The 72,089-nt window shown below is 37.7% G+C and overlaps 2 protein-coding genes across 4 annotated transcripts; one reads left to right on the forward strand and one right to left on the reverse strand.

The window, feature by feature from the left end:
* Nucleotides 1-9,200: 9,200 nt before the first annotated feature.
* Nucleotides 9,201-14,929, reverse strand: NTRC (NADPH-dependent thioredoxin reductase C). Of its 3 annotated transcripts, none has more exons than XR_002539721.2 (11): nt 14,643-14,929; nt 13,084-13,291; nt 12,843-12,948; nt 11,943-12,208; nt 11,211-11,490; nt 10,980-11,087; nt 10,688-10,774; nt 10,435-10,539; nt 9,825-9,955; nt 9,494-9,629; nt 9,201-9,413 (listed from the first exon to the last, which is right to left on the reverse strand). XR_002539721.2 is itself a non-coding variant. In XM_022042330.2 (10 exons), exons 1-10 carry the CDS (start codon nt 14,869-14,871, stop codon nt 9,569-9,571), a joined length of 1,581 nt encoding a protein of 526 aa, XP_021898022.1. In that variant the 5' UTR covers nt 14,872-14,929; the 3' UTR covers nt 9,201-9,568. The 3 variants fall into 3 exon arrangements, 1 of the variants encoding a protein (XP_021898022.1); XR_002539716.2 differs by having other exon boundaries at nt 9,201-9,418; nt 14,643-14,928; XM_022042330.2 differs by having other exon boundaries at nt 9,201-9,629.
* Nucleotides 14,930-26,921: 11,992 nt separating this feature from the next.
* On the forward strand, nt 26,922-27,639 carry LOC148252755 (uncharacterized). Its single transcript, XM_088210360.1, has 2 exons — nt 26,922-27,063; nt 27,272-27,639. Exons 1-2 carry the CDS (start codon nt 26,922-26,924, stop codon nt 27,637-27,639), a joined length of 510 nt encoding a protein of 169 aa, XP_088066486.1.
* Nucleotides 27,640-72,089: the final 44,450 nt, after the last annotated feature.

Raw genomic sequence — 72,089 nt, forward strand, 5'->3', positions numbered from 1 at the left:
TTCCAAATCCCTCATCTAGGTATCTGCATAACTCTTCTGTCTGCTCTGAGCCGTCTGGATGTTCTTCCTGATCTTAATTATTTTGGTTGTAGTCTCCTCCACAAGATATGGACCAAATAACCTTCTATCACCCACCTCTTCCCAACAGATCGGTGATCTGCATTGGCGGTCATATAACACCTCATACAGAACCATGCCGATACTTGCTTGCTAGCTGTTATTGTAGGCAAACTCTATTAGGGGTAAATAATGATCCCAATGGCCCCCAAAATCAAGAACACAAGCTCGAAGCATATCCTTTAGTGTGCAGATCGTCCTTTCTTATTGTTCATCGGTCTGAGGGTGGAATGCAGTACTAAGGAACAGTTTCGTTCCCATGGCCTGTTGAAAACTAGACCAGAACTGAGAAGTGAACCTGGGATCCCTGTTGGACACTACTATCACTAGCACTCTATATAACCTGAATATCTCTTGGATATACATTCTTGCTAATTTGTCCAATGGGTCGGTCATCCTAATGGCCAAGAAGTGGGAAGACTTGGTGAACCGATCAATAATTACCAAAATGGTATCATGCCTAAGCGTGCCCTAGGCAATCCTGTCACGAAATCTATTGTGATATGTTCTCACTCCACTCCGGAATTGGAAATGGTTGAAGTAGTCCGCCTGGGCATTGATGCTCTGCCTTAACTTGCTGATGTACCAAACACTGTAAACAAAATCAGCCACATCTCTTTTCATCCCATTCTATCACAATCGAGGTCACATACTTTGATACATCTTAGTGCTTTCGGGATACATGGCAAACTTTGAGTTGTGGGCTTCTGTCATGATATCCCTTTTTAACTCACTGTCACATGAAATACACATCATATCCTGAAATCTAAGCAACCCATTGACAGAGACTCGAAAATCTGAATTAACTCATTATTCTGCATCTTTCTTGATGGCTGCTAGGGTGGAATCAGCGGATTGAACTTCCTTTATTCTCTGAATCAACTCAGGTTGAACTGTTAGGTGAGCCAAATAAGTGACTCTCTTCAAGACCTGAAGTTATACCTGTTGTGTGGCCCCTATTGCCTTATATTCTAAAACCATTAAGTGAGCTAATATGCCTACACTTTTTCTGCTGAGTGCGTTGGCTACCACGTTACCCTTTTCTGGGTGATACAAGATGTTGCAATCGTACTCCTTGAGGAGTTTTATCCATCTTCTTTGACGCATGTTGAGATCCTTTTGAGTGAATATGTATTTCAAGCTCTTATGGTCGGTATAGATCTAAAAGGTCTCCCCATAGAAGTAATTGCGCCAAGCCTTCAAGGTATGGATAATCGCGGCAAGTTCTAAGTCATGAGTGGGATAGTTTTTTTCATGACTCTTCAACTACTTGGACCCATAAGTTATGACTTTTTCATGCTGCATCAGAACATAACCCAACCCTATGTAGGAGGCATCACTATAAACTGTATATCCACTTGTCCCACTCAGCAAGGCCAACACATGTACGGTAGTCAACCGCTTCTTTAGTTCTGAAAAACTCCTTTCACAGTTCTCATTCCACTCGAACTTGACATTCTTCTTTGTGAACCGAGTCAAAGGAGCAGCTAAACTAGAAAATCCTTCCACAAACCTGCGGTAATAACTTGTCATTCCCAGAAAGCTACGAATCTCCTTGACAGAGGTTAATTTTTTCTAGCCGAGCACTCTCTCAACTTTTTCAGAGTTTACTGACACTCTATCCCTTGATATGATGTACCCTAGGAAGGTAGTCTGCTCGAGCCAAAATCCACACTTGCTCAGCTTTGCATACAACTTCTTTTCTTTTAGAACTTGCAAAACCTGAGTCAGATGGTGAGCGTGCTCCTCTCTACTTTTTGAATAGACCAAGATATCATCGATGAATACAATGACGAACTAATTTAGGAATTATCTGAAAATCGTGTTTATCAAATCCATGAAGATGGTTGGTGCATTGTTTAGTCTAAATGGCATGATCAAGAATTCATAGTGTCCGTACCTGGTCCAAAAAGTTGTTCTGAGAATGTCTTCTACCTTGATCTTTACCTGATGGTAACTTGAACGCAAGTCTATTTTAGAAAAGATTTTGGCATTCTGCAACTGATACAAAAGGTCATTGATCCTGGGGAGATGGTACTTGTTATTAATCGTGACCATGTTCAGTCTTCTATAGTCAATACATAACTTTAATGTCTCATCTCCCTTCCTTGCAAATATGACTCCAGCACCCCAAGAGGACACACTATGTCAGATGAATCTACTATCCTGCAATTCATTGATCTGTTTTCTCAGCTCCTCCATCTCAACAAGACTCATGCGGTAAGGGACAACCGAAACAGGCTATGTGTCTGGCTGAAGGTCTATGGTGAATTCAACTTCTCTATCCATTAACAATGTAGGTAGTTCATCCAGGAAGTCTTGAACTACCAGAATCTCTTGAATACAAATTTTTTTAGGTTTGCCTAATTAGAGAAAATAGCCGAGTTAAAACACTTGATAATAGAAAAAATTGCCATGAGGGAACAAATGTTAAAGAATTTTATTGATTTGTAAATGACTCCTCATTAGGAGGGTTGAATACAACTTTCTTATGAAAATAATCTACGGTTGCGTGATACGCCGCTAGCCAGTTCATTTCTAAGATTACATCAAAGTCCCCCGTGTCAATTTCTATTAGGTCCACACTCAATTTTGTATCTGTTATATCTATAATACAGACTCTGTATATAACCTCCCCCAATAGTGTCCTACTCCCAGGAGTAGACACAAACAACACAAAATCAAGTCTTTCAGGTAATACATTCAAGTTTGATGCAAAACATGTGAAACAAATGAATGTGAGACACCAGTATCAATCAAAACATGTGGAAGATAATTACAGATAGTGTATGTACCCTGTATCACATTTGAATTAGCTTCTGCATCCTGCTGAGTGAGGTTGTAAGTCTTGCCTTGGATAGGAGGTCTGGCCTGATTTTGATTCCTCAGGCATTTCCTCGCGTAATGCTAGGCACTCCTACATATGTGGCAAGTATTGTTGAACCAATAGTAGGGTCGGTCCCTATGATTCTTTCCACAGTGTTGGCAAGTTCTACTGCATCCTGTTGTTGGAATCTGAGGAGGAGCCTGAGTCATTGGCCTAAGTCTCTTATTCTGCTGAACAGGTGCAGTAGGCGCTGCGGTGTGAAACTGGGGGCCTGAGGTTCCCTACTACTGGAGAAAAAATGCGAAGGTTCCTTTCCACTAGCTGTGCTTTGGCTAGAATAGGCGAGTAAGTACTGAGCTTGAATACATACAACTGCTATCTGATCTCAAGACGGAGACCTCACTCGAACTTTCTTGCCTTTCTACCTTTATCCATCATGCTCTCAGGGAAATATCGGGCTAACTCTAGGAACTTTCGGGCATATTCTGATACAGTCATGTCATCCTAGACCAGGTGTATAAACTCCATTTTCTTCAGATATCAAAGATGCTCTAGGAGGTACTCTACATTAAAGGCCATCAAGAATTATTCCCATGTGACTAGAACGGGCAGGGTGGCATGTTTGAGTTGCCACCAGTGGCCTACCTCTCCCACTAACATGTAGGTGGCAAGTATGACTCTCTGTTCAGGAATCACCCCAAGAGTTATGAAGGCCTTCTCTGTCTCAGTTAACCAGTACTCGGCCTCTTCAAATGAGGATCCTCTTGCAAAAGTATATTAGTTTAGTATTTTATACATTTCAATGTAGTCTGAGTCCATCATTAGAGGAACTGGATCCCTTGAAAGAGGGACTAGATTGTGCTGGGGATGGACCAGATGGCCCTATGGTGGTATTGAATGATACGGTAGAGGCACCGGATTGTACTGTAGTGGTACCAGGAGAAGCGGTTGGAGCACCGGGTTATACTGTGGTGGTGCTAGGTGGTACTATGGTTGGAGCACCGGATCATACTGTAGTGGTGCCGGATGGTACAGTGGAGGAGCAGGGTCTTATCGGGGTGGCTCAGGATCCTCCAGCTACAGAGGTGGCTCAATCTGTGGTAGTGGGGTCAGGTAGCTCCCTTTTTTCCTCCCGGACCTATTGGGCAACGATGAGTCTCTCTAGCATTTTAAATAATCGGTCAACATCCTCTCAAAATGAACCCTCCCATGTTGCTTTATTTAGTGGGGATCTTCCTCTCCTCATCTATCTGTACCTGCATTTCACAAGGAATGGTTAAGTGATAATTCATTCTTTGGTGTTTTCTAGGGTTTTTGTGTAAGGAATGATTCCGAGAAACGCGGCTCTGATACCAACTGTAACGACCTAGAACTTGAAAGAAAATAAATTATAAATTTAAATACAAAAGCGAAATAATAGTATTAGGGTTTACATTCCTTACATAATAATTTTGAATACCCAACAGGGCTACATGAATGACCTTCTAAACGAACAATGAAAAATTAAAGAAATAAATTAGAAAGTAAACAACTGAACATCCTATTCGCAATCTTCTTGTAGATCAGGATCTGGATCTTTGTCCTCTTGATCTGAAATGGTTAATAAAAGAATGAGCTATACTAACATAGTAAGAATATCACGCTACTCATCGATACAGAAATGAATGTTGGTAAAAATTATGAAAACCACCAATGGAGCTCTTAATTTGAGTAAATTCATTTATCATAACTAAAATCATTTATTGTACACTTACCGTAGTGAAATTTTTAAAACTGACATATAGAGGCAATAATACGATAATATCACAATCTCATGTCTAATTAAGTAAGAATAACAGCTTTCGCCTTTTATCTGCCTACTGGTTTTCGTGGTGGTCCATAGGGATGTCTCCACTACGCGTAAACCCTTAATTAACATTTTCAAGTAACCAACCGTCCCCATACCCCATTGGATATGAGTGCCAAAAATACCATCCCTCAATACCTCATCTCATATGAGGGTGAAACGGGCCGTCTCCATACCCCGTCCGGTATGAACGCTAAAATATCAATCTTCGATACCCCATCAGGTATGAGGTAATGTTCACGGTAGGGTTCCCTATGTACCCGATCTATCCACCATCTCCCTAGATATACAGTAAGGCTATCATTCATTCAATCACTTAATCAAATAATTCGTCGTTTACATTTAGTTTTCAGTTTCACAATTCAACTGTAAATCACGCAGAGCAAGCAATACACGCATAAAGGAAATACAACAGATCATCATACCAACTCCAGTGTACTATTATGCATATGAAATTATAAAATCAATCAAACAGGATAAACAGTGAATAAAAACCAGCTCTACCTCCATTAATAATCTGTGATTAATTATCAAAATTTTCTAAATTGTACAAAACATCACATTATTTATAACTAAATTTCAATTCTATACAAGGAATAGGGTGAGTAATTCTTATTCAAATCGGTGTTCGAACACTAAACTTTCAGTCGCGCCTACTAGCGACCCCCAGGGTCCCTGAATTTTTCTACGGAGATTAAAAGACGCTCCAAGTACTTGAAATACCCCTAAAAAACGCAAAATTGGTGTTAAAAACCCTTTCTGGCCAATTTTAGAATTCCGGCACGACGGTGTTGCAGTGCTCTGGCGACAACACCGTCGTTTGCGGGGGCAGTTTACCTCGAGTTGGTCGTTTTCGGCTAGTTTCGACCGATTTTTGCCGATTTTGTGCTCATTCCTACAAGAAAACACATTAAGGGGTCTCGGTTGGCCAGAAAAAATAAAAAAAAGAAGCTTATCGACAGTAGGGTTTTTCGGTGCGGCAGCTTCGCCAGCTCACCTTCGCAGTTGGACGTTTTTCTTCAGTCAACCTGTGGGAAACAAAATGGTGAATACAATAGTGAAAAAATTTTACGAAACGATAATCGAAAAGGACCTCATCGGATGCAGTTTTTTATTTTTTTTGCGGCGGCACCGCTGGGCTTTACCCGCAGTTTCTGACTCATCTGCTGGTTCTTTTGCTCTGATTTGGCCATAAGGGTGTTCAAAATCAAATTTCGAGTAATTGAGAGAATTTTTTACCTTTTTGGCAGTCAGAGGTGGCTCCGGTGCAGCGGTGGGTGGCAATCGACTCCCTTCCCGGTGACTGGTTCTTCTTCTCCGGCGGGGGGCTGGTTGATAGGGTTAGGGTTTGATGTGAAGTGAGGTATTTATATCCATCCTCTTTTAATCTAGATCATCCATCGTGTTTGATCTGAACCATCCGATTGTGTTTAAATAAGAAGTAAATCTAGATAGTTTATCGCGATTTGATATAGACCGTATGATCGTGTTTAAAGAATGAACGGCCAGATCGTCCACATGCGCAGGAACAAATCCAGATCGTACGATCGCGAGTACGCAGATTGCCAGCGTGGCCTCCTGCGATGCACCGCATCAACGTGCTTTGCCACGCGGCGCGCTCTATTTCGTCGGAGCTGCTGACTGGGTGTCATACGTGGCACATTTTTTTTTAAATTATATTTTGACCCCCAGTTTTCGATTTTTCTTTCAAAAATATCTTAGAACTCAAACTTTCACCCAATTTTTTCCAAAATTATTTTCAATTTCATCATCCACCTATTTTTCTTAATTTTTATGTTAAATAAAAATTTATAAAAAAATTATATTTTATACATTAATTTTAAATATTTTAAAATTAAATTTTGAGCATTACATTGAATGTCAAAATTGAATTCCTTTAAATCAAAATAATCAAGTTTTGTTTATGACTCTTCAAGGAATTCTAACTGAGAAAAGCAAGAAATGAATCTAGATGATAATAGAAAAACACACGGATATAAAAGATGTGTGTTTGTGTATAAGGTTAAGTAGCTACGCTGTAATTACCTACTTAATGATGTATTGGAACAAAACAACACAATAAAATAAAAGAAATTCAAAATGTATTTGATGTTTTTTTAAATTTTATTTTCATGAAGGATGCAAAGACAAAAACTAATAACCAAATGTAACAAGGAAACATCAATCGGGTATGCTTCTTACTTGGTTTTTTTTTTACTAAGGATAATAAAAATGATGCAAGGATAAAAGATATAAAGGTAGTAAAGTTTATGTTAAACTTGATTCTGATACCAAATGATGTGGAATTTAGGATCAACGATACAATACAGAACTCACACAATGTCATTAAGACACCAAAGACTTAAATCCTATAAAAACTCTCCATACTTGCTATCAATAGAGTGATAGGAACTAAAATCACTAAAAAATTAAACGAATGGAAAAAAGACACAAAAATACTTTGATAAGTTGATCAAATTCTTACTCAACAAGAAAGTTAAAGATATCTCATTAGTTGAAAATAACTCTTTAATTTTATTGATGTAAACTTAAATAAATACAATTGTGAATTGATGACCTATTTATTATGTAGGTTATGTGAATAATAAGGAAAACAATCTCCTAAAATTTATGACAAAATTACATAGGAAAATAAATTTAAAATATAATATGAAATTTGCAACAATTAAAAGAATTATTTTCTAAAATAGAATAGAATGATCTTTATTTTTAAATAGAAAATATTTTAATTAATAGTAATTGATTTAGAAAAAGTAATTTTGAAAAATTACAGCCGGCCATTAAAGGTCCCATAATGGCTGCTCAAGTGCTTTTCTTTTTTTACAAGATTTGACATTTAATGATTTTTTCTCTTCTATTGACACACTTTGTTGTTCTAAGAGATGTTCCCCCAGCCAAATCTCCCTCTTAAAGGGGAAGATTTCTACTGGATTAGGAAAGAAAATCTCATAGGAATTTCTCTTTCACAGGTTGGAAGATCTCTCCTTTATAGTAGAATTCTCTTACCTTTTCTTGTTTGATTCCCTCTTCTACTTGGATTGAATTGTAGGGACCATTATATCCTTGAGTTAATGGGCTCGTTTTCTTTTTTAGTGGGCTTCTTCACTTAATCCAATCCCATCATTTTCATTGATCTATTCTTGAACATCTTTTTCATATTTTCGGGCTTGATCGTCTATCTTTTTATGGTTCATGCTCACACCAATTTTTTTTTTTTTTCTATTTTTGTATAAGATATTAGAAAATTAATATCACTCACCATCTATTTCTTTAATATACGTTGTTGTACTTCTATCTTTCTTCGTAAAAATATAAGTTCATGTTAAGTTGTATATTCTATATATTCTCATTAACGTATATTTACCGCCTATTCATTAAAATATATGAATTTTAAAAAATTTATTATAGGTCATAACTCCTCCAACACATTATTGAGTTTATGTCAAGTAGTGGATATCTTGCCGAGTTAACTTAGGAAAGAACTTGCAGGTCCTCACAGGCAGAGGCTTTCTTGATGATACCCCGATCTTCAGGAAAATTAATCTCCTAAATGGTGAAATTTCATATGGGCTTCTCCTCTTATGGCCACTACTGCGTCAATCTTCTCTGCTGCATTTCTGTAACGGAAGGTTGGATGATGATTGTTGCTCTTTTTGTACCCAATGCCTTGACGGGCGCAGGAATTGCAGCCGCTGTTTGTGTTAAGCAAAAATCCTTCACTTCCCCACTCTACTCATGTCTTTCAAGTGTATGTATATGTATGTGTATATATGCATGTCATCCATCAACAATCCTCGCTGTGAATCTCAATGTTTATGATGATGGCATCCAGAATCATCAGACTCATTCCAGAGCTACCTAATCTCTTTTGGCAGTAGTCCTCAGGCATACATAACTTATGTCGTGGGCATCACAACCGCTAATAATGCTAAATAATCTCACAAGATTGATCAAAGTTTAGTTCATGTGATGGGATTGCAATATTCAATTAACTTGTAAAACAGATCCAGTACAAGAATCAATTGGGCTTTAATTTGATTCTCTGGTCCTCGGGTACAAAATGCTGAAGGGTGAGGTAGTCGTCTAGACAATTTTTAAGGTTCAGCTGCATCATTCAAAATGCCGGGACTTGATGCTTCTATTCGTTCTATGCATCTGGGTCATCGTTCTCATGGTGTTGAAAGACAATGAAACAAACATTGACCTTGTTATTGAAGCTTTACGCTAAAGCATCCCTCCAACAAAGTTGCAAACAACCCTCTTCGTGGAAAAAGAAATCCTTCTCCTCCCAAGAGATGTAGGAGTGTCTTGAAAGAAAGTCAGCACAAAGTAATTGACGGAAGATCTCAAAGTCAAGTTTTCTCGATTAAGAGGCATGCATCATGAAAATAAATCTGAATTTGTACATCTTTTATTGACCTTTGGTTATGTTTTGTAACTATTTTATTTCAATTCTCATAAAGCAAGATAGAGAATAGAAATGCAGATTTTTCAAAAATAACAATTTTTCCTCTGGATTTGTTTACTTTATCAAACAAAAGCATGCCAGCATAACCAGAGTTTCAGCACGCTACTCAAGCTCGGGTTGATCCACAGCCACCCCTACTCTGCATGTACAATTTACAACGTAGCTGATTGACACAAGGTATAATTGTAAGAATCGAAAGCATTAATCAACTAACCAGTTTGGGTTCGGAAGGAACAAAATTGAATGACAAAATGATGGCACCAGCAAAACAAGTATATCTAGAATACTCTCATTTATTTGCCTCAATAAATTCTCTGTATTCTTTCTTCATTTTGACACCCGATACAATCCTGCATAACCATCATATAGAATTCATAGTGAAGAGTCAGCAACTTCCATAATCTAAAGATTTCATGTATTCAGTATGAAAAAACAAGAGTTGATGGGTTTCCCTCACACTATTTCCATGCTCCAGAAGTTTGTAAATGGAATACAAACTACAATGAGAAACTAATACAGTATGAATGAACCAAACTGTAACCAACCTGAGCATCTCCTTATTCTTGAAAAACTGCACACATGGTGTACCCATAATTCCAGCAGCTTCAGCTATTTCTGGATCTTCCTCAATATCAATCTCAACAAAATGCACATTCTGATCAAATTCATCAATGACCTGCAACCACAGGAAGTTATGAGATTAATGCAAAATATAACCACAATGAAATGAATAAATATCACAGATCATCCATGAAACAATAATCTGCTTATTTTTTTCCCTTTATGGTTGCATTACCATGGTACCATTTTTTACATTCGAGCCAATTTGAGGTGGCCATGACATAAGTTTTTTGGGTTGCATCATTTTTTGTATACTTTCGATTATAACTTTAGCTATGACATACTACACCCATACAGTCATCTTCAAGACACCCAACTGACAGATTTCAAAAGCATATCTCTAGTAGACAGCAAAAAGTACTACCGTTTATTGGGATATCACCTACAATTGTCACTTCATCAGAAATTTCCAAGCAAAAAAGCTCCCACCAGAACGAAATTTACAAACTGGAACTGTTATATCCAACTTAAGAATGTAAATCCATACTGAAACTAAAGGACATTGGGCACCAAACAAAATAAGTAGAAAAGTACCTTGCTGAGAATTGGCTTCAAAGTCCTACAGGGACCACAAGTTGGTGAAGTATATAATACACAGAGAAGCCTTGGACTTTCATGGTACAACTTTCTTAAAGCATACTGAGGAGGAAAATGAAAAACTGAGTAAGCAGAAGCTTCCAAGGTTATTTTTAAAAACTTTTTAAGTGAAAAAAAATTTGAGTCAATAAGATATGAATTCAAAATGAATTTATTGTGAAGACTAGAATCCTTTTGAAGTAACACACACCTGTCCCTTATGCTTTGTGATGGTGATGTCAAATCCTTCTTGGACATCTCTGTCAGTGAGTTCCTTCTTGACGTCTTCTGTTTGAGGCTGTCAAATACCAAAACATGAAGAGGATCAACTTTGTTGGGGACCAAGTAAAACCCAAAACAAATGGCATATTTTTCCAATGTCAGTTTCTAAAAACAGAGAAACCCAACTTGAACCATCAGTTTTTGACTAGTACCTGAGGAACAGAGTTAACCAAGGACAATTACTAAAAGAACTGTTAAATTTATTAGTAGTATCAAATTACCTGGTGAAATTCAACAAGGAGATTATTGCTCGCAAGGTATCTCTCAGCTGATAAAGCAGCTATACATCCAGATCCAGCAGCAGTTATGGCTTGTCTCCACTCATGGTCCTATAAAATGAACAAGGAATCATGTCACAAGCAAGTACGCAATAGATAAGCATAAGATAGATGTTAGTTTCAATACTGGAAATGTATTATATATAATCTAGAAAAACAACCATAAAATATTACCTGCACATCTCCAGCTGCAAATACACCTTCAACAGAAGTTTTTGCAGTACCTTCCTGGACTAGCACATACCCTGAGCTGTCAAGTTCAACTTGGCCTTCCAACAACTGACTGTTTGGTGAATGTCCTATACCATAAAATAAGCCTTTTGCCTCAAGCACAGATTCCTCCCCTGTGCTAACTTTTCTGATTAAAATGCCAGACATCTGGCCTTTAGTATTGCTAATGACATCCACAGCCTCTGTGTTGAAGTGTACAGTCACATTTGGATTGTTGAACACTCTGAAACATTCGCGATAATCAACCTGTTAAACAAACATCCAGGGAGTTGAAAACTCAACGTACAAAATGCTCATTAGTATATAATTCACCACCATCAATGTAGCAAAATAGGAAAAGAATATAAAAAAGAAACTATGATGAAAAAGAAACCCTTTGGCCCAGATAAGATACTAATGCAATCATGAAAAATGGAACTAAAAAACATAATTCCTTTTGAGAAAATTATGGGAAAGGCATCAATAAAGATATGAGAAGATTATATGGGAAATACATGTCATGCACAATAAAAACGTGCAACTAACAGAACCCTCGACTGCCAACAGATGTCTCAGTGTACTAAATGGATTGCTAGTTGAGAACTACGTATGGAAACAACCAATAAGACAAGAACTGACACAAATACAGTAAAAAAGGTTGCCGATACAACTAAACATTTTTTCATCAAAACTCACCTATCTTGCATTGCTCTGGATGCCCTCAATTGGTCCCTTCGTACAAGTAAATGAACATGGCGTGCATATTTAGTTAAGTACAAGGCTTCCTCTGTGGCCGTATCACCACCTCCAACCACTGCAAGTACTTGGCCCTTAAACAATGGTGACGCACCATCACAAATTGCACAAGCACTGATTCCCCTACTCCAAAATTCATCTTCACGGGGTAACTTGAGCCTTTTTGCAGTGGCTCCAGTTGCAAAAATGAGACTGTGACACTTCACCTGAAATGTGAAAATATAATTCTAAAACAGGATAATTGATGGCAACAGTTTTTCATAAATCAAAAGATGAGGACTATTTTGTTGGCAACACTTTTTCATAAATCAAAAGATGAGGACTATTCCCTATGCCTCTAATAAGATAGTTACTATATGCATCCCAGTATACCTACATGTCACATTATTAGCACAATTGCTGCCCAACGCAAATTTTACACATTATGTACATATAAACAAACATATATACATTGTTCATGTAAAATTTAAGCTTCATACTTTAAATGAAAATAAAAAATGCAACAATTCCATGAAATATAGCAACAGCAAGTAGCCAGAAAATAGAAGTCATGGGTAAAAGTTTGCATTGTATAATACGAATAGATCATATAAGATAAGAGTATGTAGTTGACAGGAAAAGCAGCCCCATTCCAAAAGCAGAATTTCAAAATAGACTACCATATTCATTGGTCATGGTGAATCAGTACAGACCAATGAAAAAGTTCATGTAAGGCCAAACTTCTTGCTGATATCAAAGTCTAGGAGTAAATGTTTAAGTGATGAAATATTTTAGAAACTAAAACTTATGCAATCACTTCAACACATCATGGAAAAGCATTCCATGCAATCTCTACATCACCTTACGTTCACTGCTTTGCACGCTAAAAGGCATTGTTTTAACATCAATAAATTCTACATCTTCTTGGAACAGTTCCGCTCCCCAACGCTCAGCTTGCTTCCGCATCCTAGTCAACAAAATGTCATATATTTATGAAACAGTTTTGGCTGACAAATGGAGCTGCCAACAATTTAACACACCAGAAAAGGACAGTTAAAAACGATGTTTTTCTTTCTCTTCTCTTCTTGCTAATTCTCAGTACCTCTCCATCAAATCTGGACCAGTAATTCCATCAGGAAATCCTGGAAAGTTCTCCACTTCGGTAGTTGTCATTAACTGTCCCCCAGGAACACCACCAACTTGAAACCCCTCGAACACTACAGGCTTCAAATTTGCACGAGCTGCATATATTGCTGCTGTATATCCTGCAGGACCTGAGCCTATAATCACCACATTCTCAACACCTTTAGCTGCAAGAAAGAAGGCAAAACATTACTCAGAGTTCCAATTTTCAGAGTCATTATTACATAAAATAAGAAGAGCAGACCCTTGAGCTGAGAAGACAATTTTATTCCTATGTGTGTGTTAACACGTATGTTCACATGAAAACTTGAATTAAACCACTGCATGCCCCTCCCAAAGCAAGAAACTTTACCAAATTTGAAACTCATTAAAGCTAAGAGCAGCGAGTGCAAAAACTTGAAACCCCTTAAATTCTTAATTGCAATACTCCCAAAAGAAATATCGTACTTGCAAACATCTTAGTACCATCATTTTGCCTCACCTAACTCGTAACAATTCCAAAAAGCTACGTGGATTTATTTAGTAGATATTCATTTCCTGATCGATAATGAACTAAGAACATTTATAACAGATTTTAAAGCTTTATATTGAATTTCCTTAATAACATAAACATTAATTACTTTCTTTTAACAGTTGATTCAGGAAAGCAGCAACAAGCTAAGCAAATCCATAGACCTACTTCGACAAATCTAACAACCTATCTTGTATAACAGATTATACTTCATGAATATTTCACATTTCCGGAAAATACGTCAACATCCTTTTCATTCTCCCCGCAAAAGACCAAATCATCTCAATTAAGATCGGTTAACTTATCCTCCATCTATACAAAGCTTCCTGCTATATAGACAATCTTTGTTTTTTTCAAACGAAACACGTGTCTTGACACAGTGATAAATACACAGATGCAAACATATTCATACACACAAAATACATACATTATACATATAACAACATGCATGTCCACACATACGAATGCATATGTAGAAAACATGTCAATGTATGTACTTATATATATGTGCATGCGTGTATAAATGTATTATATATGGGTTTTTTATTCAAACGTACTGGTTTCCTCACCCTTCTGTACCTTCTCTACCAACAATAATTACTCTAAACTGAGGCCATTTGTAAAATACTATACAGAAATAATACACAGAATACCATACATTAACTTTGAGGAACTCACATTAACAAAATACTATACAGGAATGGCCAGAGAAAAACCGGGAAGCAAGATTACCCCTCACTGAACTAAGTAATCCTGCTACCTATACAAACTTTTCAGTTTTTCTAATGGAATTACTACTTCCACTTGCAATGACACGATTCTCCACCTAATTTCACCAACATTCACTTCAAAACTCCTGGTAAATGTTATTTTAAACCTTTGTCTGCTTATAACAAAAATTTAGTCGGCGGACACTCCACAACAGTTCCAATTTGTCAAATAGAGAGACTGCAATTGAAGTACTAGCAACTAGCGCATAAGATATTGCAGGTGGACATAGAGAGGACCTGACGAAGATGGAGCATCGACTGAGGAGGCTCTGACTTGGAGAACAGGCGGAGAAATTCGAGCCGGTGAATGGAAGCGGATGGGGCGTGGGAGAGTGGAGATAGCGCTGAGGAAGAAGACAGAGGGAGGAGGGAGGTGAGGAGAGAGAGCTGACATGGCGACTCGGTGAGTCGAAACGGGCCCGATTCCTATCTGGGAAGTCGCAGCCATTTGTTTCAGACCATACATTGTAATAAGCGCAAAACAAGCAGAGAATGCAGTTAAGGCGTTTTTGTTGTTGGGTTTTTCAATGAGGTACACGCGCTTCAGGTTTATCTTTTAGTCTATTGAGTGTTTGTAGCAACTCACTTTCTTCTAATTTGATTATAATCTTTTATAATTATATAAAATAATATAATACTATTTTACAAAATTTATAAAAATTAAAAAAAAAATCTAATAAAAATGTAAAAGAATTATTATACATTTTCTTATAAAAAATATGCAGGATAAATAAAATATAAAAAACAAATAGATAATTAAGAACTTATATAATATAATTTCAACAAATATAATTAACTAAAAATTTAAATAAATAATTATTATATATTTATAGTTAAAGTCAAAATTAAATTGTATATAAGATAATCAACTAAAAATATGAACAAATGAACATTATACATAATTTTTTATATTTAAAAAATTTAAATAAATAACTATTATATATACTATCACTCTAATTATATTTTATCCATTATGTATATACTATCACTTTTATCCTATTTTATCTATTTCATATTCTTTCTGTTCAAAAATAATTTAAAATAAAAAAAAAATTATTTAGAAATAATAAGATGCCACGTTAAAAATTCTGGTATTCTTTATATATATATATATAAAGTTTTTGTATCATGTTACGGTTATAATTTTAAAAATTAGTAATACAATATATAAGTAGCAATCAATATCAAATTAAATTTTATTTTTATATTTAAAAACTTTAAATAAATTATCGTCATATATAATATTATGTTATTTTATATTTAAAAATTGTGCATTGTATGATTTATACTTAATTAAAAATATATTTTTATTTTTATTTTAAAATTTAAATAGATAATTATTATGTAAATTAAATTTTACTTTTACATTTAAAATTTAAATAAATAATTATTATGTATATTATCATATTAATTTATTATTATAGTTTAAAATTTGAGTAGATAATCTTTAAAATTTTATCTCAATATAATATATATTTATAATTATTACATTCATTTTACTTTTATATTTTAAAATTTAATTGAGTAATATTTAAAATTTTATTTTTATATTTTTTTATAATTATAATTGATTTTTGACATTTTTATTTTTATCTTTTACTTCAAAAAAGTTAAAAAAATATACCATAAGATACTTTTTGGTACTATTTATATATGTATTGATAATTATAATTGATATTAACATATTATTTTAATTTTTAATAAAAAAATTATATGACATTTTTCGGTATTACTTATATATATTATATAGTTATATATTCATATTCATATTATTATTAATCATTATGTTGTTACAATTGTCAGATTGGGTATTGGGTTGCACTTGGACTAGATTAGATACTGAAGCTTTTTCTGCCCATATTGATTGAGTTAATTTGTTCTATTTTGAGAAAATCTTTGAACCTTCTAGACACCAAATGATGTAAGACTATAATGGGTTGAAATTTATTTATAAATTTATATTTAATATGATTAGAAAATAAAGTGTTAAAATTAATATTATGATGAAAAGTCATCTTAATATATATAGAGTTTCATTTCAATTGTATATTATTAAAATTGATCAGAAATTATTCATCAATTGTCGTGAGCCTCCATGTAAGCTTCCATATCACCATAAATTCCCATGTGGTCTTGCATGTGACTTTGAGTTGCATCTTGATCGTGAGATCTCGTATAACTTAGCGTAAATTACCCTCTCTTTACTCACATCACAAGTACATATTATTTGTTTATCTATTTATTCATCATTGTACAAGAAAATTCATGTATATATTTTCTGGTAAAAAACCTAATATACTCATATCGATTTCATTATAGCTAAATTGATATACTAAATCTTCATCACTTGGCTCTCATGTAATAACTTAAATAGAAAGTCACTGCTAGGTAAATACTTATTGTGTATATTAATTCAAAACACAACAAACATAGAATAAGAAGATTTTAATATTACTTTTATGATGATATATGATTCCTAAAATTTAATTTCTAAGAAAAGATTATTAAATCTGTAACAGCCCCGGAAATTTAAAATGGAATTTATATTAAAAATATCAAATGCGGAAGCGAAGTCAAAAATTCGATTAACATCCCTTACACTAAAACCAAAAACGTGCTCACAATATAAAAGATCAAACTACCTAAAGGAGAAACTTGAAAGTAAAAGTTACAAATATGGCTATGGAGTCTTTAGGCGTCCCCTTCGTCGTCCTCCTGCGGAACTGGCTCGGGAACAAGGTCTTCCTGATCTGAAATGATTAAATAAGGAATGAGCTACACTAGCCCAGTAAAGACATCACGATATCTCACCGTCACGGAGGTAAAGGTGGGTAGAAAACACAAAAAAACTAATGGAGCATAATTTCCAACAAAACCTTTTATCAATAATAAAACCTTTACCATTCACTTACCCGGTGAAATTCATAAGACAATATACGAAAACAATAACATCATTATCATCATGAAATCATATATAAACTGTATAACGTAATACTTATCAAGCCTTTCGAAATTCAATCGTTGACAATATATTTTCCTCATTTACCAGCCCACTAGTATCCATGGGGATCCATAGGGGTCCCGCTACCCGTTAACCCTTAACACTTGAAATCAGATTCGAGGGCCGTCCCCATACCCCGTCCGGTATGGGCGCCAAAACACATAAGATCTCCATACCCCGTCCGGTATGGGAGACCACAATCCCGGTAGGGTTCCCTACGGACCCGGTCCGTCCACCATCTCCCAGGATATCTAGTTAAGCTGACCACATTATATAATTACCCACTTACATAATCTTTCATTCTCTTTTTCCTCAGTCAGCATCATCAATCACATACAAACAAGCAAAACGGTAATTTATGCCAAACAGACAGCATACAGCATTAATATCCCAGTCATTCAATCCATAATTAATAAAACAGTAAAATATGCACACGAAACTATAAAATGAAAACATCAAATCTCATACTGCATTTAAAACTGTAAACAGGCCAAATAACAGTTAACCGACAAACACACTAGACTCGGGCTCCATTAGCGACCTTAAGCAATTTCACACATTCGTTAATTCATGAAATACCGTTTTATCATTTATTGAACTTTAAAACCGTGATAGGAAATAGGGTGAGGGGTCCTTACTCGTTTCGGGGTCCGAACATGGCTTCACAGTGCGCTTGCAGGTTGCTCCTAATTTTCCCTGAATTTTTTCCCGGGGAACTGAAACGCACTACTGGTACCTGCACGTGTTCTAAAAAATCTCAAATTAGGCCCAGGGCCCCTTTCGGCCAATATCGCAACTCCGGCACGGCGGCTCCGCCGTGCTCCGGCCAAATTCGGCCACACTCGCATTGGTTCCTGCGATAAAACAACCCTACGGCCCTCGGGGGGCCAAAAATTTACGGAAAACCGAAGCTTACCGGCGGCGGTGCTCTCGGGTGCGGCGACTCTCCGATGAAGTTCGTGTTTTGGTGATTCGGCTCCGACCAACCTGTAGAGAAAAGAATGGTGATCACGGTGATATAAAAATTGCATTAAACGGAGGCCGGGAAGGGCCTCATCGGAGGCAAAAACCGAGGAGGGACGCGACGGCGCCGCTGGCTTTTGGCCTTGTTTTCCGGCCGTTTGGCTGGGATTTTGGCTCCGATTTGGTCACTGGGGAAATCAGCGTGGAAAAACGAGTCGGGGGTATGAAATTTACCTCGATCGGCGGTCAGAAATCTCCCCGGTGCGGCGGCGGGTGGCGGCGGCCGGCTCTGGTTCGTCTTCTCCGGCGAGGGCAGGCGGTTAGGGTTTTGTGGTCTGCTGTGGGGGTTCTATTTATACCCTTTTGCCTTTTGATCTTAGCCGTCCATTTTGATTTAATCTGGGCCGTCCGTGCGCGCGATTGATCTGGGCTGTCCGATCGCGCGCACGCGGATCACCAACGTGGCCCGTTCCCGGTCGACGTGGTTTTGTCACGTGGCAGGTCCTGGTTGGCCAGGACTGCTGACTGGGTCTGCTGACGTGGCTGCTGACGTGGCGCGCACGTTTTTTTTTTTTTTTTTTTTTCTCTTCTTCTTCAATTTCCCGGGCGCTACAACTCTCCCCCTTAAAGAAATTTGGTCCCCAAATTTGCCTCGTTGCTCTTGATCGAACAGATGGGGATATTGGGCCCTAAATTCTGATTCCAGTTCCCAAGTAGCCTCCTTGGGCGTGTGGTTCTGCCACACGACTTTTACAAATGATATTTTCCAGTTGCGAAGTATTCTGCTCTCTCGGTCCATGATACCGACCGGTACTTCTTCATAAGACAAGTCCTCTCGGAGTGGAAGCGGTTCATGAGCCAAGACATGAGAAGGGTCCGGATTGTACTTACGTAGCATAGATACGTGAAACACATTATGAACCCGGGAGAGCTCAGGAGGCAGTGCAAGTCTGTAGGCAGTGGTACCAATCTTGTCTAAGATTTCAAAGGGTCCAATATATCTGGGGTTTAATTTTCCCCTCTTACCGAACCTACTAATTCCCTTGAAGGGGGTGACTTTAAGAAACACCCGGTCGCCTTTCTCAAAGGCCAGGTTTCTCTTCCGGGTATCAGCATAGCTCTTCTGCCTACTCTGAGCTGTCTGGATGTTCTTCTTGATCTTAACTATCTTGGATGTGGTTTCTTCTACCAAATCCGGGCCAAACAATCTTCTATCGCCCACTTCCTCCCAACAGATCGGTGACCTGCACGGACGCCCGTATAGCGCCTCGTATGGGGCCATGCCGATGCTTGCTTGGTAACTGTTGTTGTAAGCAAACTCTATCAGGGGTAGGTGGTCGTCCCAATGGCTCCCGGAGTCAAGGACACAAGCTCGGAGCATATCCTCCAGCGTACGAATTGTCCTCTCTGATTGTCCATCGGTTTGGGGGTGGAAAGCAGTACTAAGAGACAGCTTTGTTCCCATAGCTTGCTGGAAACTATTCCAAAACCGAGAAGTGAATCTGGGATCCCTGTCGGATACTACTGTTACTGGAACTCCATGCAGTCTGACTACCTCCCGGATATACATTCTTGTCAACTTGTCCAAAGGATCAGTCATTCTGATGGCTAAGAAATGGGAAGACTTAGTGAGTCGGTCAACAATTACCCATATAGCATCATGTCCCGATCGTGCCTTGGGTAGTCCCGATACGAAGTCCATGGTGATGTGTTCCCACTTCCACTCTGGAATCGGTAAAGGCTGACGTAACCCGCCCGGGCGTTGATGTTCTGCTTTGACCTGCTGACATACCAAGCACTTAGATACAAAGTCGGCCATATCTCTCTTCATCCCATTCCACCATAACTGAGGTCGCATAGTTTGGTACATTTTCGTACTTCCTGGATGCATGGCGAACCCTGAACTATGGGACTCTATCATGATGTCTCTTTTTAACTCACTATCGTCTGGGACACATACTCTGTCCTTGAAACGAATCAATCCGTCGGCAGAGATCTGAAATTCTGAGCTCACTCCCTGTTCTGCATCCTTCTTGCGGGTTACTAGGGCGGGGTCAACTGACTGGGCTTCCTTTATTCTTTGGATTAACTCGGGTTGGACTGCTAGGTGGCCCAAACATGTGACTCTCTTCAGATCTCGCAGGCGAACCTGCTGTGTAGCCCCAATGGATCTACACTCTGAAACCATCAGATGGGCTAGGGTGCCTGCACTTTTCCTGCTGAGGGCATCGGCCACTACGTTGCCCTTACCTAGATGGTATAGGATGTCACAATCATAGTCCTTGAGGAGTTCCATCCACCTTTTCTGACGCATGTTGAGATCCTTCTGAGTGAAGATGTGCTTCAAACTCTTATGATCGGTGTAGATCTGAAAGGTCTCTCCATACAAATAATGGCGCCAGGTTTTCAAGGCATGTATGATTGCGGCAAGCTCCAAGTCATGGGTAGGATAGTTCTTCTCATGATTCTTTAGCTGTCTAGACCCATATGCTATAACCTTTCCATGCTGCATTAGGACACAACCCAGGCCCAGATAGGAGACATCACTATAAACTGTGTACCCTCCTGATCCACTCGGTAGAGCCAGCACTGGTGCAGTAGTCAGTCGCTTCTTCAACTCTGAAAAACTCCTTTCGCAGTTCTCATTCCATTCAAACTTTGCATTCTTCTTTGTGAGTCGGGTTAGAGGAGCTGCTAGACTAGAGAACCCTTCGACAAACCGACGGTAATAACCTGCCATCCCTAGGAAACTGCGAATTTCCTTAACTGTTGTCAGCCTTTCCCAACCAAGTACCGCTTCAACCTTTTCGGGGTTCACCAACACCCCTTCCTTCGATATAACATGTCCTAGGAAGGCGGTTTGCTCGAGCAAAAATCTACACTTACTCAACTTCGCATACAACTTCTTTTCCCTGAGTACCTGTAGGACTTGGGCAAGATGATGAGCATGTTCTTCCCTACTTTTTGAGTAGACTAAGATATCATCGATGAACATGATGACAAATTGGTCCAAGAATTCTCTGAAGATCCTGTTCATTAGATCCATAAAGATGGCCGGGGCGTTGGTTAGCCCAAACGGCATAACCAGGAACTCATAGTGTCCGTACCTGGTTCAAAATGCCGTCTTGGGGATGTCTTCTGCTCTCACTTTTACCTGATGGTAACCTGATCGTAGATCTATTTTAGAAAAGACCTGTGCACCCTGCAACTGATCGAAAAGGTCATCAATCCGGGGAAGAGGGTACTTGTTCTTAATTGTTACCTTGTTTATCCTTCTGTAATCAATGCACAGTCTCAACGTTCCATCTCCCTTCTTTGCAAAAGTAACCCCGGCACCCCATGGGGAAACACTATGTCTAATGAAATCACTGTCTTGTAGCTCAGTGATCTGTTTCTTTAGTTCTTCCATCTCGATGCGGCTCATTCGGTAAGGAGCTACCGAGATGGGCTGGGTTCCTAGCTGTAAGTCTATGGTGAACTCGACCTCTCTGTCCGCTGGTAGATCGGGCAGTTCATCCGAAAATACGTCTGGAAAGTCTCGGACTACTGGAATCTCTTGGATACAAACTTCTTTCTTGGGTTTACCTAGTTAGAGAAAATACAAGATTAAGGCATTGGGAATTAAGAAAAATTTGCCATTAGGGGAAATCAGTACTGAATAATTTTATTAACTCTTAAATGGCTCCTCGTTGGGAGGATTAAATACAATCTTTTTGTTAAAGCAGTCTATGGTGGCGTAATACGCTGCTAGCCAGTATTGGGCCTCTTCAAAAGAGGATCCCCCAGCAAAAGTAGAAGGGTTCAGTTTTCTGTACCTCTCTATGAAGCCGGGGTCGATCAAGGAAGGAGCGGGGTCCCGAGGTAGAGGGACTGGGGTCGGCTGAGGGTGAACTGGGGGACCCTGTGGTGGCACCTGCTGATGTGGTGGGGGTACTGGAATGTGCTGTGGCGGCGCCTGCTGGTACCGTGGCTGTGGTACCGGGTCGTACCGCGGCTGTGGCGCCGGATGGTACTGTGGAGGAACAGGCTCCTGCCGGGGTGGCTCAGGATCAGCCTGCTGTAGCGGGGGCTCAACCTGCGCTAGTGGAGGAGGTCCGGGTAACTCCTTTCTCTCCTCTTGCCTTTGCTGGGCAGCTACGAGAGCCTCCACCATCTCAAATAGTCTGTCTAAATCCTCCCGAAGCGAATTATCTTGGGCCGCTCGGTTTAGTGGGGGCCTTCCTCTCCTCATTCCCGTGTACTCGTTTTCACAAGGAATGATTGAGTAACGATATATCGGTGAGTATTTCTCTAAGGCACTATTGTGTAAGGGATGGGTCCAAGGAAATGCGGCTCTAATACCAACTGTAACAGCCCCGGAAATTTAAAATGGAATTTATATTAAAAATATCAAATGCGGAAGCGAAGTCAAAAATTCAATTAACATCCCTTACACTAAAACCAAAAACGTGCTCACAATATAAAAGATCAAACTACCTAAAGGAGAAACTTGAAAGTAAAAGTTACAAATATGGCTATGGAGTCTTTAGGCGTCCCCTTCGTCGTCCTCTTGCGGAACTGGCTCGGGAACAAGGTCTTCCTGATCTGAAATGATTAAATAAGGAATGAGCTACACTAGCCCAACAAAGACATCACGATATCTCACTGTCACAGAGGTAAAGGTGGGTAGAAAACACAAAAAAACCAATGGAGCATAATTTCCAACAAAACCTTTTATCAATAATAAAACCTTTACCATTCACTTACCCGGTGAAATTCATAAGACAATATACGAAAACAATAACATCATTATCATCATGAAATCATATATAAACTGTATAACGTAATACTTATCAAGCCTTTCGAAATTCAATCGTTGACAATATATTTTCCTCATTTACCAGCCCACTAGTATCCATGGGGATCCATAGGGGTCCCGCTACCCGTTAACCCTTAACACTTGAAATCAGATTCGAGGGCCGTCCCCATACCCCGTCTGGTATGGGCGCCAAAACACATAAGATCTCCATACCCCGTCCGGTATGGGAGACCACAATCCCGGTAGGGTTCCCTACGGACCCGGTCCATCCACCATCTCCCAAGATATCTAGTTAGGCTGACCACATTATATAATTACCCACTTACATAATCTTTCATTCTCTTTTTCCTCAGTCAGCATCATCAATCACATACAAACAAGCAAAACGATAATTTATGCCAAACAGACAGCATACAGCATCAATATCCCAGTCATTCAATCCATAATCAATAAAACAATAAAATATGCACACGAAACTATAAAATGAAAACATCAAATCTCATACTGCATTTAAAACTGTAAACAGGCCAAATAACAGCTAACCGACAAACACACTAGACTCGGGCTCCATTAGCGACCTTAAGCAATTTCACACATTCGTCGATTCATGAAATACCGTTTTATCATTTATTGAACTTTAAAACCGTGATAGGAAATAGGGTGAGGGGTCCTTACTCGTTTCGGGGTCCGAACACGGCTTCACAGTGCGCTTGCAGGCTGTTCTTAATTTTCCCTGAATTTTTTTCCGGGGAACTGAAACGCACTACTAGTATCTGCACGTGTTTCAAAAAATCCCAAATTAGGCCCAAGGCCCCTTTCGGCCAATATCGCAACTCCGGCACGGCGGCTCCGCCGTGCTCCGGCGACGGCGCCGTCGCTTGCGGCGGCGGTTCGCCTCGGGTTGGCCGCTTTCGGCCGTTTCCGACTACACTCGCATTGGTTCCTGCGATAAAACAACCCTACGGCCCTCAGGGGGCCGAAAATTTACGAAAAACCGAAGCTTACTGGCGGTAGTGCTCTCGGGTGCGGCGGCTCTCCGGTGAAGTTCGTGTTTTGGTGATTCGGCTCTGACCAACCTGTAGAGAAAAGAATGGTGATCACGGTGATATAAAAATTGCATTAAACGGAGGCCGGGAAGGGCCTCATCGGAGGCAAAAATCGAGGAGGGGCGCGGCGGCGACGCTGGCTTTCGGCCGTGTTTTTCGGCCGTTTGGCCGGGATTTTGGCTCCGATTTGGCCACTGGGGAAATCAGCGTGGAAAAACAAGTCGGGGGTATGAAATTTACCTCGATCGGCGGTCGGAAATCTCCCCGGTGCGGCGGCGGGTGGCGGCGGCCGGCTCTGGTTCGTCTTCTCCGGCGAGGGCAGGCGGCTAGGGTTTTGTGGTCTGGTGTGGGGGTTATATTTATACCCTTTTGCCTTTTGATCTTAGCCGTCCATTTTGATTTAATCTGGGCCGTCCGTTTTTGATTAAATCTGGGCCGTCCGTGCGATTAAATCTGGGCCGTCTGATCGCGCGCACACGGATCGCCAACGTGGCCCGTCCCCGATCGACGTGGTTTTGCCACGTGGCAGGTCCTGGTTGGCCAAGACTGCTGACTGGGTCTGCTGACGTGGCTGCTGACGTGGCGCGCACATTTTTTTTTTTTTTTTTCTCTTCTTCTTCAATTTCCCGGGCGCTACAAAATCAAACTCAACGTTTATCCGATATATTAATTCAAAACACAAGCAAATTTAGAATAACAAGATTTTATCATTACGTTTATTACTTTTTGATGGTATATGATTTGAAAAATCTAACCTTACATAAATGATAGTTAGATGAGACTCAACAATTATAAACACAATAACAAAAATATGTTGCAAAACCCGATGATTTTTCAATGCATTGCCTGTATGATAGCTTGAAAATACCTCTGAGTTAATTTCTTATATTTGATATATTTAATTTAGTTTTACATGTATTTAAAAATATATAATTAAGCTAAGAGCATAGTGTAGAGTCAGACGAAAAAAGGATGGATAAACACTATAAAATGTGGGAATATTTTAAATAAAATGGTATAATAAAAAATGATAACTATTAAACAAAATGACATAACGAAAAATGACAACTTTTATATGAAGTGACATGTGAAAAGATCTTTTAGATAAAATGACATGTGAAAAGTGGTAACTTTTTAGATGAAGTGACATGTTAAAAAGCCCTTTAGGTAAAACGACATGTGAAGAGTGGTAATCTTTTAAGTGAAGTGATATGATGAAATGCGATAACTTTTAGATGAAATAGGAAGACGAAAGGGTGGTAACTTTTTTCTTGTGGCTCCCCACTCTTATAAATAGGGGATAAGAGAAAGGAGGAAGAGACATTCTGAATGAGAGAAAAATAGTAAAAAACATAGAGGTGAAGGAAGAAGAGGGAGTACGAAGTGTGTGATATTTGAGAGTATTTTGAGGTTTTAGATAAAAATCTTGGAAAAACTCTGTTAAATTTGTGAGAGTAAAGAAAGAGGAAGATAAGAAGAATAAGGGTTACAATAAAAAAGAAGCTATAAACTGTTAGAAAGGTAAACTTTTTCTTAAGTTTTGAAGTTCGGTTTCTCTTTAATTTTTTTGATTAATTTTTGAATATTGTGTTGAATATTTTTAAGTCAAGAAAATGACCAAAAATAATCTCAAAACTCTGTCGAATTTTTTAGAGAAAAAGTCATAAATAAAGTCGGAACTCTGCCGGAATTAAGATTACGACTATTAAGGACCTAAGGTAAGTGAATATTATGAATTCATAGCCTATGAAGTTATTTTCAGTATAAAAATGTACACATGTTTAATTTGTCTTCCGTATTTATTAAATAACTATTTGTTAAAGTTTTACTTCATTATAAATGTTATTTCACTTTGTAGTTTCGAAATGTGATTTTGATATGTGTGAATCACTCATTATGGAAAGAAGTTATCCGAAAGCACCTGCATTATGCTAGGCTTCAATTTGGTCGTACATAACCATTCCGTGTTCGGGTATATAAGAAAACAGTCTAATCTGTGTGCCCTAACCGCTCCCTGTTCCGGGGGTAGTAGTGTTTCAAGGTACTCATATATGTTGTTCCGTGTTCGGATACATGAAAAATCAGTGATAAGTATCTGTGCCTATGCATAATGTATAGTAATTGATTGATCTTCCATAATAGTGATGAAGTATATAACATGCATCTATTTTATGATTTGTGCTTTCGTTTTCTATGATATATATTCTGTTGTGTGCAAAAAAACTATATATTACATGTACTATTTTATAATTTCATAATATTGTCTGTTGGGATATTTTATCTCATCCCTCCTATCACCCTCCAAATACAGAAGATACTGCTACAAAGTGAGCAGTGATACGGAGAAAATCTCTGAAGCCTAGACTCTGATATTAAGGTTACTGTTTCGTATTTTTGTTTAGTAATGTAAGTAAGAAAATTTAAAGTCTCGTACATATGTTTATGTTTTATATTTAAAAGATGTAACACTTTTGCGACTCTTTTATTATTAATAAAGTTAAGTTATTTTACTTAACTCGAGTTTATATGATTTAAAAAAATATGCTCCGGTTATTACCCTATAAGATGGAATGTGGTTTGTGACAAGTGGTATCAGAGCATGATTCTAGGACATCTCTTGAATACGAGGCTTAGGATTACATAAGACTTAGATAAAGTTGTAAAATATAGGACAATGTCTCTAAATTTGAATTTCATGAATGTAGAAAATGGCAAGGATACCGAGAGAGCAGGCACATCGAATTTTGGAAGATCGGATCGACGAGAGTCTAGATAGACTCATGCATATAGTCGACGACTTGGCCACGGTGGTAACTCAACATGTAGTCCATAGCCAAAGTGCTATAAACGGTAATAATACTAGTACTAGTAACACCTAGCCGATGGAGGGAAATAATGGAAAACTCATTGAAAGATTTAAGAGAATGAACCCACCATCATTTGTTGGAGCAACTGATCCAATATTAGTCGAATAGTGGATCATGGAGTTAGAGAAGATATTTGATGTTCTCAGCACCACTTCAGAATAAAAGGTACAATTAGCCACATTTATGTTCAGTTGCAGAACACTGGTGGCGCTTGAAGAAGGGATCGTTGAGGAAACTGATCATTTGGGAAATATTTGTAGCGACATTCTACGAGAAGTATTTCCCTAACTTTGTTCAGGAACAAAAACAAATGGAGTTCCTAGAATTAAAGCAAAGGAATATAAGTGTGGCAGAATATGCAAAAAAATTTATAGAGCTAGCTTGGTTCGTGCCCAACTTAGTAGCAGATGGAAGCCTAAGAGCCAGAAAGTTTCAGAGAGGCATGCGTAAAGAGATCTGGGATAAAATTCCTGTTCTGAAAATTAATGACTATCAAGAAGTACTGGAACGAGCCCAGATTGCAGAAAAGGCTACAAGTCCAGTCCTACAACAGATCTAGCAAGTTCAACCATTCATACCAAATAATAAGAGGAAGGTCAATGAGTCACAACAACCTGATAAAAGGTATAAAATGGATCTCTTAGTCCCAACACAAAGGCCATAACAGATATGTCCTCATATTAGAAAGAACCATGGTAGTAGACCCTACTACAAGTTGACAAATAGATGCTTCAGATATGGTAGTACTCAACATCGGATCAAAGAGTGTCCTATAAATAAAGAGCATATCAGACCAACAACTCAAGGAAGAGTATATGCCATTATAGAGCGAGATGTTCAATCCTCTTAGGATGTAATCCAAGGTATGCTCAATACCTCTAGTACCTTGGCTAAAGTTCTAATAGACCCAAGATCTACACACTCTTTTGCATCACATGAGTTTGCTCAGCATCTGAACATTGAACAATCACTTTTAGGATATGTATTAGTAGTCTCTACCCTAGCCAATAAGGACTTTACCACTAGTATAGTTTGCCGAACATGTATTGTAGAGATTGCTAACAAAGAGTTACCAGCAGATCTTATACTCCTAGACATGCATGATTTTGATGTCATATTAGGAATGGATTGGTTGGCAGGATACCATGTTAATATAGATTGTCATGGAAAGATGGTTACTTTTAATACTCCCAATGACAAGGTCTTTAAATTCAAAGGGATTAGGGAGCCCCAATATCCATGTCTCGTATCTTGCATTCAAGCTCAACGATTACTTTAAAAGGGATATGCAGGGTATTTAGCTTACGTAGTAGAGAATAAAAATAGAGAAGTCAATCTATAACAGATACTAGTGTTGAAGGAATTTTATGATGTTTTCCTAGAAGATCTTCCAGGTTTACCTGCAGACTAAGAGATCGAGTTCTTTATTGGCTTAATTCATAGTACGAGTCCCATCTCTAAGACTCCGTATCGAATGGAAAAAGCTGAATTAGAGGAACTCAAGAAATAATTGCAGGAATTATTGGATAAAGGTTTCATCAGACCAAGTGTATCACTGTGGGGAGCTCTAGTATTATTTGTGAAGAAGAAGGATGATACCATGTGACTCTGTATCGACTATAGGCAACTAAACTAAGAAATAATAAGTATCTGTTGCCTCGTATCGATGATTTATTCGACCAACTTTAATGAACCCAAGTATTTTCAAATATTGATCTACGTTTTGGATATCATCAACTAAAAATTAAGAAAGAGGATATTCCCAAGACTTCTTTTGGAACCAGGTATGGCCATTACGAATTCTTAGTAATGCCTTTTGGTCTAACAAATGCTCCTACAGTTTTTATGGATATGATGAACAAAGTCTTCCAATTCTTTGATAAGTTTGTCATCTTCTTCATTAATGATATACTGATTTATTCACAGAGCGAGACTGAACATGCGGAGCATTTGGCAACAGTGCTTGGGATATTTAGGTAACAAAAGTTGCATGCCAAGTTTAAGAAGTGTGAGTTTTGGTTAAATGAGGTTGCCTTCCTTGAACATATAGTTTTAAAGGATGGGATATTAGTAGATCCAGTTAAAGTAGAAGCAATAGTAAACTAAAAAAATGCCTACAATGGTAACTGAAGTATGAAGTTTTCTTGGTCTAGTTGGATACTACAAGAAGTTTATTGAAATTTTTTCAAAGATTGCTACTCCACTAACTCATCTCACTAGAAAGGATATAAAGTTTGAGTGGAATGATAACTGTGAACAAAGTTTTCAAGAACTAAAGAAATAGTTGACAACAGCTCTAATATTGACTATTCTTAATGGTACTGGTGGATTCTCTATCTACAGTGATGCTTGAAAATAAGGGTTAGGATGCGTGCTAATGCAACACGAAAAAGTGATAGCTTATGGTTCCAGACAATTAAAGAATCATCAGTAGAACTATCCTATCCATGACTTAGAACTAGTCGCCATAATTTTTATCTTAAAGATCTGGTGCCATTATCTATATGGTGAAAATTTTAAGATTCACACAGACCATAAGAGTTTGAATTATTTGTTCTCACAGAAAGAACTTAATATGCACCAAAGGAGATGGATAGAATTACTTAAGGATTATGATTGCAATATCTTATACCATCTGGGAAAAGGCATTATGGTTGTAAATGCACTTAGTAGAAAGAGTACTTGCACTCTTTCCTACATAATGGCCTCAAAGTGGAGACTCATAGAGGAGTTTCAGAAATTGAATCTGAATGTCCGACATAAGAGATCAGGAAGATACCTAGCCAATATAAAAGTACAACCCATTTTGATACAGAAAATTAGAGAAGCTCAAGAGTCTGATCTTACCTTAAAGTCGATTATGGAATATGTCAGTAAGGGACTTAGGCCAGAATTCATACTATCAGAAGATGGTGTATTGAGGTTTGGAAACAAAGAATGTGTGTCGAATAATAATAGTCTGAAAAATAAGATATTGGAAGAAGTGCACTACTCTAGATTTGTTATTCACCCTGCCAACACTAAGATGTATTAAAACTTGAGGACCAAATATCGATGGAGTGGGATGAAAAAGGATATAACAGAGTTTATTTCTAAATGTCTAATATGCCAACAAGTGAAGGCCGAACGTCAGAGACCAGCAGGACTACTTCAACCCTTACTGGTAGCATAATGGAAATGAGAACATATTACTATAGATTTCGTGGTGGGTCTACCTACAATAAAATCCCAACATGATGCTATACGAGTTATTGTTAATAGATTAACCAAGCCTGCTCATTTTCTAGCTATCAAAGTAAATGACCCACTGGACAAGTTGACTAGGCTCTATATCAAGGAGATTATGAGATTGCATGGGATTCCAATCACAATCATCTTTGATCGAGATCCCCACCTTACTTCAATATTTTGGACCAGTTTACAGAATGCTATAGGGACCAAGCTATCCTTTAGTATGGCTTTCTATCCTCAAACAAATGGTCAATTAGAACGTACAATTCAAACTTTAGAAGATATGCTACGGGCCTATGTTATTGAGTTGCAAGGTAATTGGGACGATCATTTACCTCTAATTGAGTTCACGTATAAAAATAGTTATTAGTCTAGCATTCAAATGACACCCTATGATGCTTTGTATAGAAGACCCTGCAGATCACCTATTTGTTAGGAAGAAGTTAGAGAACAAAAACTGGTTGGATCTGAATTAGTGGAAGAAACTATAGAGAAAATGAAATTGATCCGGAAACAACTTCTGACAGCTCAAAATAGGTAGAAAATTTATGTCGATAATAAAAAAAGAGATTTAGAATTCAAAGTAGATGATCATGTATTTCTGAAAATCTCACCAATTAAAGGGATTATGAGATTTGGGAAGAAAGGAAAACTCATTCCTCGATTTATTGGACCTTTTGAGATATTGGATAGAGTGGGAGCTGTCGCCTACTGTTTAGCATTGCCACTTGAGTTAGCCAACATACACAATGTCTTCCATGTGTCGATGTTGAAGAAATATCACCCAGATCATCGCATGTACTTTGATATGAACCCCTTGCACTTGAGGATTACCTATCATATATTGAGCTTCTTGTGCATATAGTGGATTACAAAGAAAGGATATTACGGTCCAAGGTAATCTCCTTAGTAAAGGTATTATGGCAGCACCATTCGACTGAAGAAGTCACATGGGAGCCAAAAGAGGAAATGAACGCCAAATACCCATTTCTTTTTATGATTACTGGTAAGTTCGAATTGGAATACCAAATTTTTTTTTAAGGGGGGGGAGGATGTGATAGCTTGAAAATACCTCCAAGTTAATTTCTTATATTTTATATATTTAATTTAGCTTTGCATGTATTTAAAAATATATAATTAAGTTAAGGGCACAGTGTAGAGTCAAACGGAAAGAGGATGGATAAGCATAAAAAGAGGTGAGAATATTTTAAATGAAGTGGTGTAATGAAAAATGATAATTATTAGACAAAATGACATAACGAAAAATGACAACTTTTAGATGAAGTAACATTTGAATAGTGATAACCTTTTAGATGAAGTGACATATGAAAAGATCTTTTAGATAAAACAACATGTGAAAAGTGGTAACCTTTTAGATGAAGTAGCATGTTAAAATGCCTTTTAGGTAAAAAGACATGTGAAGAGTGATAACCTTTTAAGTGAAGTGACATGATGAAATGTGATAACTTTTAGATAAAATAGTAAGATGGAATGGTGGTAACTTTTTTCTCGTGGCTTCTCACTCCTATAAATAGGGGATAGGAGAAGGTAGGAAGAGACATTCCGAATGAGAGAAAAATAGTAAGAAGCATAGAGGTGAAGGAAGAAGATGGAGTATGAAGTGTGTGATATTTGAGAGTATTTTGAGATTTTAGATAAAAACCTTCAGGAAACTCTGCTAAATTTGTGAGATGAGAGAAAGAGGAAGAGAAGAAGAATAAGGCTCACAATCAAAAGGAAGCTATAAACCGTTAGAAATGTAAGCTTTTTATTAAGTTTTGAAATTCTATTTCTCTTTGATTTTTGAGATTAATTTTTGAGTATTGTATTTGATATTTTTGAGTCAAGAAAGTGACTAAAAATCATCTCGAAACTTTGCCGAATATTTAGAGAAAAAAGTCATAAATTAAGCTGGAACTCTGCTGAAATTAAAACTACGACTGCTAAGGACCTAAGGTAAGTGGATATTATGAATTCATAGTCTATGTAGTTTTGAAGTATTTTACGTATTTTTAGTATAAATATGTGCACATGTTTAATTTGTCTTCCGTATTTGTTAAGTAAGTAGTTGTTAAAGTTTTACTTCGTTATAAATGTTATTTCGCTTTATGTTTTCGAAATGTAATTTTGATATGTGTGCATCACTCATTATGGAAAGAAGTTATCCGAAAGCATTTGCATTATGCTAGGCTTCAATCTGGTCGTACATAACCATTCCATGTTCGGGTGTATTGGCGAAGTAATAAATGTGTACCCTTATATAATCGTTCCATGTTCGGATGTATGGGGAAACAGTTTGATATGCATGCCTTAACCGTTTTGTGATCGGGGGGTAGTAGTGTTTCAAAGTACTCATGTATGCCGTTCCGTGTTTGGGTGTGTAAAAAACTAGTGATAAGTATTTTTGCCTATGCATAATGTATGGTAACTAATTGATCCTTCATAATAGTGATGAAGTATACAACATGCATCTGTTTTATGATTTGTACTTTCGTCTTCTGATTCGTATTTATTTTGGAAAGATTATATGATATATGTTCTTTTGTATGTAAAGAAACTATATATTACATGTACTATATTGTGATTTCATAATATTTCTCATTAGGATAGTTTATCTCACCCCTCCTATCACCCTCCAGATATAGAAGATACTGCAGCAGAGTAAGCGGTGATATAGAGAAAATCTCTGAAGCCTAAACTTTGATATTAAGGTTACTGTTTCGTATTTTGTTTATTAATGTAAGTAAGGAAATTTAGAGTCGCATACATATATTTATGTTTTATATTTAAGGGATGTAACACTTCTGCGACTCTTTTATTATTAATAAAGTTAAGTTATTTTACTTAACTTGAGTGTATATGATTTATAGAAATATGCTCCGGTCATTACCTTATAAGACGAGGTGTGGTTGGTGACAGCTCGTTTCCACTATGTTGCTCTAAGCATTGTTTTCTACAATTTGTAAGAATGCAATCATTAGGATCTAATACTACCTGACATCTATTTTGTCTGTTCGCTAAAGGAATAGTAAAAAGAACTGCAATAAATTTGAAAAAAATATATTAATTATTTTGAACATATAATTGTATCTACTATAATTTAACTTAGAAAATGAATATTAGTACCACTTAGATTATGTACATAATGCATTAATTTCAAAAATTGTTAGATATGAAATAATTTATTAAATATCTTTTACTTGAATATTGATTATAAAACATACAAGTGTATATGAGGAAAATGTTATTTTAAGTTGTTATTTATATTTTAAAGACATCCCAATTCATTTAATTCTAATATGAATAGATATTGGACAAACCTAAAAAAATAAGGACAAGAGCCAAGAACTGGGTGTAGGATTTTTTTGCCATGTCATAAACTATAATTTGTATCGAGTATTTCTCTAAATATTTTTAAGAAAACAATCTTATCAAAGCTCAATGGATAAAGAGACAATGCACCTTACAATTTATAAAACAGGATATACCATTCATATATGTCAATAATCATATATACGGAAAGAAAGTAAATATATTCTTTAAATTTAGATGAAAATAATTTTTTTTGGGTCCTTAAAGTATTTTTTTGTAAGTTATTTTTTTATTATTTTTATAGATAAAGATATTTTATTTTTTATATTATTTTAAATATAAAAATCTTCAGACAAATAGAATTGCATATCTAAAAATTTTCAATATTACTATTTTATAAACATTTTGAAAAATCTATCTATGATTAGAGCGTTTGTAATTAATATGTTAACACTGATAAAAATAAAGGGGACTATTTTAATATTATTTAGAGGGTAAAGAGAAAATGCACCTTGCAATTTATAAAATAGGGTGGGCCATTCATATATGCCAATAAATATATATATGGAAAGAAAGTAAATTTATTCTTCGAATTTGGATGAAAATAATCTTTTTGGATCATTAAGGTATTTTTTGTAATTTAATTGTTATAATTATTTTTATAGCTAAAAATATTTTACTTTTCATATTATATGTAAAAATCTTCAAATAAATAGAATTGCATATCCAAAAATTTTCAATCATTATCTTTTTTTTAAAATTTTAAAAAATCTATTTTTTCTTAGAGGATTTGTAATTAATATGTTAACATTGATAAAAATAAAGTAGACTGTTTCAACATTATTTAGAAGATAAAGAGAAGATGCACCTTGCAATTTTAAAACAGGATTAACTATTCATATATGCCAAAAAAACATATATATGGAAAGAAAGTAAATCTATTCTTCGAATTTAGATGAAAATAATATTTTTGGACCTTTAAGGTATTTTTTTGTAAATTATTTGTTACGATTATTTTACAGCTAAAAATATTTTACTTCCCATATTATTTCAAATGTAAAAATCTTCAAATAAATAGAATTGCATATCCAAAAATCTTCAATCATTACCATTTTTAAAATTTTTTGAAAAATCTATCTTTGTTTAGATGGTAAGTAATTAATATGTTAACATTAATAAAAATAAGAGGGAATATTTTAACATTATTTAGAGGGTATACAGAAGATGCACTTTGCAATTTATAAAACATGATGGACTGTTCATATTTGCCAAGAAACATCTATATGGGAAAAAAAAAAGCAAATCTATTCTTCAAATTTATATGAAAATAATTTTTTCGAATCTTTTAAATTTTTTTATAAAATAATTGATATAATTATTTTTATAGCTAAAAATATTTACTTTTCACATTATTTCAAATGTAAAAATCTTCAAATAAATAGAATTGCATATCCAAAAATCTTTAATCATTACCATTTTTAAAAAATTTTGAAAAATCTATTTTTGCTTAAAGGGTTTGTAATTAATATGTTAACATTAATAAAATAAGGGGAACTATTTTAACATTATTTAAGGGGTAAAAAGAAGATGCACCTTACAATTCATAAAACAAGGTAGATTATTCATATATGCTAAGACACATAAACATTGAAAAAAGTAATATATTTTCTCGATTTAAACAAAAATAATCTTTTTATATCTTGAAAGTCTTTTCTATACATTATTTTATAGTTATATCTTTTATTTAAAAATTTATTAAGAATTATATTTTCAAAATATATTCTTTGATTTCAGAGAAATGACATTTTTTTGGTAGTACTTGTTGTAATAACTTGGAAATACTTCTAAGTTAATTTCTTATATTTGATATATTTAATTTAGCTTTTTATGTGTTTGAAAATATATAATTAAGTTAAAAATATAGTGTAGAGTCAAACAAAAAAAGGGATGGATAAAGATGAAGGAGCTAGAATAAGCATGAAGAGGCATGAGAAAAGGTGAGAATATTTTAAATGAAGTGGTATAATGAAAAGTGATAACTATTAGACAAAATGCTATAACGAAAAATGATAACTTTTAGATGAAGTGACATTTAAAAAAGTATTTTAGATAAAACGACATGTAAAAAGTAGTAATCTTTTAGATAAAGTGACATGTTAAAAGGCATTTTAGGTAAAATGACATATGAAGAGTGGTAACCTTTTAAGTGAAGTGAGATGATAAATGGTGATAACTTTTAGATGAAATAATAAGACGGAATGGTGGCAACTTTTCTCTCATGGCTCCCCACTCCTATAAATAGGGGATAGGAGAAGGGAAGAAGAGACATTCCGAATAAAAAGAATAGTAAGAAGCATAGAGGTGAATGAAGAAGAGGAGTACGAAGTGTGTGATATTTGAGAGGATTTTGAGATTTTAGATAAAAATCTTGAGAAAACTCTACTAAATTTATGATAGTAGAGAAAGAGGAAGAAAAAAAGAATAGGGCTCACAATCAAAAGGAAGCTATAAACCGTTAGAAATGTAAGCTTTTTATTAAGTTTTGAAATTCTATTTCTCTTTGATATTTGGGATTAATTTTTGAGTATTGTGTTTGATATTTTTGAGTCAAGAAAGTGACTAAAAATCATCTCGAAACTTTGCCGAATATTTAGAGAAAAAAGTTATAAATTAAGCTGGAACTCTGCTGGAATTAAGACTACGACTGCTAAGGACCTAAGGTAAGTGGATATTATGAATTCATAGCCTATGTAATTTTGAAGTATTTTACGTATTTTTAGTATAAACATGTGTACATGTTTAATTTGTCTTCCGTATTTATTAAGTAAGTATTTGTTAAAGTTTTACTTCGTTATAAATGTTATTTAACTTCGTATTTTCAAAATGTGATTTTGATATGTGTGCATCACTCATTATGGAAAGAAGTTATTCGAAAGCACCTACATTATGCTAGGCTTCAATATGGCCGTACATAACCATTCCATGTTCGGGTATATTGGTGAAGTAATAAGTGTGTATCCTTACATAATCGTTATGTATTTAGGTGTATGGAGAAACAGTTTGATATGCATACCCTAACCATTCCGTGTTCGCGGAGTAGTAGTGTTTCAAGGTACTCATGTATGTCATTCCGTGTTCGGGTACATGAAAAACCAGTGATAAGTATCTATGACTATGCATAATGTATAGTAACTGATTGATCCTTCATAATAGTGATGAAGTATACAACATGCATTTGTTTTATGATTTGTGCTTTCGTCTTCTTATTCGTATTTGTTTTGAAAATATTATATGATATATGTTCTGTTGTGTGTAAAGAAACTATATATTGCATGTACTATGTTGTAATTTCATAATATTGCTTATTAGGATATTTTTCTCACCCCTCCTACCACCCTGTAGATACAGAAGATACTACTGCAAAGTGAGCGATGATATGGAGGAAATCTCTAAAGCGTAGACTCTGATATTAAGGTTACTATTTCTTATTTTTGTTTAGTAATGTAAATAAGGAAATTTAGAGTCTCGTACATATGTTTATGTTTTATATTTAACGGATGTAATACTTATGCGATTCTTTTATTATTAATAAATTTAAGCTATTTTACTTAACTCGAGTCTATATGACTTAAAGAAATATGCTCCAGTCATTACCCTATAAGACGGGATGTGGTCCGTGATGGAGTGTTTTATCCTTAATTCACTAATTTGACTTAATTTATTTAGATCTAAGTGTCTCCTTCATTCAATGCCCTTTTTGTATTTCTAATTAAGTTCTTTGAAAATCCTTAATAGTGATATGCATTAAAAAACACTAGCATCAACTCTTTTATTTTAGTCAGTTACCTAAAAATAATGTTTCCTCTTTGCTTTCAACATTAGTTAATAGGTAGGTAATAGTTATTTCTTAGATTTAATTTCATATTAATGGCTCATGTACAACCTATGATTAATCAAATCCTAAAACTTCCAAAATTAATATTTCTTTTCCTAATTTAAAACAATTTTTTTAATTAAAATAAGTGTCAATTTAAATCAAATTTTTATTGAATCAATTTCATATAAATTTAATTTGTACATAATTTTTTACTAAAATAAGTGTCAATTAATAAATAAGTTTAATATTAATTTTAAATTTATTCGAAATGTAACCTAAATGGACCAACATCAAATATAATAAGGGTACATGTTATAACTTAAGACAAATCTATAGTACTATGTTTTATTTTAGATATGATGGTATTTATATAATCTAACCATATTTTATTATTATTTTTATATCACTTAACATTAATTTTTGACATTACAATAATCAATTGATAATAACTAATATTAAAAATTTTAATAGAATAATAACTAATTTAATAATTAAATATAGCCAAAATAATAACAAAATATCATAACAAATTACAAGACATCAACAGTTCTAAATAGCTAAAACTAGTATACAAAACAATTTAGGAATAGTAGAAAGACTCTTGAGGTGGTAATGTTATGAAACCAATTTGTACATTGTAATACCCAAGCTCGAAGAATGACCCGAGATAAAGTTTTTATTTTTTAATTATTAATTTAAATTAATTAATTAATTTATTTTATTTTTATTTAAGTGAAATTTTGAGAAAAAAATGAATTAAGGACGAGATTAAAAATAATTTTGGAAACAAGGGGTGAAAATTTGGGTTCTAAGTATGTTTTTGAAAGAAAAATTAGAAATAGAAGGTCAAAATGCAAATAGAAAAAGTTCAGCCATGTAGGACCGCCCAATCAACAGCCTTGACAAACCGGAGTGCGTCGTGTGGCAAGGCGTGTTGATGTCGGTGCCACACAGAAGGCAACGCTGGCGAATCGCATGCCCCGTGATCGGACAGCCCAGGATCGATCACATGTGCGTGGATGACCCAGATTCATTTCTTCGTTAGGCGTGATCAGATGATCGAGATCAATCACGATGAACGGGCCATATTCATTTCTTCCTTAGGCGCAATCGAACAGATGAGATCGATTGCAATGGACGACTTAGATCAACGCGGAATGGTTATAAATACTTCACATTACACAGGAACCTGAACCCTAGCTGCCAGCCCCTGTCGGAAAAGAAGAACCAGACGCCAGAGAATGAGGCTGACCACCAACTGCCACTGCATCGGAGCTACCACCACCGCCAAAAAAGGTAAAAATTCTCCCTACCTGCTCGGAATTTGATTTCAAGTACCCCTGTGGCCAAATCGAAGCAAGATGAATGGTAGAGACATCGTGGCTAAAACCCCAAAATTCCTCCGATGAGCCTCTTTTTTATTCTCGTTTCTCATAATTTTTCGATCATTATGTTCACCATCCTTTTCTATACAGGGTAGCCGAAGAAAGAACCTCAGTCGTGAAGGAGTACCAGCGGAGCTGCCGCACCCGGAGGTCCCCCCTCCCCCCGCCGGTAGGTTCAGTTTTCTTGTGATTTCCCTGCTAACCGAGGCCCTTAACGTGTTTTTCTCCAGGGATACGACAAAAACCGGCCAAAATTGACCAAAATCGATCAAGCTAAGGTGAACCACCGTCGTGGGTGGCAGAGCTGGCGCTGGAACACGACGGTGGCGCCGTGCCAGAACCCCAAAATTTACCAAAATGAATTTTGGACACTGATTTTGGATTTTTTGGGGTATTTTTAAGTACGTAACGAGTGTTTTGAATTCTACAAGAAAAATTCAGAGAATTCGGTACCCGTTAAGAGGCGTAGGAGACAGCTCAATGTCTCGAAATACTTATCCGAGTAAGGATCCCTCACCTTATTCTCCGTTACGATAAATTGAGGCCTTAACGATGTATAATTTTGTATTCTTAAAAAAATTAGAAAATTTTAAAAATAATTTCAAGTTACTAATGGAACCAGAACTGGTTAGTTCACAATTGTCTTGATTTCCTGTTTATTTTCCTATACTGTCCTACTTGCTTGATTTCCGTATAGTACATGTTCTTAATTTATAATTCAATAGTCTTATCTACTTATCTGGTTATTTTGGTTATATACCATCAGCATGAATGTAGTTTAATTGTCTGTGAATCTGATATGAGATATTGGTATGAGTTTGTTAGTTGTTTATTGATGAAAATCTATATGTGAAAGACTTTCTGGTTATGCAGGGAAAGAGTGGACAGGCCCGGTACATAAGGAATCTTATCATGAACGTTACCTCAGTCGGATGGGTCTGAAAGTCCCTTATTGGAAAAGTTTGAGAGATATGATTCACCCTCATACCGGATGAGGTATCGAGGTGATGGAACGTTTAGTGCCTATACCGGACGGGTATGGGGATGGTTGGTCAATTGTAAAATTAAATATTGGATTCATGAGTAAAGGGGGTCCCCTATGGACCCCCAGGGGTACTAGTAAACAGGTAAGAAAGGAAAGTTATTATTTCTCATTTTCTTATGCATGAAAGTGAAAAGTGGCATGGATATGGGTCTTCATAGGTTGTTTTTGAAAAACTCGTTATGGTAAGTATTAAATAAATGTCTTCAAATTTTAAATATATTTAAAAAAAGAAAGGGCTCCATGAGTTATTTTTATGATATTTTTTATCAATCATCAGTTTTTTGTATCTGTAATTTATGTGATATTCTTACTGGGCTAGTGTAGCTCACCTTTCATTAGTTGTTTCATATAAAGAGGATCAAGATCCAAATCCTGATCAACAAGAGGGTTGTGAGCAGTTCACTATCCGAACTCCCTTCAAGTGCTAGTGAAGGTTGTCCTAAGATGCTTAATTATTCGCTTCTCGTTTTATTTCTTTAATTTTTGTTTGTCTTTTAGAAGAGATATTCCCTTAGCCCTATTGGGTATTCAAAATTATTGTGTAAGGAATGTAAACCCGAACTCTATTAATCACTTCCGCATTTAATTTATAAATTTATTTTCCTTTAAGTTTCAGACCTCTACAGTTAGTATCAGAACCGCATTCATCGGAACCATTCCTTGCGTAAAGACTTAAAAATACCAAATACAAACTATCATTCAACATTTTCTTGTGAAATGTAGGTACAAGAAAATGAGGAGAGGAAGATCCCCATTAAATTGAACAGCTCAGGATGGCTCACTTTGAGAGGATGTTGATCGACTCTTTGAGATGTTGGAGAGACTCATCTCTGCCCAGCAGGCCCCAAAGGAAAGGAGGGAGCTGCCTACCCTTCATCGCTGCCACAATTTGAGCCACCCTTGTAGTGAGAAGATTTGGAGCCTCCCCGGTACAACCCTGCTCCTCCACTGTACCATTCGGTACCACTACAATACAATCTAATGCCTCCACTACATCATCCAGTATCGCCATAGTACAACCCGGTGCCTCTACTGTATCATCCAGCACCACTACAAGGCCACTAGGTCCCTCGTCATCATAATCCAGTTCCTCTTCTACGGGACCCAATTTCACCCATGATGGACCCAGACTATACTGAAAGGTACAAAAGACTAAATCATCTACCTTTGTAGGTGCATGATCTTTTGAAGAGGCTGAGTATTGGTTAGCTGAGATAGATAAAACCTTTGCGACTTTTGGGGTGGTTCCCGAATAGAAGGTTATACTTGTCACCTACATGCTTGTGGAAGAGATAGGCCACTTTGCCCGGTCCAGTCATTTGGGAATAATTTCTAATGACCTTCAATGCAGAGTACCTCTCAGAGCACCTCCAACATTTGAAGGAGATAGAGTTTGCACACCTAGTCCAGGGTGAGATGACTGTGTCATAGTATGCCCGAAGGTTCCTAGAGTTGGGACAATATTCCCTTAAGAGCATGATGGATGAAGGCCAGAAGGTAAAGAAGTTCGAGTGGGGCCTCCGCCTTGAGATCAGATAGCAGATGTACGTATTTGAGGTTAGTACCTACTCAGCCGTTCTGGCCAAGGCATAACTAGTGGAGAAGAACTTTCGTATCTTTTCTCTAATAGTGGGAAATCTTAGACCCCCAGTTTCACACTGCAGACTAGCACTCACTGCACCGGTTCAGTAGAACAAGAGGCTTAGCCTAGTGACTCAGGCTCCAATAACAAGATGCGATAGGACTTGCCAGCACTATGGTAAGGATAATGAGGACCGACCCTGCTATCGTCTCAATAATACTTGTCACATATGTTGGAGTGCCCAACATTACGCGAGAGAGTGCATGCGGAATCAAAACTAGGCCAGATCTCCTATCTAGGGCAGAGTTTACAACCTAACTCAGTAGGATAGTAAAGCCAACCCAGACATTATACAAAGTATATACACTATCTGTAATCACTTTGCACATATTTTGATTGATACTGGTGCTTCACATTCATTTGTCTCATACACTTTTACACAAAATTTAAATATATCACCGGAAAGGCTTGATTTTATTTTGTTTGTATCTACTCCTGGAAGTAGGACACTACTAGGAAATGTTATATATAAAACTTGTATCATAGACATAGCAGGTAAGAAATTGAGTGTGGACCTGATAGAGATTGACACGGGAAACTTTAATGTAATCTGGGGAATGAACTGGTTTGCGACATACCACGCCACTTTAGATTATTTTCATAAGAAACTTGTATTCAACCCTTCTAACGAAAGCCATTTACAAGTTAATGAAAATTTTAAATGTTATTTCCCCATAGTAATTCCTTATTATATAGTGCTTTAACTCTGTTGTCTTTTCTACATTAGGCAAACCTAAGAAAGAAGTTTGCATTCAAGAGATCTTGGTAGTTTAAACTTTCTGAATGTATTTTCTGATGAACTACTAGGACTACCAATAGACAAAGAAGTTGAGTTCATCATAGATCTTCAATCTAGCACCCAACCTATCTTTGTTGTCCCTTATCGCATGACCTGTGTTGAGATGGAAGAATTGAAGAAACAGATCAATGAATTGCAAGATAGTGGGTTCATCTGACATAACGTATCTCTTTGGGATGCTGGAGTCATATTTGCAAGGACAAGAGATGGGATGTTACAATCGTGTTTTGACTACAGGGGATTGAACCAAGTTACAATCAAGAACAAGTACCCTCTCCCCATAATTGATGAGCTTTTTGACCAATTGTAGGGTGACCAGGTCTTCTCTAAAATATATTTGCGTTTGGGTTACTACCAGGTAAAGATCAGGGCAGAGGACATTCCCAAAGACAGGTTTCAGAACCAGGTACGGATATTATGAGTTTCTAGTTATGCCCTTTGGACTAACCAATATACCAGCCATTTTTATGGACTTGATGAACAGGATTTTCAAATAATTCTTAGATCAGTTTGTCATTGTGTTTATCGATAATATCCTGGTCTATTCAAAGAGCAGAGAGAACCACACTCACCATCTGACTCAGGTTTTGTAGGTTCTTAGTGAGAAGAAACTATATGTAAAATTGAACAAGTGTGGGTTCTGACTCGAGCAGACTACCTTTCTAAGACACATCATATCAAGGGATGGAGTATCGGTGAACCTCAAAAAAGTTGAGGTACTGCTTGGATGGAACAATTTGACATCATTTAAGGAAGTTCGTAACTTTCTGGGAATAGCAGGTTATTACTGCAGGTTTGTAGAAGGATTTTCTAGCCTAACTGCTCATTTGATCTGGCTTACAAAGAAGAACGTTAAGTTTGAATGAAACGTGGACTGCAAAAGAAGCTTTACAGAACTCAAGAAGCAGTTGACTACTGCACCCGTGTTGGCCTTTCTGAGTGGGACAGGTAGATATATAGTGTATAATAATGCCTCCTACCTGGAGTTGGGTTGTGTTCTATTGCAGCATGATAAGGTCATAGCCTATGGATCCAGACAGTTGAAGAGTCATGAGAAAAATTACCCCACCCACGATTTAAAACTTACCGCCATTATCCACACCTTGAAGACATGGTGCTTCTACTTGTATGGGGACACTTTTGACATTTTTACTGACTATAAGAGCTTGAAGCATATATTTGCTCAGAAAGATCTGAACATGCATCAGAGGAATTACATAGAGCTCCTCAAGTATTATGATTGTAATATCTTGTATCACTCGAGTAAGGGCAATATAGTAGCATACGCGGTCAGCAGAAAAAGTGTAGGTATGTTAGCTCATATAATGGTTTCTGAATGTAGGGTGACAGGGGCCACACAATAGATATGAATTCAGGACTTAAAGAGAGTTGTATGCTTGGCCCACTTGACTGTATAACCTGAATTGATCCAGATAATAAAAAAAGTCCAATTAACCAATTCTACCATAGCCGCCCTCAAGAAAGATGCAGAATAGGGAGTACATCCAGAATTTTGAGTCTCTGCCGATAGATTGCTTAGGTTTTAGGATAAGGTGTGTGTTTCAGATGATAGTAAACTAAAAATGGACATTATGATAGAGGCTCACAGCTCCAAGTTCGCCATACATCCCGAAGTACTAACATGTATCAAAGTGTACGACCCCAATTTTGGTAGAGCGGGATAAAAAGAGAGGTAACTAACTTTGTTTTTAAGTGTCTAGTATGCCAACAGGTTAAGGCAGAGTATCAATGCTCATACAGGTTACTTTAGTCATTACCGATCTTGAAGTGGAAGTGGGAACATATAACAATGGATTTCATAACAGGGTTGCCTAAGGGACGCTCAGGACATGATTCCATTTGGGTAACTGCAGATCGACTCACCAAGTCTTCTCACTTCTTACCTATCAAGATGACTGATCCCTTGGATAAGGTAGCAAGAATGTATATCCGAGGGATAATTAACTTACATAAAGTTCTAGTGTCAGTAGTATCCGATAGAGATCCCAAGTTCACTTCTCGATTTTGGTCTAGTTTTCAGCAAGTTATGGGAACGAAACTATCCTTTAGTACCGCATTCCACCCTCAAACTGATAGACAATTAGAGAGGATGATTTTTACACTAGAAGATATGCTTTGACTTGTGTTCTAGACTTTAGGGGCCATTGGGATGATCACTTACCTCTAATAGAGTTTGCCTACAATAACAGCTACCAGGCAAGTATCAGCATGGCTCCGTATGAGGCATTGTATGGCTGCCCATGCAGATCACCGATCTGTTGGGAAGAGGTGGGTGATAGAAAATTATTCAGCCCAAATCTTATGGAGGAGACTACAACCAAGACAGTTAAGATCAGGAAGAACATCCAAACAGCTCAGAGTAAGTAGAAAAGTTATGCGGACTCTAAGATGAGGGATTTGGAATTTGAGAAAAGTGACTAGGTGTTTCTTAAGGTCACTCATTTCAAAGGGATCAGTATGTTTGGTAAGAGGAAAAAATTAAATTCCCGGTTCATCAGACTATTTGAGATCTTAAACTGAATTGGTACGATTACCTACAGATTGACACTACCTCTATAGCTATCTAGGGTTCATAATGTGCTCCACATATCTATGCTACGCAAGTAAAACCCGGACCTCTCACATATCCTGTCCCACGAGCCCCTTTTACTCTAGGAAGATATATCTTATGAGGAGGTATCGATAGGTATTGTAGACCAAAAGAGTAGGGTACTCCACAATTGAGAAATTCCATTCATCAAGGTCCTATGGCATAACCATACGCAGGAAGAGGCCACTTGGGAACTGGAATCAAGCTTTAGGTCCTAGTACCCCCAGTTGTTCGACTGAGTGAGAGAGTGACCAATTTGAGGGACTAAATTTTTTTAAGGGAGGGAGAGTTGTAATACCCGGGCCTGAAGAACGACCAGAGATAAAATTTTTATTTTTTAATTATTAATTTTTGATTAATTTATTTTATTTTTATTTAAGTAGAATTTTGAGAAAAAATGAATTAGGGACGAGATTGAAAATAATTTTGGGACAAAGAGTGAAAATTTGGGTTCTGATGATGTTTTTGAAAGAAAAATTAGAAATAGGGGGGTTAAAGTACAAATAAAAAAATTCGACCACACAAGACCACCCAATCAGCAACCTCGACGAACTGGAACGCACTGATGTCGGTGCCACACTGGCAATCCACGTGCCCTACGATTAGACAATCCAGGATCGATCCTGCGCGCTTGGACAACCCATATTCGTTTCTTCCTTAGGCACGATCGGACGGTCGAGATCAATCGCAATGTACGGTCCATATTTTTTTCCTCTTTATGCGCGATTGGATAGACGGGATCGATCATGATGGACTGCCTAAATCAACGTGAGATGGTTACAAATACTTGATATCACATAGAAACCTAAACTCTAGCCGTCAGCCCTCCCCAGAGAAGAAGAACCAGACGTTTGAGAAGGAAGTCGATCGCCGACCGCCAGAAAAGGTAAAAAATTTTCCTAGCCGCTCAAAATTTGATTCTGAGTACCCATGTGGTCAAATCAGTGCAAGAGGGATGGCGGAGACATCGTGGCTAAAATCCAAAATTCCCTCCGATGAGCTCCTTTCCAATTTTTATTTCACATAATTTTTCGATCATTGTATTCACTGTACTTTTCTGTGTATGGTAGCCGAAGAAAGAACCTCAACCGTGAAGGAGTACCAGTAGAGTTACTGCATCGAAGCCGTTGCCGACTGTTAAAAAAGGTTAAAATTCCCCCTACTCGTTTCGAATTCGATTTCGAGTACCCCTGTGGCCAAATCAGAGCAAAAAGGATGGCAAGTGAGCTGAAAACTGCAGATAAAATTCGATGGAGCCGTCTGGCTAAAACCCTTAAATCCCTCCGATGAGCCCCTTCCTGATTCCCGTTTCACGTGATTTTTTTATCATTGTGTTCACCGTTTTTTTCTGTGCAGGGTAGCCGAATAAATAACCTCAGCGGCGAAGGAGGACTAGTAGAGCCGTCGCACCCAGAGGTCCTCCCGCCGGTAGGTTTGATTTTCTTGTGATTTCTCGATCAACTGAGGCCTCCAACGTGTTTTTTTTACAGGAATACGGCCAAAACCGACCGAAACTTACTAAAACTGGTGAGGCCGAAGTAAACTGTCGCCGTGGGCAGCGTAGCCAGTGCCGAAACATAGCAGTGTCGCTGTGCCGGAATCCTAAAATTTGGCCGGAATGAGTTTTGGACAGCGATTTTAGATTTTTGGAGTATTTTTAGGTATGTGACGAGTGTTTTGAATTCTACAAGAAAAATTTAGGGGACCCAGTACCCATTAGGAGGCGTAGGAGATAACTCAATATCTCAAAACATTGATTCGGAAAGGATCCATCATCCTATTCTCTATTACGGTAAATTGAGGCTTAACGATGTATAATTATGTAGTTTTTGAAAAATTAAAAAATTTTAAAAATAATTACAGGTTACTAGTGGAAGCGAAACTAGTTAGTTCACAATTGTTTTGATTTCCTGTTTATTTTCCTGTAGTGTCCTACTTACTTGATTTTCGTGTAGTACAGTTTTTTAATTTATAGTAAAATAGTCTTATCAACTTATCTGTTTATTTTAGTTATATACCGTAAGTATGAATATAGTTTAATTGATATGTGAATATGATATGAGATATTAGTATGAGTTTATTGGTTGTTTGTTGATCAAAATCTATATGTGAAAGACTTGCTGGTTACCCAAGAAAAGGGCGAATGGGCCCGGTACATAAAGAATCCTACCGTGAATGTTACCTCAGTCGAACAGGATTGGAAAGTCCCTTACTGAAAAGATTTGGGAGATATGGTTCACCCTTATACCAAATAGGAAATCGAGGCGATGGAATGTTTGGCGCTCATTATCAAACGGGGTATAGGGACGACTGGTCAATTGTAAAATTGGATGTTGGGTTCACGAGTAAGGGGGACACCCCCTACTGACCCGCAAATGTACCAGTAAGCAGGTAAGAAAGAAAAACTATTGGTTCTCGTTCTCTTATGCGTGAAAGTGAAAAGTGATCTGGATATGGGTCTTCACAGGTTGTCTTTGAAAAACTCGTTATGATAAGTATTAAACAAATGTCTTTAAGTTTTAAATATATTTAAATAAAGTAAGGGCTCCATTAGTTATTTTTCTGATTTTTTTTTACTAATATTTAGTTTGTCGTATCTTTGATTAGTGTGATATTCTTACTAGGTTAGTGTAACTCACCATTTCACTAATTATTTCAGATAAAAAAGACTAAGATTCAGATCCAGACCAGCAAGAAGGTTGTGAGTAGTTCACTATCCGGACTCCCTTCAAGTGCTAGTGAAAGTTGTTCTGGAATGTTTAGTTATTCGATTCTTGTTTTATTACTTTAATTTTCATTTGTCTTTTAGAAGGGATATTCCCGTAGCCCTATTGGGTATTCAAAATTATTGTGTAAGGAATGTAAATCATAACTCTATTAATCGCTTCTACATTAAATTTATGAATTTATTTTCCTTTAAGTTTCGGGTCTCTACATACATTCTGAGGATTGTCAGGTCATTCAATTGGTAGGTGTTTATAAAAAAAATGGATATCCAATTGGATACAAATCCAAGTCGAAAAGTGGTTTAAGTGTCAATCAATTAAATATCAGTGTATTGATGATTTGGTCTTACCTTATATTAATGATTCATAAGATTCACAAATGATTTTGTTTTACCTTATATTGCTCTTTTATTGAACCTTATATTCAGGTCCAGAGATTCACAGGATGATGGAGGTCATGAAACTCAATTTAACTAACCACTTTTGGTAGTTCCCTTGACTCTTCTTTTTCTTATTATAATAATCCTATATTTGAATATGAACATATTGATTTTAAAAATCATGTCAATGTACCACCCACTTTAGCACCTAAAAGATCTAATAGGTTTATAAAACAGCCTACTCACTTACAAGATTATTATTCATATGGTCTGAAGTCCAACATTAATTCAAAATTATATGCACCACATTCTATTTCTAATGTCCTTTCTTATAAAATATAAATTACACACACAAATCCTTTATTTTTACTACATACCAAGGTAAGGAACCTATATTATATAATGAAGCCATTAAAAACCATTGTTGGAATGAGGTCATGCTTGTTGAAATCAAAGCATTAAAAGAAAATAAAATATGTGAATTAACTATATACCTTGCAATAAAAAACCAACTGAGTTCAAATGGGTTATAAAATAAGACTAGTTAACTTATTCCTCATCTATACAAAGCTTCCTACTATATAAACAACTTTTATTTTTTTTTTCAATCAAAACACATGTCTTGATGCAATGATATATACACAGATGCAAACATATTAATACACATAAAATATATACATTATACATATAACTACATGCATGTCCACACATATGAATGCATATGTAGAAAACATGTAAATGTATGTACTTACATATATTTGCATGCGTGTATAAATGTATTATATATGGGTTTTTTATTCAAACTTACTGGTTTCCTCACCCTTCAGTACCTTCAGTACCAATAATAATTACTCCAAACTGTGGCCATTTGTAAAATAATATACAAAAATAATACACAAAATACTATACATTAACTTTATAGAACTCACATCAACAAAATACTATACAGGAATGACCAGAGAAAAATCAATAAGCAAGATTATGTTAGGTCCTAGTCATAACCAAGAAGAATTGAAAGTTAATTAATTTCTATTTAGGGCTAGAATTACAACAAAGATTTGCTGCAAAATGATACTTGCTTTATTCATAATCTAGGAAAGCTTAAATAGAAAAATTACAGCAGCTTGTTCCTACTATTCAGAAGCACAATGGATAGTGGCAGTAAAATAAAAATTCTAACTTTAAAAAGGATGACATAAAATAAAAAAGAAGATGATAGCTTGACCGGGTCTTGCGAGATTGTAGTTTGCTTAATTCCCCATTTTCCCATGCTGTTGACTTTGAAATACCTGGGATTCTTTGCTGGTTTTCTTAGAGACCTTCTGATCATAACATTGCTCCCCTCTTTTAGTGGAACCTTGTCCCCAAGGTTCAGATGAGCGAATCTTTCACATAATTCTTGGTCATTTTCCCAGGTGGCTTTTTCTGGTGGCAGATCTTTCCATTTTACTAGGCTTTTTTCAATAATTTTATACCCTTTTTTTATCCATCTGGTTTCTAAAATAACCTCTGGTTGCAACAAGATGTTGCCATCCTCATTGGTGCTAGGCAGGTCTTCAATGGGGAGAATCAAATCACCAACCTTCTTTTTTTAAGATATTAAACGTGGATACGAGAACCTTTTAATAATTGTAATTTGTAGGCAGCTGCACCGATGCATTGGATGATTTTATAGGATCCATAAAAGCAGCATGCTAATTTTTGGAAGGCTCTCTTGAAAGTTGTTTGTTGTCTATATGGTTGGAGTTTAAGAAATACCCAGTTGCCTTCTTGAAATTCAATTTCTCTTTATTTAGCATTAACTATTTGTTCCATTCTGTGGTTTGCTGCTTGCAAATTAGTTTCTAAGTTATTGTAGGAGTGCATCCCTAGTGTGTAGCTACAGGTCAATCTCGTCAATAAGAGTGAAGCCGTCTTCATAGCAATGAATGGTTGGTAGCAACTGCTCATATAAAGCCTAGAAGGGTGTCATCTTAATGGATGCATGGTAATTTATGTTATACCAAAATTCTGTTCATGGTAGGAGGGAGCTCCATTTGTGAGGTTGTTGATGCCATAAAAAATGGAGATATTATTCGACACTTTGGTTCACAACTTCGGATTATCCATCTGTCTGTGAATGATAAGAGGAGCTCATTTTGAGCTGGGTGCCAAACATCTTAAAAAAATCTTACCAAAAGTGGTTAATGAAGACCGGGTCTCCATCACTAACTATGGATCTGGGCATGCCATGGAGCTTTACTACATTCTCCACAAACTTTTCAACCACTGTTTTAGCGGTAAATGGATGGGCTTAGGCGATAAAATGGGTGGATTTGCTTAAGCGGTAAACCATAACAAAAATAGAACTTTTCCCATTAAAGGAGGGTAAACCTTCTATAAAATCAATAAAAATATCATCCCATACTTGGCATGGAATAGGCAGTGGCTGTAGAAGACCTGCAAGAGATAGTGTACCGCCTTTGACCTATTGACATATATCGCAAGCTAATACTTATTTTTTAACTTCTTGATGAATGGCTGGCCAATAAAATTGTTGTGTTAAGCATTTATAAGTTCTTTGAATACCTGAATGGCCCTCGGCGAGGGAAGAGTGAAATTCTTGCAGCAATTGTTATGAAATCTTAGATTTTGGAGGAATGACAGTGCGATTTCTAAAGTAGTTAAATCCATTTTTCCATGAAAAAGGGCTCTCTAGTTTATTAGTTGCTAACTTTTTCACTGTCTACATGTATGGATGATGAGCTGAAGCGTCCTTAGTGATATCCCATAGGTTGTTTTCGGGAATGGAAATGACCTATAAAGTTAGATTGCTTGCTTTACGGGAGAGTGCGTCAGCGGCTGAATATTTTTTCTCGGGTTTGTAGACAACTTCATAATGGTAGCCAAATAATTTTGAAAGCCACTTCTGCTACTCCGGAGTTGTAATCCACTCATCTAGGAAATGTCTTAAACTTTTCTAGTCAGTATGAATGAAGAACTTCCTGCCCATTAAATATGGACTCCAGAATTTGGTGGCAACCACAATGGTAAGCATTTCCTTAACGTATGTTGACCAGGCTTGCTTGACAACTATTAGATCATGGCTCATGTAGGCTATGGGCTGCCCCTTTTGAGTGAGAACAACACCTATACTATCACTTGAAGTATCTGTTTCAATCACAAATTGTTTTTCAAAATTTGCTAAAGTTAAGGTAGGAGTAGTTGTCAAAGCTTGCTTGAGATTTTTAAAGGCCTCTTCTGCTTCCTCAGTCCACCCAAATTGTCCCTTCTTCAGTAAAGTGGTCAAAGGTCTAGCTAGGATCCCATATTAGTGGACAGATTTTTGGTAATAGTCAATTAAGCCCAAAAAACCTCTTAACTCTGTGATGTTGTTGTGAGGCAGCTAATGGAGTATTGATTGAATCTTATTTTGATCAACCTTGACTCCTTGAGGTGTGATGTGTCCTAAGTATTCAAGTTCTTACTGCCCAAAGACACATTTCTTGAGCTTAATGAAGAACTGGTGCTGCCATAGGATGTCAATAACTTATTTAACGTGATCAAGGTACAAAGTGCAGCTTGGATTGTAGATGAGAATATCATCGAAAAAAACTAGAACAAACTTATAGAGATACTGTTGAAATATGTTGTTCATCATTGTTTAGAAGGTGGAAGGAGCATTATAAAAATCAAACGACATGACTAGATATTCATAGTGGCCGTCATGATTGCGAAAGACCGTCTTATGAACATCTGGTGGATGAACTCTCATTTGGTGGTATCTCGTCGTAAGATCAAGCTTAGTGAAGAAAGTAGCCCTGTGATGTTCATTTAACATATCGTTGATTGTTGGGATGGAAAATCGGTCCTTAATGGTGACCAAATTGAGTTCCTGATAATTTGTGCAAAATCTCCAAGTCCCATCCTTTTTCTTACTAGTAGCACTGGTGAGGAGAAGGGGTTGGTGCTTGGTCTAATCAACCCAGAATTGAGCATCTCATTAACCTAATTTTCAATTTTTAATTTTTGAAAATAAGTATACCTATAAGGCCGAATGTTGATCGGTTCTACCCCATCTTTCAAGTTGATATGATGGTTAATTTTTCGGTTGGGTGGTAGTTGGTTAGGCTCCTTGAAAAGGTTTTGGTAACTGTTCAAGAGGGTATGTATTTTTGGGTGGACCAAGACACAGATGGAAAACGTGGAGGTCTTTCGGTGAGTTTCTTTGGTAACTTCCTCTACCGAGGCAATCTAGATGGGCGGAGCATCGACACTGTGCAACTATTGAAGCCAACCGTCCCACTTGAACTCCATGGTCATTTGACTCCAATCGCAAACCACAGCCCCTAATTTTTCCAGCCACTGAACTCCAAAGACAAGATCGAGACCCGTTAGTGATAAAGCATAAAGGGTAAGGTGAAAGAGGATACCTTGGAGGTGAACTGACATATTTTGAACCACCCTTGACATCTCATCGGGCTGTCGTTCGCTACCTTGATGGAGAAGGGTTGAGTTAGAATCACCAGGAGCTTGAGCATACTTGTGACTCACTTACTAATGAAATTATGAGTCGAGCCATTATCAATGAGGACGAAGACACAATGGCTATAGATGGTTGCAGCAATGCGCATCGTCTTGGCCACTAACTAGCTTGTGAGTGTATGGAGGAAAATCTCAGGTTCTCGCTCCCTTGACTTGTCGTCTCTTTCTTCTTCTTCGATCCCATCCAGGAACACGAGTTGCGGCCGGTGGCATCTATTGCTGGCGATGAACTTTTTGTCGTAGCTGAAGTAGGGGCCAAGTGATTGACACCTCTGCATTTCTTCCCACAATAGGCATCACGGGGTAGCTTCAGGGTTTTGGTTTGAAGGTTGGGCAATCGGGTTGTGCTTGACCCAGATGAGTCTTCTCTGTCGACCCAACTATTCCTCCCTCATGCGGACCAAGCTGATGGCCTCCTTCAAGGATTTGGATCAAAATATTTTGATGCCTTCCACGATCTCAGGATTAAGCCCACCAAAGAATGTACCCACTAAGGCCTTTTAGGTCCAGCCTTGAACCTGATTCCCTAGTCTTTCAAATTCCTTCTGATACTCTCTCAAGGGTCTAGTCTGCTTCACTCTAGATAGGGCTTCATCAAAATCTTCACAATCTGTCGACCCAAATCGATCCCACAATTCTTCTTTAAATGTGGCCTAAGTCATTGTCTTTTCGTTTTCCTTTGTAAGCCTGATGAAGCCACTGCCACCACTAGTTGGCTTCACCCTACAGGTGGAAGGAGGCAAGCTGTATTTTCTGATCGAAAGTCGTCCCTTGGTAGTTGAAGAACTATTCTATGCAGTTGAACCATTCTGTCATATCATCACCAGAATAGGTAGAGAACTTAAGCTTCGCAAGCTTTGAATAAAATAGTTGGCGACCCACCTTTAGTTTGTTCGGGTTCTTCTTCGTGGATCTAATGTGGTGGTCTTGATCAGTTCTTTGGTATTGCTACTGACACCTTCTTGGGTTAGCACCATGGATTTCACCAATCGCCAAATGGTGTCTTCAGGTTGATGGATCCTATCGGCCAGCCCAGTTTCTATTTGGCTCAGGTGGTCCTATACCCCACCCATGCTTGCTTCCAGGTTCTCAATTCTCTCTTTATTAGCTGTCATGACTCTAATACCAATTGTTAGGTCCCGGTCAGAACCAAGAAGAATTTAAAGTGAATCAGTTTCTATTTAGGGCTAGAATTACCACAAGGATTTGTTGTAAAATGAAACTTGCTTTATTCATAATCTAATAAAGCTTAAACAAAAAAATTACAGCAACTTGTTCTTGTTATTCAAGAGCACAACGGATAGTGGAGGTAAAATAACAATTCTAACATTAAAAAGGATAACATAAAATCAAAAGAAGATGATAGCTTGACGAGGTCTTGTAGGATTGCGACTTGCTCAATTTCCCTTGTTTTCCATGTTGTTGACTTCGAAATACCAAGGATTCTTTGCTGGTTTTCTTAGAGACCTTCTGATCGTAACAGATTACCCCTCACTAAACTAATTAATCCTGCTACCTATATAAACTTTTCAGTTATTCTAATGGACTTACTACTTCCACTTGCAATCACAAGATTCTCCACCTAATTTCATTAATATTCACTTCAAAACTCTTGGTAAATGTTATTTTAAACACATTGTCTGCTTATAACAAAAATTTAGTTAGCGGACACTCCACAAAAGTTCTAAATTGTCAAATAGAGAGAGTGCATTTGAAGTACTAGCAACTAGCGCATAAGATATTGCAGGTGGATATAGAGAGGACCTGATGAAGATGGAGCATCGACTGAGGAGGCTCTGACTTGGTGAACAACCAGAGAAATTTGAGCCGGTGAGTGGAAGCGGAGAGGGTATTGGAGAGTGGAGATAGCATTGAAGAAGAGGACAGAGGGCAGAGGGAGGAGGGAGGTGAAGAGAGAGAGCTGACACGGCAACTCGGTGAGTCGAAACAGGCTCAATTCCTATCTGGGAAGTTGCAGCCATTTGTTTCAGACCATACATTATAATAAGCGCAAAACAAGATGAGAATGCAATTGATGCATTTTTGTTGTTGGGTTTTTCAATGAGCTACATGCACTTCAGGTTTATCTTTTAGTTTATTGAGTATATATATCAACTCACTCTTGTAAGGACCCAATATGAGTTTAATAAAATAAATGATTCATTTTATCTTATACTAGTAAATTGCTCTTATCTTTTTCCATAAAGTATAAACCATAAATTTTGCTAATTAGGAAGAAGGGACATATTTGAAATTGAAGTCTAGTTAGGAGAGAAACAGATATAATTTAAAAAAGGGGCATAGATGAAAAATGTATTAATTACATGGGTGTAATTGCAATTTAAATAAAACAGGGCACCTCACTAGTGAATAGGTTCTTCAACCAATCCAATGATGTCACATACAACTAAAAATGTCATAAAGCTCCATCACCATGACCAACGGGCCTGATCACACCATAGGGAATCGACGTGGCAGATCGGATGGTGCTGGCCTCCATAACACCACATCTGATGGCCAACACTTAACCTTAAAAATTGAAGGGGCAGGATTTGTTTGTTGAGAGGTTAAATAAAAGATTGGTTGCAGCTCGATGAAAAAAGAAAAAGAACCCCACTCCCAAATTCGGTGGTGACCGAAGAAGAAGAAAAAGAAGAGAAGAAAAAAGAAGCTTAGGGCGAAGGAAACTGGTGGTGGAAAACAGTACCGACGCATCGGGTTGACGCCGTACAAACAAGGACATAGGTAAAGCCTTCCTCACTTTCCTTGAGTTCGACAGTGGAACCTCATTTTATTTATTTTCTGAAGTAAAGTGTATCAGAAACCAAATCATGTTTTGGTACCGATTTCAACTTAGAAAGAAGGAACCCCCACACCGAGATTTCCTGCATCGCCTTTTGTCGAAGAGGTAAGGATTATTTACCACCTTACTCTATCTCGATAATTAGTACGCTTAGAATACGTATCTATAGAGGTTTTTCATTTCTTACAGACCTCAAATATGAGTGAATAATTTTTTATTTAAGGTGAAGGCATGAACAGTGATGTAATACACTCGTTTTTTGTTTAAAACAGTTATGCAGGAAGGTTTCCCAGTGTCCTCTGATGGGTAGTTGTAGATCCTGAAATGAATGGTAGAATAGTTTTAAGATTAGGTACCTGAGTATGTAATTTCTGCATCAATTAAAGGATGAGCACCAGTGTTGGAAATTTAGTTTAGGCACCTAAACTGATATGCATGAGGGATATATCAGCTCTAATGAATTCTATTAAAATTCCGTATCTGGGAAGTATCATGTTGGGGAGTTATTTGAGTAAAATAAGGGGTTGAGATCTGATGGGGGAATGATTATAGGATGGAAACACTAGAATACAACACAACAAAGCAGGTAAGGATTTAAAATTTTAGCCAATTAAATTATAAGAGCATCTTTGAAATTTCAAGGTAAATTAGTGAAGGGTACTGGGCATTATATAGATGAGAAAATTATAAAAAAAAAGAAATAAAAACAAAATAGACAACAAGGGGAATAGCGGAAAAATAAATATATGTGTGTATATATATATACTGATGTGCATACACAGGGGAAGAAATATAAAAACAAAATTAGGCAACAAGTGGAATAGCAGAAAAATAATTATATATGCGTAGATATATATACTGGTGCGCATACGCAGGGGGAGGAAATATAAAACAAAATTAGGCAACAAGGGGAATAGTAGAAAAATAATTATGCATGTGTGTATATATATACTGGTGTGCATACGCAGGGGAGGAAATATAAAAACAAAAATTAGTCAACAAGGGGAATAACAAAAAAATAATTATATATGTGCGTGTGTATATATATATACCGGTGTGCATTATAGAATTTAGAGGATTGGTCTGTATGGGAACAAAAAATAATAGTATGGACAACATAGAAAATAAGGGGAAAATAATTTAGTTTTAATAAAAAAAATAGATTAGAGAGGAAACAAAGAAGCACATGTGTGAGTTAAAAGAGGAGAATAAATGGGGACAAGATCTGTTAAAATAAATAAATGGAAAGGGTTGTGATATATTGTCGAGTTATATTACAATGTGCAAACTTGACAAGTATATCGTTCAATCAATTACCATTGAGAGAGGGATGTGTGGGTGATCGGATTAACGTTCGAGATGAGTTTAATACTCCTTTCACGTGTGATAGATGGATGATTTATGGTAATACGCATCATACGAGTTGAGGGATGAATGTTATTACATATTTTGGAGTCCCTTTGTACTAGAAATAGTATAATTGTGACTGTTGTTATTGTAACATCCCGAGTTCGAAAAATTTATCTCAGAATAGTAAATTTAAATTTATTAAATAATAATAATAGCTAAGTTTCTTTTTTTTTTTTAATTTAAAAGATACAAAAAATAATTATTAAGAAGAATATATACATTTTGGGAATATTTAAAAATAAATTTCAGAAACTAGAGCAAAATTGTAAATAAAGGGGAGCAAGTTTGAAAGAAAAATTTGAAAAACAGGGGTCAATTTGTAAAAAGAAAAAAAAGGGCTATCTGGATGTCCAATCAGTAGCGCAGCGAATAGCTGCATGCCGCATGGCGGCCACATCAACACGGGCTCCACGCAGGAAACCTACGCTGGCAATCCGCATGCCAGGAAGATAAGACGACTCATGTCCACTCCTGCGCGGACGAACAATCCAGATCAATTCCCTGAATAAGCCAATCGAATAGCTCCTGTTGCCCCAGACAAACCTGAATGGACGACCCAGATCGATTCTCCAAATAAGCCCAATCGAACGACCTTTCTTACCCCACATCGACCCAAATGGACTGCCAGGATCAGGGGAAGAGAGGTATTTAAACCTCTCTTTAGTCGGCTCCAAAAGCCTAGACGACACAGGTGACCGAAGAAGAAGAAGAAGGGCGATCGAAGGAGAGATCAATCGCTAGAGAGATGCTACCGCTACCGCGCCAGAACCCAAACGTGCTGGTAAGCCAAAAGTTTTTTCTCATTCTTCCCATTTCTCTGTCCTTAGCTATGTAAATCGTTCTTGATGCAGGATAATCAAGAAAAGTCACAAACTACGAGAGAGGAACGACGGAGCTTGGCTGAGCTGCCGCACTAGAGAATGAAAATTGTTGGTAAGGCCAAAAATTTCCCTTCTTTTCTTTGTAAAACACCCCATTTCCATGATTTAGACTAATTTCCACAAGGAACCGGCCAAAATTGATTTGACCGAGAGAGAGAAGTGCTGGAGAAGGAGAACCAGGCGGCGAAGCTCGGCGGTGCCATCATGCTGGAACCCCAACTCGACCCTCGATGAGTTTTTTTCTATATTTTTCACCATTCTTTACATATTTTCACGCTGTTTTGATGTACGATTTTAAATTTTACCAAAAAACCCAAGAAATCCAAAAACTGGGAACTGTCGTGAACCGTAGTAAGAAAGGCAGTGTCTTGGACTATAACCTAGGGTAAAAATTCCTCAACCTTTCCCCTGTTACAATAAATTAAAGTTAAATCAATAATAAATGGTAGAACTAAATGGTCTTATGATTCTTTGATGATTAAATACAGGTTGTCGATGGAGCTAGTAACCAATTTGTTTATGTTCGTCACTAGTTTAATTGTGTTATCTACTCATTATTCTATCATTTTATTCTGTCTATTTATTTTTATTTCATTCTACTTTAATCTACTTTATCTTATTTTACTCTAATCTATGTCCTCTTAGTTGGCCTAATATATTTTCTGTTCTTCTTTCGTTATATCTATCTAGAATCAATATATTAATTATTCATTTTGAATCGTTGTGTTTTATTCCATTCTGTTTCATTATTACATTCTACTATACTTAATTTCGCCTTGATTTATTTGTTTTATTTGTTATTCATCATATTGCGACATTTGAAGTTCTTATTCCTCTACCCTATTTTATCCTGCTTTTATTTACCAGTTTATTCTCTTACGTGTTTTGAAATATAAATTTCGTACTCTTGTGTTGTTTGGGATATGGGCATACGTGTCATTGGAGGCTAAATAATATATAAAAGAAAAGGTATGCGTAAATTAATGTTGTCGAATGAAAGGACTTGTTAGGTATCATGGGAAAGAGTGTATGGACTTCGTACATATAGTGAACTTTACCGTGGATATTATCCTCAGCTGTACGGGGTTGGGAAGTCCCATACTAGACAGGATTGGGAGTAAATTAATTTTGTTCATACCGGACAGGGTATTGAGACGGTCTTTAGTATGTGGCACCCATTATCAGACGCGGTATGGGGACGACCAATGATTTATAAGGAAGTGTTATGTACCCACACGTAGCAAGGACCTCTATGGCCCCCTAATGATACCAGTAAGGAAAGATAAATATGGTAAGACAGGAATGAATATGGTATGAATACCTGATTTCGGACAAAATGGTAAAGAACCCAACGTTATATGTTTATTGGAATGTATGTTTGTTGTGATTAAATCATCATTATGATTTTATTTAGTGTTATGTGTTTGATAGACCACTAGTCAGGAAAGGAAATATTAACGTTTTTACTCAAACGAACAAGAAATGTACTAGCATTCAGATTTCATTAAAATTATACTCCATCGGTCATTTTATGTTTTCTACAGTCCTTTAATTTTTTATGTCAATGGTAAGGCGTTGATATTCTTAGTAAGGTAGTATAGCTCACCCATTTCTTATTAATCATTTCATATCAAGACAACTAAGACCTGGATCCTGAACAACAAGAGACTAGTTAAGCAATTACCTCTTTCCGCTCTGTCAATTTTGAATAGAGGTTAATAATATTTACTTGTTAGTAGTTTTCTTGTTTTAAGTTCCGAAGTATTCTCATAGCCCCTATTTGGGCATTTTAAGTAAACGTGAAAGGAATGTAACCTTTGAACCTTTAATTCTTCTGCTAAATAAAAAATTTCAATATTATTATTATTATTATTAGGCTAAAATGCTTGAAATCCTTGATAGGGGTTTTGGGCTTTTACAGTTGGTATCAGAGCCAAATTCCTCATAACCATTCATTACACATAAGGTTAGAATAAATTTAATGCAATTAGAATCCCAATTATTGTCATGTAATACAGGTAAGGAAAGGAGAGGAAGACCCTTGCTAAACATAGTAGCTTAAGAGGGATCACTTCGAGAAGATGTTGATTGGCTCTTCGAAATGCTTGAGAGATTGATTTTTGCCCAGCAGGCTAGGGAGGAGAGGAGGGAGTTACCTGATCCCAACCACAGTATGAGCCACCTACACATCAAGAGGATCCAGTACCTCCATAGTACCATCCAACACCCCCGCAGTACAATCTAATGCCTCCACTGTACAACCCGGTGCTGCCACAAAACTACCCAGTTCCTCCCCAGCATAATTCAGTTCCCCTTCAGCAGGACCCAACTCCACCTACAATGGACTCGGGTTACATCGAGAGGTGTAAAAGACTTAATTCATCTACTTTTGCAGGAGCATCCACTTTTGAGGAAGCTAAGTATTAGTTGGCAGAAGGCCTTTGCGACACTTGGTGTGATTCCTGAACAGAAGGTTATCCTTACCAAGTATATGCTTATAGGTGAGGTAGGGCATTGATGACAACTCAAGCAGGTTACTCTATCACTCTGATCACTTAGGAACAGTTTTTGGCAGCCTTCAATGTTGAGTACCTTCTGGAACACCTCTGACATCTAAAAGAAATGAAGTTGTGCAACTGGTCTAAGGTGATACATGCACATATGCGAACATATTCATACACATAAAATACATATATTATACATATAACTACATGCATGTCCACACATATGAATGCATATGTAGAAAACATGTCAGTGTATTTACTTATATATATGTGCATGCGTGTATAAATGTATTATATATGGGTTTTTTATTCAAACTTACTGGCTTCCTCACCCTTCTGTACTTTCTCTACCAATAATAATTACTCCAAACTACGGCCATTTGTAAAATATTGTACAGAAATAATACACAGAATACCATACATTAACTTTGAGGAACTCACATTAATAAAATACTATACAGGAATGGCCAGAGAGAAACCGAGAAGCAAGCTTACCTCACACTGAACTAACTAATCTTGCTACCTATATGAACTTTTCAGTTTTTCTAATGGAATTACTACTTTCACTTTCAATCACAAGATTCTCCACCTAATTTCACCAACATTCACTTCAAAACTCCTGGTAAATGTTATTTTGAATGCATTGTCTGCTTATAACAAAAATTTAGTCGGCGAACACTCCATAACAGTTCCAATTTGTCAAATAGAGAAACTGCAATGGAAGTACTAGCAACTAACGCATAAGATATTGCAAGTGGACATAAAGAGGACCTGATGAAGATAGAGCATCGACTGAGGAGGCTCTGACTTGGAGAATAGGCAGAGAAATTTGAACCAGTGAATGGAAGCGGAGAGGGTGTGGGAGAGTAGAAATATCGTTGAGAAAGAGGACAGAGGGAGGAGGTAGGTGAGAAGAGAGAGCTGATAAAATAGTCCGGAACTAAAAGAGAAATAAATTCATTAATTTAATACAAAAGCATATAATAACGATAGGGTTTGCATTCCTTACACATAAATTTGAATGCCCAATAGGATTATGAAAATGTCCATTTCATAGCGGTTCATAAAAAAAACTGAAATAAACATATGAAAATAGTGAATAAATGTTGTAGGGAGGTTAACCTCCATTAGCTCTTGACGGGATCAGGGGGACACCTACTCACAGCCCTCCTACTGATTAGGATCTGGGTCTTGATCTTCTTGATCTGAAATGGTTAATAGGGGTGAGGTACACAAGTCCATTAAGAATATCACACTACTCACCGATACGGAAACTGAAGGTTAGTAAAAAAATATAAAACGACTAATGAAGCTTTTAATTTAAGTAAATTTATTTATCATAAGGAAAATCATTTATTGCATACTTACCTTTATGAGATTTCTAAAATCATCATATAAAGACAATAACTCAAATAACATTATGATTTCTTATACAAGTGAGCAAGAACAAAAACTTTTTCTCTTTTTATTAACTAACTGGTACCTCTGGGAGTCTATAGGGATGTCCTCTTACGTGTGAACCCAATATCTAAACTTGTCAATTATCTGGCTTTCCCTATACCGTGTTTAGTATTAGTGCTTAAAATTTCATCTCTAGATACCTCGTCCGGTATGAGGTGATGTTCACTGTAGGATTCTCTATATACCCGGTCCATCTATCATCTCCCAAGATATCCAGTAAGATAACTATTTATTAATTCACATCATCAAGTAATTTTCTATTTGTATATAAATTTCACGTTTCAAAATCAACCGTAAATTACGTAAAACAAGTGATATATGTATCAAGAAAATACAATTGAATCATTTATCTATTTAAATATATAATAATGTATTTAAAGCTGTACAAGCAAGTAATCAGTTAAACATGACAAATAAATAACTAACCGGTTCCGGCTCCATTAGTAACCTGTAATTATTCCTAAAGTTTTCTAATTTCACATAATACCATATTATTTATTTTTAAACTTCAATTCCATAACAGGGAATAGGGTGAGGGATTCTTACCTGAATCGGTATCTAAAATACTGTACTTTCTACCACATCTCCTGGTGGTCCCCAATTTTTTGAATTTTTTTACAGAGATTAAATACGCTTTACGTACATAAAAATACCTTAAAATTCCAAAATCGATGTTAAAAATTCCTTTCGACCAATTTTGGGATTCCGACACGACGATGCTACCGTGCTCCGGCAACGGCACCGCCGCTTGCGGAGGCGGTTTGCTTTGGCCTAGCCATTTTTGGCCGGTTTAGGTCAGTTTCGGCCGATTTTTCTCATATCTCTGCGAAAAAACATGTTAGAAAGCCTCAGTCGGCAAAAAAAAATCAAGAAATTGAAACCTATTGGTGATGGGATTTCCAGTGCGATAGCTCCACCGGCTCTTCTCCACGGCTGGGATTGCTCATTCGGTTAACATATAGAAAATAGAACGGTGAACACAACAGTGAAAAAATTGCACAAAATAGAAACCGGGAAGGGGCTCATCAAAGGGGGTTGCAGCGGCCCCGCCAGGCTTTGCCTGCAGTTTTTGGCTCGTCCACCGTTTGTTTTGCTTCGATATGGCCACAGGGGTGCTCGAAATTGAATTGTGAGCGGGTAGGAGAATTTTTACCTTTTTTGGCAGTCGGAGGTGGCTCTGGTACGGCGGTGGTCGGTGGTCGGCGGTCGACTCCTTCTCCGACATCCGATTCTTTTTATTCGATAGGGAGGCTGACGATTAGGGTTCGGGTTCTGTGTGATATAAAATATTTATACCCACCTCGTGTTAATCTAAACCGTCCATCGCGATCGATCTCGTCTGTCCGATCGCGCCTAAGGAGGAAACGAATATGGACCATTCATCGCGTTTGATCTCGATCGTTCGATCACGCCTAAGGAAAAAATGAATCTGAACTGTTCATCGCATTTGATCTCGATCGTTCAATTGCGCCTAAGGAGAAAGTGGATCTAGACCGTCCACTCGTACGAGATCGATCCTGGACTGTCCGATCACGGGGCATGTGGATCGCCAATACGGCCTCCCGCATGGCACCAATGTCAGCACGCATAGCCACGCAGCGCGCTCTAGTTTATCGAGGCTATTGACTGCGCGGTCCTACGTGCATGAACTTTTTTTAATTGCACTTTGACCCCCTGTTTTTAATTTTTCTTTCAAAAATACAATATGAACTCAAATTTTCACCCATTCTTTCAAAAATTATTTTCAATTTTGTCCTTAATTTGTTTTTTTTTCAATAATTCAATCAAATTAAGATAAAATATTTTTTTTAATTATTATATATATATTCATAATTCGTAAACATCATCCTAGGCCAATTTTTAGGTTCGAGTATTACAGATGACATGGCGACTCGGTGAGTCAAAACAGGCTTGATTCCTATCTAGGAAGTCGCAGCCATTTGTTTCAGACCATACATTGTAATATGTGGGAAACAAGCAGAGAATTCTGTTGAGGTGTTTTTGTTGTTGGGTTTTTCAATGAGGTACACGCGCTTTAGGTTTATCTTTTAGTCTATTGAGTATTTGTAGCAACTCACTCTCTTCTAACTTGATTATAATCTTTTATAATTATATAAAATAATATAATACCATTTTACAAAATTTATAATGTAATACCCGAAATTAATTTGTAATATTCAAAATTTATATATAAAATTTAATTTTTAATTTTATAAATTATTATTTAATGTAAAATTAGGAAAGAATAGGTAGAGGATGAAATTGAAAATAATTTTGGGAGAAATGGATGAAAATTTGGGTTCTGCAGATGTTTTTCAAAGAAAAATCAGAAACTAGGATGTCATAATATAATTTAAGAAAAATGTGCTATGTAGGACGCCCAGTCAGCAGCCTTGACGAACCGGAGCGCGCTGCTGGCAAGGTATGCTGACACAGTGCCACGCGGGAGGCCACGCTGGCGATTCGAGTGCCATGATCGGACGGTCCATATTTGTTCCCGCGCGCATGGACGATCCAGATCCGTTCCGTCCTTAGATGCAATCGGATAGTCGCGATTAAACACGATGAACAGTCCAGATCCACTTCCTATTTAAATGTAATCGAACAGTTTAGATCAAATCAGGATGAACTGTGCAGATTCACTTCCTCTTTAAACGCGATCAGATGGTCCAAATCAAATGCGATGAATGGCTCAGATTAAAAGGAGACGGATATAAATACCCATCTTCACACCAAACCCTAACCCTAGCCGCCAGACCCCTTCGCCGGAGAAGAAGAGCCAGTTGTCAGGAAGGGAGCCGACTGCCGCCCGCCGCCGCGCCGAAGCCACTTCCGACTGCCAAAAGAGGTAAAATTTTTCTCATTTGCTCGAAATTCAATTTTGAACACCCTAATGGCCAAATTAGAGCAAAAAGATCGACGAATGAGCCAAAAATCGTGGGTAAAGCCCGGCGGCGCCACCACGGGAAAAAGCAAAAATTTTCTCCAATGAGGCCCTTCCCGATTCTTATTTCATGTAATTTTTTCACCATTGTAGTCATCATTTTGTTTCCCACAGGTTGACCAAAGCAAAACACCCAATTATGAAGTGAGCCTGGGGGAGCCGTCGCACCGAAAAACTCTGCCGCCAGTAAGCTTCAGTAATTCGAATTTTTTCGGCCAACCGAGACCCCTTAACGCAATTTCTCGTTGTAGAAGCCGCGGAAATTTAAAATGGAATTTATATTATAAATATCAAATGCGGAAGCGAAGTCAAAATTTGAATAACATCCCTTACACTAAAACCAAAAACGTGCTCACAAATATAAAAGATTAAACTACCTAAAGGAGAAACTTGAAAGTAAAAACTACGAATGTGACTATGGAGTCTTTAGGCGTCCCCTTCGTCGTCCTCCTGCGGAACCGGCTCGGGAACGATGTCCTCTTGATCTGAAATGATTAAATAAGGAATGAGCTACACTAGCCCAGTAAAGACATCACGATATCTCACCGTCACGGAGGTAAAGGTGGATAGAAAACACAAAAAGACCAATGAAGCATAATTTACAACAAATCCTTTTATTAATAATAAAACCTTTACCATTCACTTATCTCGATGAAATTCATAAAACAATATATGAAAGCAATAACATCATCATCATCATGAAAACATATATATGAACTGTATAACATGATACCTGTCAAACTTTTCGTAATTCAATCGTTACACAATATATTTTCCTAATTCACCAGCCCACTAGTATCCATGGGGATCCATAGGGGTCTCGCTACCCGTTAATCCTTAACACTTGAAATTCATTCCAGGGTCGTCCCCATACCCCGTCCGGTATGGGCGCCAAATCATAGACCTCATTACCCCGTCCGGTATGAGGGTGAAACGGGCCGTCCCCATACTCCGTCTGGTATGGGCGCCAAAACACATAAGATCTCCATACCCCGTCCGGTATGGGAGACCCCAATCCCGGTAGGGTTCCCTACGGACCCGGTCCGTCCACCATCTCCCAGGATATCTAGTCAGGCTGACCACAGTATACAATTTCTATTTACATAATCTTTCATTCTCCTTTTCCCTCAGTCAGCATTATCAATCACATACAAACAAGCAAAACGATAATTTATGCCAAACAGACAACATACAACATCAATATCCCGATCATTCAATCCATAATCAATAAAACAGTAGAATATACACACGAAACTATAAAATAAAAACATCAAATCTCATACTGCATTTAAAACTGTAAACAGGCCAAATAACAGTTAACCGACAAACACACTAGACTCGGGCTCCATTAGCGACCTTAAGCGATTTCACACATTCGTTGATTCATGAAATACCGTTTTATCATTTATTGAACTTTAAAACCGTGATAGGAAATAGGGTGAGGGGTCCTTACACGTTTCGGGGTTCGAACACGGCTTCACAGTGCGCCTACAGCTGTCCCTAATTTTCCCTGAATTTTTTTCGGGGAACTGAAACGCACTACTGGTACCTGCACGTGTTCCAAAAAATCCCAAATTAGACCTAGGGCCCCTTTCGGCCAATATCGCAACTCCGGCACGGCGGCTCCGCCGTGCTCCAGCGACAGCGCCGCCGCTTGCGGCGGCCGTTCGCCTCGGGTTGGCCGTTTTCGGCCGTTTCCGGCCGAATTCGGCCACACTCGCATTGGTTCCTGCGATAAAACAACCCTACGCCCCTCGAGGGGCCGAAAATTTACGGAAAAACCGAAGCTTACCGGCGGCGGTGCTTTCGGGTGCGGTGGCTCTCCGGTGAAGTTCGTGTTTTGGTGATTCGGCTCCAATCAACCTGTAGAGAAAAGAATGATGATCACGGTGATATAAAAATTGCATTAAACGGAGGCCGGGAAGGGCCTCATCGGAGTCAAAAATTGAGGAGGGGCGCGGCGGCGCCGTTGGCGTTCGGTCGTGTTTTCCGGTCGTTTGGCCGGGATTTTGGCTCCGATTTGGCCGTCCCCGGTCGACGTGGTTTTTGTCACGTGGCAGGTCCTGGTTGGCCAGGCCTGCTGACTGGGTCTGCTTACGTGGTTGTTGACGTGGCACGCGCGTTTTTTTTTTTCCCTTCAATTTCTTCAATTTCCCCGGGCGCTACACTCGTAGCGATGGGTACAAAACCAGCCGAAAATAACCAACCCAAGGCAAACTGCCACCGTGGGTGGCAATGTCGTCGCCAAAGCACGACGAAGTTGCCGTGTCGGAATTTTAGAATTGGCCATGTATTTCTAGATACTTGAAGCATGTTTTAATCTCCTAAAGAAAACTCAAGGAACTGGGACCACCAGTAGGCACAGCTGAAAGTTTAGTATTTCAGATATCAATTTGAGTAAGAATCCCTCACCTTATTTCCAGTTATGGAATTGAAGTTTAATTATAGATAATATAGTATTTTGCGTAATTTAAAAATATTGATAATTAAAGGTTACTAATGAAAGCGGAACCGTTATTTATTATTGTTTGTCATGTTTAACTGATTGATTGATTTTACAGTTTTGAATGCATGATAATCACTGGAATTGATATGATAATTCGATTGTGTTTCCTTAATGCATGTATTACTTGTTTTATGTGATTTATCATTAATTGAAAAACTGGAAATTAAAGGTAAACGAAAAATTGTTTGATTTAGTGAATAGATGAATGGTAGCCATACTAGATATCCTTTGAGATGGTGGACAGATCGGGTACGTAGGGAACCTTGTTGTGAACGTTGTCTCATACTGGACGAGGTATTGAGAATTTGTATTTTGGTGCTCATACCGGACGGGATATGGGGACGGCCCGTTTCATCCTCATAACGGACGGGGTATTGAGGGATAGTATCTTTTGGCGTTCATACCGGACGGAGTATAGGGACGGCTGGTTAACTGAAAAAGGTTGAATAAAGGTTCACGCGTTATAGGGATATCCCTATGGACCCTCATGGATACTAATAAACTGATAAAGGAGAAAGTTGTTCTAACTGATTGAATATGAGATTATAGTATTGTTTATGTTATTGCCTATATAGGTCGATTTTGCAAATCTCACTACGGTGAGTATGCGGTAAATGATTTTATTCATGAAAAACGAATTTACTTAAATTGAGAGTTCCATTAGTTATTTTTATGATTTCTACCAACTTTCATTTCTGTGTCGGTAAGTAGCGTGATATTTTTATTGAGGTAGTGTAGCTCACTTTTTTATTAATTATTTCAGATCAAGAAAATCAAGATCCAGAACTCGATCCACAAGAGAGTTGCGAGTAGGATGTTCAGTTTGTTTACTTTTCTTATTTTTCTTTGATTATTAGTTGTTCTTTTAGAATGGTCATTCCTGTATTCCTATTAGGTATCCTGAATTATTGTGTAAGGAATGTAAACCCTAACGTTATTATTTCGCTTCCGCACTTAATTAATAATTTATTTGCCTTCAAGTTCCGGGTGGTTACGTATAAAAATTATAAAAAAATCTAATTAAAATGTAAAAGAATTATTATACATTTTCTTATAAAAAATCTTCATGATAAATAAAATATAAAAATAAATAGATAATTAAGAACTTATATAATATAATTTCAAAAAATATTATTACCTAAAAATTTAAATAAATAATCATTATATATTTATAGTTAAAGTCAAAATTAAATTGTATATAAGATAATCAACTAAAAATATGAACAAATGAACATTATACATAATTTTTTATACTTAAAAAATTTAAGTCAATAACTATTACATACACTATCACTCTTGTAGCGCCCGGAGAGGGACCGAAAAAAAAAAAAAAAAAAAAAGCCATGTCGGCAGCCACGTCAGCAGGCCCGGTCAGCAGTCCCGGCCAACCGGGACCTGCCATGTGGCAAGACCACGTCGTTCTGGAACGGGCCACGTTGGCGATCCGCGTAGGCGCGATCGGACGGCCCAGATGCAATCGCACGGACAACCCAGATTCAATCAAAAACGGACGGCCCAGATTAAAACCAAATGGACGGCTGAGATCAAAAGACAAAGGGTTATAAATAGAACCCCCACACCAGACCACAAACCCTAGCCGCCTGCCGCTCGCCGGAGAAGACGAACCAGAAGCCGGCCGCCGCCACCCGCCGCCGCACCGGGGAAATTTTTGACCGCTGATCGAGGTAAATTTCGTACCCCCGACTCGTTTTTCCACGCTGATTCCTCCTGTGGCCAAAATCCCGGCCAAACGGCCGGAATACACGGCCGAAGCCCAGCGGCGCCGCCGCGCCCCTTCTCGGTTTTTGCCTCCGATGAGGCCCTTCCTGGCCTTCGTTTGATGCAATTTTTATATCACCGTGATCACCATTCTTTTCTCTACAGGTTGACCGGAGTCGAATCACCAAAACATGAACCTCGTCGGAGAGTCGCCGCACCCGAGTGCACCGCCGCCGGTAAGCTCCATTTTCTCGTGATTTTTTGGCCCCCCGAGGGCCCTAGGGTTGTTTTCTTGCAGGGACCGATGCGAGTGTGGCCGAATTCGGCCGGAAACGGCCGAAAACAGCCAACCTGAGGCGAATCGCCGTCACCGGAGCACGGCGGAGCCGCCGTGCCGGAGTTGCGATATTGGCCGAAAGGGGCCCTGGGCCTAATTTGGGATTTTTTGGAACACGTGCAGGTACCAGTAGTGCGTTTCAGTCCCCCGAGAAAAATTCAGGGAAAATTAGGGACAGCTTGTAGGCGCACTGTGAAGCCGTGTTCGGACCCCGAAACGTGTAAGGACCCCTCACCTTATTTTCTATCACGGTTTTAAAGTTCAATAAATGATAAAACGGTATTTCATGAATCAACGAATGTGTGAAATTGCTTAAGGTCGCTAATGGAGTCCGAGTCTAGTGTGTTCGTCGGTTAACTGTTATTTGGCCTGTTTTATAGTTTTAAATGCAGCATGAGGTTCGATGTTTTCATTTTATAGTTTCGTGTGCATATTTTACTATTTTATTGATTATGGATTGAATGACCGGGATATTGATGCTGTATGTTGTCTGTTTGGCATAAATTATCGTTTTGCTTGTTTGTATGTGATTGATAATGCTGACTGAGGGAAAAGGAGAATGAAAGATTATGTAAATGGAAATTGTATAACGTGTTCAGCCTGACTAGATATCCTGGGAGATGGTGGACGGACTGGGTCCGTAGGGAACCCTACCGGGATTGTGGTCTCCCATACCGGACGGGGTATGGAGATCTTATGTGTTTTGGCGCCCATACCGGACGAGGTATGGGGACGGCCCGTTTCACCCTCATACCGGACGGGGTATTGAGGTTTATGGTTTTGGCGCCCATACCGGACAGGGTATGGGGACGGCCCTGGAATCTGATGACGAATGTTAAAGGTTAACGGGTAGCGGGACCCCTATGGACCCCCACGGATACTAGTAGGCTGGTAAATGAGAAAAAGATATGTTGTATAATGATTGAATTACAAAAGGCGTGATAAGTGTTATGTTTTACAGTTTATATGATTCCATGATTATGATAATGTTATTGCTTTCATATATTATTTTATAAATTCCACCGAGGTAAGTGGATGGTAAAGGTTTTATTATTAATAAAAGGATTTGTCATAAATCATGCTCCATTGGTCTTTTGTGTTTTCTACCCACCTTTACCTCCGTGACGGTGAGATATCGTGATGTCCTTACTGGGCTAGTGTAGCTCATTCCTTATTTAATCATTTCAGTTCAGGAAGACATGGTTCCCGAGCCCGTTCCGCAGAAGGACAACGAAGGGGATGCCTAGAGACTCCATAGTCATACTCATAGCTTTACCTTCGAGTTTTTTTTTTTTGTTAGTTTAATCTTTTATATTTTGAGCACGTTTTTGATTTTCGTGTAAGAGATGTTAACTGAAATTTTGATATCGCTTCCGCATTTGATATTTTTGAATATAAATTCCATTTTAAATTTCTGGGGCTGCTACAGTTGGTATCAGAGCTGTATTTCCTCGGACCCATCCCTTACACAATAGTGCCTTAGAGTAATACTCACCGATATATCGTTACTCAATCATTCCTTGTGAAAACGAGTACACAGGAATGAGGAGAGGAAGGCCCCCACTAAACCAAGCGGCCCAAGATAATTCGCTTCGGGAGGATTTAGACAGACTATTTGAGATGGTGGAGGCTCTCGTAGCTGCCCAACAAAGGCAAGAGGAGAGAAGGGAGTTACCCGGACCTCCTCCGCTAGCGCAGGTTGAGCCCCCGCTACAGCAAGCTGATCCCGAGCCACCCCGGCAGGAGCCTGTTCCTCCACAGTACCACCCGGTGCCACAGTCGCGGTACGATCCGGTACCACAGCCACGGTACCAGCAGGCCCCGCCACAGCACATTCCAGTACCCCCACCACATCAGCAGGTGCCACCACAGGGTCCCCCAATTAACCCTCAGCCGGCCCCAGTCCCTCTACCTCGGGACCCCGCTCCTTCCTTGATCGACCTCGGCCTCATAGAGAGGTACAGAAGACTGAACCCTTCTACTTTTACAGGGGGATCCTCTTTTGAAGAGGCCCAATACTGGCTGGCAGAGACTGAAAGAGCTTTCGAGACCTTGGGAGTAGTTCCTGAGCAGAGGGCTGCCATTGCCTCCTACATGCTGGTAGGGGAGACATTGCTAGGAGAGGTTGTCTACAGGGCATGTGCCGTGGAGATAGCAGATAGGAAATTGAGGGTAGACCTGATAGGGTTAGACACGGGGGATTTTGATGTAATCCTAGGAATGGATTGGCTAGCGGCGTATCACGCCACTATAGATTGCTTTAACAAAAAAATTGTATTTAATCCTCCCAACGAGGAGCCATTTACAAGTTAATAAAATTATTCAGTACTGATTTCCCAAATGACAAGTTTTTCTTAATTCTCAGTGCCTTAATCTTGTATTTTCTCTAACTAGGTAAACCCAAGAAGGAAGTTTGTATCCAAGAGATTCCAGTAGTCCGAGACTTTCCAGACGTATTTCCGGATGAACTGCCCGGTCTACCAAGGGACAGAGAGGTCGAGTTCACCATAGACTTACAGCCAGGAACCCAGCCCATCTCGGTAGCTCCTTACCGAATGAGCCACATCGAGATGGAAGAGCTAAGGAAACAAATCACTGAGCTACAAAACAGTGGCTTCATTAGACACAGCATTTCCCCATGGGGTGCCGGGGTTACTTTTGCAAAGAAAGGGGATGGAACGTTGAGACTGTGCAATGATTATAGAAGGATAAACAAGGTAACAATTAAGAACAAGTACCCTCTTCCCCGGATTGATGACCTTTTCGATCAGTTGCAGGGTGCACAGGTCTTTTCTAAAATAGATCTACGATCAGGTTACCATCAGGTAAAAGTGAGAGCCGAAGACATCCCCAAGACGGCATTCCGAACCAGGTACGGACACTATGAGTTCCTGGTTATGTCGTTTGGGCTA

This window comes from Carica papaya, chromosome 8 (assembly GCF_054855325.1).
Source record: "Carica papaya isolate Zhongbai chromosome 8, ASM5485532v1, whole genome shotgun sequence".
NCBI classification, from domain to species: domain Eukaryota; kingdom Viridiplantae; phylum Streptophyta; class Magnoliopsida; order Brassicales; family Caricaceae; genus Carica; species Carica papaya.

Excerpts from the sequence above, each read along its gene's own strand:
- NTRC (XM_022042330.2), bottom strand. The coding sequence starts at position 14,871 with ATGTATGGTCTGAAACAAATGGCTGCGACTTCCCAGATAGGAATCGGG. Across the intron at positions 10,540-10,687 it reads TCACAAAGCATAAGGGACAG|TATGCTTTAAGAAAGTTGTA; the intron begins GTGTGTGTTACT and ends TTTCCTCCTCAG. Across the intron at positions 9,630-9,824 it reads AAGAATAAGGAGATGCTCAG|GATTGTATCGGGTGTCAAAA; the intron begins GTTGGTTACAGT and ends ATGGTTATGCAG.
- LOC148252755 (XM_088210360.1), top strand. The coding sequence starts at position 26,922 with ATGGCAAGGATACCGAGAGAGCAGGCACATCGAATTTTGGAAGATCGG. Across the intron at positions 27,064-27,271 it reads TAGCCAAAGTGCTATAAACG|TTGCAGAACACTGGTGGCGC; the intron begins GTAATAATACTA and ends ATTTATGTTCAG.